Genomic DNA, 68,829 nt, shown 5'->3' with positions numbered 1-68,829 from the left:
CAGCGGGTCCAGCCAGCGGCGGGCTCGGATTAGGCGAGGAGGAGGCCCCGGGGGCGGAGGAGAAGCGGCCAGGATGCAGACCCGAGCGGCAGCGGCGCGGCAATGGCGGTCGCCCCTCCAATCCGAGCCGGCGGTGGAGCCGCGCCCCCACCCGAGAGATGGCGGATCCGGCCACAGAGGGGCCGGATCTGGCCCCGGCGGCCGGCGGCGGAGAAACGGCGAGGACGCAGACCAGGGGGGAGGGAGGTAGGGGAGAGAGAGGAGAGGACGGGGGGCGGGGGGGTGCTGGGCGACTTCGCTCAGCCGCGGGCTGCTGCGCGGCGGCGGCGCGGGGTGCCCCCGTGTCGCCCGAGAGAACGATGCTTTGGTGAGGCTATCTCACTGCTGACCTGAGCCTGAGCCGGTCACATCCATGATCCATGCCCCGTGTACAATGCAAACCCTAATACGAACCAGCAAACATCATAAGAGCATCTCCAAGAGTTCTTGTATCTTGGGTGAGTTTTCTAAAAAAAAGAAAAGGAAGATAAAAAATTTCAATCCAACAAAAACTCTATCTACCTCGTCTTCTATCCTCATTTTCTATCTAGAGGGTGCCGCTAGGCATTTTTGCCTAGCACTAAGCGCTAGCCATCTCTTTTTGAATTTTGAAGAAACTGTTGGATTTCATTTCTTTTTCGCTAATTATTTTATTTTACATAATAGCTATATCAGAATTTTAGCTATTCATAGATAAAAGAACTCTTGGAGATGCTCTAAGATAACAACGCGCTTTGTTTATTATATGCGGAAAACGACGGGGGTTTGACGAGTCTAATCGCCGCGATCATGGCCCTTTGTGACCGCTGGACGATGCAGGATGCCAAAGCGCCCGAGATCTTTTCCCCGTGTTCATCAAAGGCGACGCAGATTTGACGGATGGGGAGGGCACTAGGCGTCCCTGTCAGGGTGATCTTCTCTCGGGATAGAAAGGCACGGGTGGCCCAAAGCGATATCTCCATCACTTGTGTCATGTGCATGTGTGTGTGCATGCGTGTGGTGGCCTGGAGGCCCCGGCTAGCTCCTTTCCCCTCCGATCTGATACATGCATCATCGCATAGCATTTTGCCATGGCCTTTTGCTCCACCATGGAGCCGCCGTGTGTTCCTTTCTGCCCTGTTGGATTCTGTGGGGGCACTCGCTCTGCGCGCATCAAGAAAACGGGTGGACAGACAGGTGACCTTGTCAGCGATCATCGTCATTCTGTTAGCTGCAATAGCCAACTGCAATCAGCCAACAGTATTTTTCTCTCGTACCAAACCAGCACTAGCCACCAGCTACTAATCAACCAGTAATACTTTTCTCTCACAATAGATCAGCACCAGCCACCAGCCACGACCAACCAAACGGATACCATATATACTCATTCTGCCTATGCCGTTGCAAGGACGGACTCTTTTGAGATTATGTTATGTGTATGATGCTGCAAAATTAAAATTATCATTAGTATACAATGATCGCTTCAGACAGGATTTGCTACTTTGTTAAGAGCCTTTAGCATGTTTTAGAGAGGGGGAAAAGGCAACAGATGTACGCCACTCTTTTCCCTTGCTGAAGTTGGCGTTAGAATTTAGAACGAACATGAGTTGCAGAGAAACCGTGTGCGAGTTGATGTGTGGTTACCGGCATAAAAAAGAGAGAGTAGCAGCAGAAGAAGAGGAGGACGGGATGAACTTGTGCACTGATCACGCATGATCTGGACGTCCGGTGCGCATTCTAGTCAAACAAATACGGTACCAAATCCTGTGGCAAAGCGGTTTTCGTTTATACGGTAGTGCAGATTTTTTAGTGAACCTGGCTCATTGCGGATCACAGAAGGTGCAGGGTTCTCAGACAGTGATGAGGCAGGCAGTCCGCATCCCAATTCCCACCTTGCTGTTCCAGTTTCCGCCTCAGGCGTGTCTGGTTGTTGAGCTCTGCACTCTTGTGATGGGAGCGTGTGATTGTGAGCGCCTATAGTCTCTACTCTCCGGGTAGCCTTTATTCCGATTTTTTCGTATTGCGATGTGATGTGATGTGATTAGAGGTGAGAATCCCAAACAGCATGAAGTGGCGTGGCGCATGATGGTTTTAGGAATTTCTCCTCATACAAGTGCAATTTTAAGTACAAATTTTGCAAATAATTTATAATATGATGCTATAGGCTAGAAAATGTATTATAAATTTTTTATTAATACTTTTTGACAGAATTAAATATCACGGGTACCTCAAAGACGGATCCTCATGGGGCCTAAATCAAGAATTTCCTAGTCTTTGACAAGCGAACCAGCCCGGAGGCACGACCGCCGGCGCCCGCTAGATAGGCAGACAATGTAAAGGGTAGACTGGCCAACGGTAGACACATGGCGCTCTCCCAATCCACGCCGCGCCGCTAGGTAGGGGAGACCTGTGCCAACCCACGGCAGTGTCTGACATTGTAAGCCCCTCGGGAACGCCCGAGAAGGCATTAAATGCTCTAGCCCGACAAGATGTGCATGCACGCTCTCTGCCAAACAAGCGGGGTAAAGGCGCCGCCTAGACTATCCGCACCCCACACCTCCACCACTCCCCCACCCGTTTAGAGCTGTTATTTGGAGTGGAAAACGCTGCAGCCCACACCTCTACGATGAACTCCATGGTGGGGAGAGAGAATGGACACCTCCACGCTTGGAGTGAGAGAAAGACACCTCCACTGCCCTGGCGTGGGCCCTGCGAATGGTGCCATGCCGCACGCGCACCTGGACGGAGAGGTGGGGTGGTTGATACAAATGTATAGAATATTGAGTAGTGGGGTATGGAGTAGAAATGTAGAGTTGATGGAGTGCGGGAGAAGTTGGTATGGAGGGAAAAATCTCGATGACTAGGCAAGAATATTCCTTTTAGAGTTGAAATTTAGAGGGGATGGGGTGGAGATAGCCTAAGTCTGACCTCAGCAGCCCCTGTGGCGTGTGGCGGAGGCAGACGTGGCTGGGCCACGTGGGCGGGGGCGGCGGACGCGGCCGCATCGATGCTGGGCCACGTGGGCGGAGGGCTGGGCCACGTGGGGGGGGGGGGGGGGGGGCGACGGGGCGACGGGTGGGGGACTGTTGAGGTCAGCCTAAGCACCACAGGACCGTGCGAGAAGTAGTCAGCGATTTTTTTCCCGACCGGAAAAGGTCCGGTTAACGCCGGTCAAACCGGTCTGGACCGGTTTCAGATTGGAGCGATTCCAAACAGGCCCAAATTCAAATTTCAAATTTGAATTCTAAAAAATAAAAAAATCTCAAAAAATTACTAAAAATATTTCAAGTTGCGACAAATCTAATGGTGTCAAATTTTTTCAAATATTCATTCATTTAGTATACTTTGCGAGCATTTGAAGTTAAACAAAAAAAAATGTGCATACAAAAGTATACAAATACAATGTAAAACATATTATACATTGTATTAATGTAAAAGTACTAAAAAAGAGTTGGAGGGTTCATTTAGGCTAAAACATGTTATACAAACCTTCATTTAGTATACTTTGCGGGCATTTGAATTTAAACCAAAAAGAAAAAAAATTGAATTTGGCCGGTTTGAGTGCCAAACCGGACGGCTAACCGGTCCAAACCGTTTGAACTGTCCAATTTGAATTTGAATTTGACTTTGTCCGGTTTTTACGGTAATCGGACAAACCGGACCGGTAAACCGGAACTGGTGCAGCGGTTTCGACCAAACGGTCGGTAAAAAAACCCTTGGCGAGAACACCCCCAGTTAGCCAAGCCATCAAATGGTTGTACTATATTGAGTTTTTATTAAAATAGAATCAATTTAATTATTATTGGAGTTCAAGTTTACGAACTAGACTAGGTATAAATAAGATCCAACTCCAAAAGAGTACCAATACATAGATTATAAGCATGTATTTTATTGCGCGCCTCTGAATTATTGGGACATCGCATGCGCGCACACACGTCTAATGAATACCCCCTCATCCCAAAAAGAATATAAATCTTGTTTCCCGATGAGTAAGACAATTTGAATTTTGACAAAAATTATAAAAAAATTACTAATATTTGTATCTCCGATTAGATGTAGTATAGAAATATATTACATAATTAATCTATAGATACTTATATTATATATTAATGCTAATACTATTTTGTATAAATTGGATCAAACTTGAAATTATTTGACTTATGAAAAACTGATATTTACATTTTTTTAGAATGGAGGAAGTACTTCTTTTCAATCTCGATTCTTTATCAGGCCACAAGATTGTAACCAAACCTAAAAAAAGTTGGAGAGCAGGCCCGAGACGCCTGTAGCTAGTTCAAGGAATTCCATGGTCCAAGGCCCAATTGTATTTCGTCTCCTTCTGGGCTCTCGGGCCTCGGTACGCACCATTTTGTTTGCAGCGGATGGCGCGCCAATGGCGGAAGCGATGAGCGGCACCAAGCGAGCGACGCGGTCTCGTTGGAGTGGAGGGGACGGGTCCGCCCATGCTGCGGTGCTGCCCGACGAGCAGAGGCACGCTTGGAGGAGAGCTGCAAGGAAGCAGAGGGGGTGCGCGTCCATTCTTGGCAAACCATCCTTCCATTCCTCCTCTCCCTCCAGGCGCCGAAACCGGGGGGAGGCCCAGAGGATGAGCACCGATTGAGGATCGCCGAGCCGACCCATGGAGCAGCTCCGCCAGGTGGGCGAGGCCCTCGGCAGCGTCAACGCGCTCATGGCCTTCGCCGACGACCTCCGGATCAACCCGCGCCAGTGCTGCCTCCTCGCCGACGCCTGCGCGCTCGCCTTCGCCGCCGTCGCCGCCGAGGTGCGCGCCTACCTCCGCTTCCACGAGCGCCTGGTCAAGTGGAAGCCGCTGGAGGGCCCGCTGCGGGAGCTCCACCGCGCCGTCCGCGACGCCGAGGCCTACGTCCGCCACTGCCTCGAGCCGCGCGACAGCTGGTGGGCGCGCGCCGCCGCGCTCACGCACGGCGCCGACTGCGTCGAGCAGCACCTGCACAGCCTGCTCTGGAGCGTCGCCGTCGTGATCGAGGCCGTCGAGGCCGTCTCGGAGGCGACCGGGTCGGATCCGGACGAGCTCGCCCGGCGGCGGCTGCTGCTCGCCAAGGACTACGACAGGGACATGCTCGAGCCCAGGCTGTTCCGGCAGAGGCTCGGCGGGCGGTACCTGGCCACGCGTGAGCTCGCCGCCAGGATGGACGCGGCGTGGAAGGAGGACAGGTGGCACCTGTCCCAGCTCCTCGAGGAACGGAAGAGCCCGGCGTCTCCGGAGCCGTTGACGCGGAACGAGCACCGGCTCTCCGACCTCCTGACCTCGCCGCGGGGGAAGGTGCACCCGGCGTCCCTGCTCCTGCACGGCGACTTCCACGTTCGGAGGCGCCTCGTGGGCAACCTCAAGGAGGTGCAGTGGATGGGGGAGACCTTCGCGGTGAAGCACTTCGTCGGCGCCGACGCCGACGCCGTGGGCGCCGAGGTCGCGCTGCTCACCTTGGTGGCGCACCCGAACGTGGCGCACTGCCGGTACTGCTTCCACGACGAGGACAAGAGGGAGTTCTTCCTCCTCATGGATGAGCTCATGACCAAGGACCTGGCCTCCCACATCAAGGAGGTGAACAGCGCCAAGCGTCGGATACCGTTCCCGCTCGTGGTCGTCGTCGACGCCATGCTGCAGATCGCGCGCGGCATGGAGTACCTCCACTCCAAGAAGATCTACCACGGGGACCTCAACCCGTCCAACGTTCTCATCAAGACGCGGCACGCCGACGCGCACCTGCACGTCAAGGTCGCCGGGTTCGGGCCATCCACGGTGACCGTGGCCAGCCCCAGGCCGAGCCCGAGAGCGCTGGCCAATGCAAACGCCAACAACGCCGCCGCCGCCGCCAATCCCTGCATCTGGTACGCGCCGGAGGTGCTGGAGCAGGAGGCCGCCAAGTGCAGCGAGAAGGCGGACGTGTACAGCTTCGCCATGATCTGCTTCGAGCTCCTGACCGGCAAGATCCCGTTCGAGGACAACCACCTGCAGGGCGAGCACATGAGCAAGAACATCCGCGCCGGCGAGCGGCCGCTGTTCCCGTTCCAGGCGCCCAAGTACCTGACCAACCTCACCAAGCGGTGCTGGCACGGCGACCCGGCGCAGCGGCCGGCGTTCGCGTCCATCTGCCGCGTCCTCCGCTACGTGAAGCGGTTCCTGGTCCTGAACCCGGCGGACCCGCAGGCGCAGCCCGACGCGCCGCCGCCCGTGCCGCCGGTGGACTACCTGGACATCGAGGCGAACCTGCTGCGGAGGTTCCCGGCGTGGCAGGCCGGGAACGCGGCGCCGCGCGTCTCCGACGTGCCGTTCCAGATGTTCGCGTACAGGGTCGTGGAGAAGGAGAGGACCAGGGCGGCGATCCTGCACATCGGCAGGGACAAGGCCTCCGACTCCAGCAGCGACGGCAACTCGCTGTGCGGGGACGAGAACGGCAGCAGCCTCGGCGCGGTGCTGTCGGACACGGAAGCGATGTCCATGTCGAGCCGCAGCACGGCGCGGTCTCTGTCAGACCGGAGCAGCAGCAGGGCGTCGCCGAGGAAGGTGGATCGCAAGAACACCTCCAGGCTAGCAGGCAAGCTCTCTGTCCATGTTGCTCCTGTCGTCGTTGAGAGCTCCAGCTCCATGTCCGGTGCTGCTGGTTTGTACGATGATGCTATTTGCTATGTATGAGAATGGCGTTGCAGGGACGCCGCAGAAGTCCAAGTCGATGGGTGTGGTTAGGCAGCCGCAGGTCATCAGGCGAACGCAGAGGATCAAATCCGACGGCAATCTGAATTCTGCCGTGGTACCGTCCAGCCGGCGGCGCGTTCCTGGTTCCGGCGGGGGTCACGCTTCAGACTCCGAACTAGCATAAGCAATAAGAATGCAGGATCGGCGCTGTTGTATTTCGATGACATTTTTGTCCAATAGACCCATGATTTTGTCAACACGTTTGCATAGAAATCAACGCTAACGTTTACTGCGGCATTTCTCGGATCACGTTCAGAAATTAAACAGACGATCAAACCAGTAAACACAGTAACGAGGATTGTCACTAGGATTATCACACTGACAAGTACGGTAAAGCAAGCGGAATGCTGTCACCAGAAAAAAGAAACCGAGTGAATTGTCACGAGGATTATCACAACTGTCATCGGCAACCACATAAAACACTACGGAGGCAAAGGAAAATCATTAGAATCAACTATTAGCAGCAAGCAATACCGCTTTTAAGTTCAATCTCGATACATCAACAAGGAATAAACTTTTTATGAGTTAGGCAAATGCTTCAAAGCTTTACAGCCAACTTATTAATTTTCCACGATCTAGCAACAATTTAGGACCTGAAGCCAGTAGCAGGATATATCAACATGGGCTGAGAGGGCCTGATGCTGAATGGAGCCGCAGTCATATCCTTCTACCCGCCCTGCCTACAAAAACAGAACTCCAACACCTACAAAAATAGCAGTCGATAACACCCAGCGCTAATCCAATCCCCTCAGTCTGATATCCTCATCTCTACTCCTAGCACATCCTTCACAACCTCGTAAGTGACAAATGCAATGGCAATCGAGGGCACCACCTGAAAATGACCAAACAAGGATTGAATATTAGTAACAGCAGTCCTCAGAGTTGTCAAACATCATGCAAAATTTGAAAGCATATAGAAATTTGAAGTGTACATTTGAAAGATTTACCTTCACTGAATTTGGCACAAGACCCTTGTACAGAGCACCTACACCTTCATGACGAACAGTTTTCCTAAATGCATCAATCATACCATTGTACTGGAGTGCTTCTTTGCTTTGTCCAGTAACAATAGAGTCAGCATGGCTCCAGCCGACCATCTGCATTCTTCTTCTGATGACATCAAGAGGGTACGCAACAGTCTGGCCAATAGTTCCAGCCACAGCTCCACACCCAAGCCTTGTAACTACATGCAGCTCGTTATCATTTGCAAGCCCAAAAGGATTTGTCTGGAGCAGCCAGTCCTTGAGAGACTCGTAAACAGCAAAGTTGAGGCCAACATACGGAACCTTCATGAATATGACAAAGCATAAAGTGGTAAGTACACAGCAATGAATGCGAAAAGTAAAGGGTAACACAGTTTCAAGTAACCTACAACTCCGATTACAGATGGAAGCCACCCTCTGTACAAAGCACGAAAGCCTTCCTCGCGGTAAACTGTGCCCAGTGCATGAAACATACCACGGTACTGGTAGGGAGACTTGTCTGTCTGCAGATGTGTGGTCACAGTCAGCAAAATAGCAAATGAAATATAGTAGGAAGTTCAAAGTAGCAATAAAAACCATGCAGTACCTGAACGGTGATTCTACCCCTAACCATATCCATCGGGTAAGTAGCAGACATGGCTATGATACCAGCACAGGCTCCAGCTCCAAGGCGTAATAGTGGAGAAAGCTGAGCATCCTCTGTGCAACAAATAAACTTCTATCAACGTCACATGACAACAAAGTTAAAAAAAGCAACCATTAATTTAATTTGAGTTCATGCAAGTAAGAAATAACTTTGCGCCAAAAAGGCAATGCATTTTGCGAATAGTAACAGCTTCTGAGCAGAAACTTGTGAACTGTGTAATCTGTATACGTCAACATGAAAAGTAAGTACGTTGTGTCTCAGGGAGCAGCAAATGGTACCACCGTCTCACATAACTGAAAATTCAATGCCATATTTTGGGCACCTCATGGATGCATACTGCATGTAGACAGCAAACTACCAAAAGACATGGTCAAGACTCGAGAGCACTGGCACTGTGCCAGTGCCCACAGACATGCTAGTCTTCTACCAGTTTCCCCAGTATATATCCAATACTGGAAAAATGTTAGGTTCACTGAATCTTATTTGACAACTAGCCTAAGAAAGAGCATGAGGGCAAGAGCATGACACACCTTTGGGCTAAAGTTGGCGAGAAACTATGCTACACAGTATTTTTCAGCCTTAGCCATTGCAAGGGTGACACAGTTAGCCAACCAAGAAAAGTCAAATTTAAGGTTATTATAACTTATAAGGTGAAATTTGCTAGACACTTGCAACACATTTGCAGACACAAACAGCGACGGGAAGGAATGGGCAAAACCAAACTTCTATGAAACAGGAATATCTATATCTAATAACTGGAGCTCACAGCTGACCAAAAATAAGTTTCCTAGATTGTTATGATAAATTCTATAAATAGATATTAAAGTGGCAGTAGTCATTCTCAGGGTAAAACCCCTACAACCTAAAAAAAGACCATAAGCAGATGCATCAGCTTTTTTTTTTCTAGGTTGAGATCCCCTCCAATTTTTAAAACAAAACAGGAAAGCCAATATAGCTGTCACTGGGTACACATGATGACAAATCCTTACTTGAAAATAAATGAGCATGCACGAAAACTAAATTGAGCATTTAGATAAGAGCACAAAGGCATACCATCCCCAGTCTGTTGGCGGTAAGCCCACAAAATTCCCCTGTAAAAATAAATAGAGAAAGGCAACACCAATTAATTACTGCTTTACTAACATATGAATGATGAGTAAAAAATAAATCTTCTAACCAATTTCAGGACAAAACAGTGATCATGCACCAGAGAGAAGGTCTGAAAATTACAAAAAGTAGGTAGGTGGCACAAGAACAGGACAATTTAGGTCAGGAGTTAAAAAAGAAGAGGTACATACTTTGATGCCTGCTCGTAGCTAAAAAACTTCACAGCAGAATTTGGAACAATCCTTGCACAATTGGTACCATTGCCCTTGAAAAGTCCACGGAGGCCCTCAGTTCTCCATATATACTTGAGACCTTGAATTGTACCATTGTACTTGATACTGTGTGGATTTTGAACCTGAAAGTTTAAGCGAGAGATCAAATCCATGCAAGCTGGACACAATTTCCATTCATACTGCATAAACAGTGTTAACTATAGCAACTGTGGAACTAGGGTCAAGCAATAGGTGCAACCTCTTAAACTTAACATCGAGTCTCATAAATCACAATGCTTCACTTTTCACAACAGCAGCAACTTCTATGAGCTCCCAAAGCTAATTTACTTGTGTTAATAAAAATAAAGACAGATCTTGCATTGTAACAGATAGAGCAAATTAGATAAATTAAATGGCCAAGATTCAGTTTGCATCTTGTCTCCATTTGTGCTAGTATTAAAAGAATCACTAACAACAACAACAACAACATAGCCTTTTTTCCCAAGCAAGTTGGGGTAGGCTAGAGATGAAACCCGAAAGAAATAAGTTCAAGGTTCAGGCACATTGATAGCTAGTCTCCAAGCGCTCCTATCCAAAGCTATCTCTTTAGAGATGTTCCAATCCTTAAGGTCTCTCTTAACCGACTCATCCCACGTCAGTTTAGGTCTACCTCTACCCCTCTTTACATTATCGACTAGCTCAAGGATCCCATTACGCACCGGCGCCTCAGGAGGCTTTCGTTGGACATGTCCAAACCATCTAGCAAAAATAAAATTATTTCCTGAACAACCGATTCATACAACTTCCTTAAAACCCAAGTTTTTAATCTCTTCAATTCCAAAAGGTACAAAACAGTCGATACATATAGCAGTGCTCAATTAACCATATACTGTTGATTTTGACACTTACAGGAAAATCAATTAACCACATTATTAAGTATTCATGACACTAAAAATTCGGCACAAAAAATTCACCTGGAGCAAGATTTTCAATCGTTCAAGCGGAGCAACAGCAGTGCGTGACCTGTGTAGAATGCAAATGAAGTAATTAGAGCACACATAGATACTAATAATTGACCCAGGAAAATAGCCTTGTCTGATGTGCAAGATAAAATGTAGCTCAATGAATAGCAAAGGATTATTTCATCTATATATCCTTAAGATATTCATAATTTACATGTGTGCTTGAGCAACTCCGCCTATGCTGACTGGAAGACTCTCTCTCTTGAGTCGTCTCAGCATAGCCGGTCCCAAGCCCGGATAAAGGAGGAGGGTTGCGTTAGGTTTTGGCAAACCAGCATAAAAATAGCCACTCTAATGGATTTGAAACCCACAAGAAACTCGTTGGGGCGTAACCCTCTTAGCGACGCGCTACATCGGAACCCGGGTGTGGTGATAAATGGGCAAGGGCCGGGTCGCCATCCCCCCAAGGGCGCGTCGTATCATGACCTGGGTACGATGATAAGTGAGCAAGGGTCGGGTCGTCACCTGAATGGCGCGCTACATCTACGCCCGGGTGTAGTGAAAAAATGAGCAAGGGTCTTCGCACTTCCCTCGACGGGTGCGAAGGGTAAGGAAGCTAGCCGAGCCAATTAGGATTCGTATAGGTAGCTGGAACGTAGGGTCCCTAACGGGTAAGTTGCGAGAGCTAGTTGATGTAGCAATTAGGAGGCGTGTAAATATTCTATGCGTTCAGGAGACTAAATGGAAGGGCCAGAAGACGAAGGAGGTCGAGGATACTGGCTTCAAGCTTTGGTACACGGGAGCAACTCCGGGTAGGAATAGTGTAGGCATCTTGATTGATAGGAGCCTTAAGGATGGAGTCGTAGAGGTTAGAAGGCAAGGCGACCGGATTATCCTAATCCGGTTGGTAGTTGGAGATTCGGTTTTGAATGTGATCAGTGCTTATGCCCCTCAGGTAGGTCTTAGTGAGAGCACCAAGATGCAGTTCTGGGAAGATCTAGATAGCATGGTTAGTACTGTGCCTACCAGCGAGAAACTCTTTATAGGAGGAGATCTCAACGGCCATGTGGGTGCGACTAATGTAGGGTTCGAGCGAGTGCACGGGGGTTTTGGGTATGGTAGCAGGAGTCAAGAGGGGGAGGATGTGTTGAACTTCGCGTTAGCCTACGACTTGTTGATAGCGAATACCGTGTTTAAGAAGAGGGAATCCCATCTTGTGACGTTTCGTAGTGGACAACACTCGAGCCAGATCGACTTTATCCTTACTAGGAGGGAGGATAGACGTGATTGCTTAGATTGTAAGGTGATACCTGGGGAGTGTGTTGTCCCTCAACACAAGCTTGTGGTGGCGGACTTTCGTCTTCGGGTACGTGTCCACCGGGACAAACGTGCCAGGATTGCGAGAACAAAGTGGTGGAAGCTTAGAGGGGAAGCGGCACAAGCGTTTAAGGAAAGGATGCTAGGTGAGGGGCCTTGGGAAGAAGAAGACGCAGATGACATGTGGCTAAAGATGGCAACATGTGTTCGGAAGGTGGCCTCAGAGGTGTTTGGCGTGAGTAGGGGAGGCAAACAGGAGGGGAAAGACACCTGGTGGTGGAATGACGAGGTGTAAAGGGCTATTAAGGAGAAGAGAGAGTGTTTCAAGCGCCTCCACCTTGACAAGAGTGCAGCCAACATCGAGGGCTATAAATTAGCGAAGAGGGTTGCAAAGCGAGCTGTGAATGTAGCAAAGGGTAAGGCGTATGATGACCTGTATCAGCGGCTAGGCACGAAAGAAGGGGAGAAGGACATTTATAGGATAGCTAGGATCCGCGAGCGGAAGACAAGGGACATCAACCAAATCAAATGCATTAAGGATGGGACAGATCGACTGCTAGTGAAGGATGAGGAGATCATGGATAGATGGAGAGAGTACTTTGACAAGTTGTTTAATGGGGAGAGTGAGGGCCCTACCCTTGAGTTAGATGACTCTTTTGACGATACTAACAGACGTTTTGTGATGAGAATTCAGGAGGTAGAGATCGGGGAGGCTTTGAAGAGGATGAAGAGAGGTAAATCGATGGGCCCTGATGGTATCCCCATTGAGGTGTGGAGATGACTAGGAGATAGAGCAATAGTATGGTTAACTAAGCTTTTTAATCTCATTTTTCGGTCAAACAAGATGCCGGAAGAATGGAGGAGAAGTATATTAGTAACTATATTCAAAAACAAGGGTGATGTTCAAAGTTGTACTAACTACCGTGGGATTAAGCTGATGAGCCATACGATGAAGCTTTGGGAGAGGGTTATCGAGCATCGCTTAAGAAGAGTGACAAGTGTGACCCAAAATCAATTTGGGTTCATGCCTGGAAGGTCAACCATGGAGGCGTTTTTCTTAATACGACAATTGATGGAGAGATATAGGGAACAGAAGAAGGACTTGCACATGGTCTTCATTGACCTTGAGAAGTCATATGACAAAGTACCGAGAAATGTCATGTGGTGGGCCTTGGAGAAGCACAAAGTCCCAACTAAGTACATTACCCTCATTAAGGATATGTACAAGGATGCGACGACGTTTGTCCGGACATGTGATGGCAACACCACTGACTTTCCTATTAACATAGGCCTACACCAGGGGTCAGCATTGAGCCCTTATTTATTTGCTTTAGTGATGGATGAGGTCACAAGGAGTATACAAGGTGAGATCCCTTGGTGTATGCTCTTTGCTGATGATGTGGTGCTAGTTGATGAGAGTAGGGCAGGGGTTAATAGGAAGTTAGAGCTGTGGAGACGCACGTTAGAGTCGAAAGGGTTTAGACTTAGTAGGACCAAGACCGAGTACATGATGTGCGATTTCAGCGCGACTAGGCATGAGGGGGGAGACGTTAGTCTAGATGGACAAGTGGTGGTCCAGAAGGATACTTTTCGGTATTTAGGATCGGTGCTACAAAAGGATGGCGACATTGATGAAGATGTTAGGCATAGAATTTCAGCTGGCTGGTTGAAATGGCGGCAAGCTTCTGGCATCCTTTGTGACAAGAGGGTGCCACAAAAGCTAAAAGGCAAATTCTATAGGATAACAATTCGTCCGGCGATGCTATACGGTGCTGAATGTTGGCCTACAAAAAGGCGACATGTCCAGCAATTGAGTGTAGCAGAGATGCGGATGTTGCGGTGGTTTTGCGGGCACACAAGGAGGGATAGAGTCCGGAACGAAGTTATTCGGGATAGGGTCGGAGTGGCACCAATTGAGGAGAAACTTACCCAGCATCGGCTGAGATGGTTTGGACATGTCCAACGAAGGCCTCCTGAGACGCCGGTGCGTAATGGGGTTCTTGAGCGGGACGATAATGTAAAGAGGGGTAGAGGTAGACCTAAACTGACGTGGGATGAGTCGGTTAAGAGAGACCTTAAGGATTGGAATATCTCTAAAGAGATAGCTTTGGATAGGAGCGCTTGGAGACTAGCTATCAATGTGCCTGAACCTTGAACTTATTTCTTTCGGGTTTCATCTCTAGCATACCCCAACTTGCTTGGGAAAAAAAAGCTATGTTGTTGTTGTACATGTGTGCTTGAGCATGCAGTGTTCGAAAAAGATAGACAAACAATAAAATAGCAAAACAGTTTAAGCTCTGACTTCAGCTGACTATCAACATAATTTAACTAATTCTAACAAAGGAAGACAAGATCAAGTCAACATAGTCTTCTACCAACCAACTACATATCACATAAACTAAACAGTGGTGGGCCTTCAATAATCAAGATGCAGATGATAACAATGATGGCAGATGGGTAGGTGAAAATGAAAAACCACAATATTAAAAAACGCTAAATGCATTAAAACTAATTCCAAAAAAAAATGTAAAGTGATTGGATACAGACATCAACAGGAAAATTGTGATGCAGGTGAATCGTTCCTTTTCCGGTGGATTCATTAACTACTGACCAAACCAAACAGACATCCCAGTACATCTAGTAATAAGGTTTAATAATGGTTTCATAAAAGCATATCCGACTCCAATTAGGCAAACTCTGTGCATAACACGAAGTATCATTAGCAATTTAATGGCAATGAAAAGGAACAAAATGCACAAGTGACAAACACTGAATTTAAGGTTAAGCCAACATTATTTGGTCCACCATTATGGCAAATTGGCCAGAACACGTATAACGGTATAAGCAAATGGTTTATTTAAAATAATAGCAGAACCTGTCAGGAGACTGGACAATTAGTGGTAGATCAATCAACAAACAACTGATGGACTGGATCGTAGAGAAAAATGGACCGTAACACTATGAAATTAAAATGGGAGAACCAGACTACTCCATGGCCTGATACGGATAGCAAATGTGTTTTCCCCCGCGTGGTATCTCAGCGAATCATACCACCTGACTAGTCAACGAAACGAGATCTGAGTGTCGCGTACTCGCGTGTAGGGTTTAAGCCCCGCGCGAATCAACATAGATTATAGATCACACGTGCCGCAACAACGATTTACGATAACGCATCAAGTTGAAGCCACGCCAATCACGCACACATGTCTTAGCCAAGCTACATGGAAATCTTGAATTCCCTAAACCTAGCCACATACACGGATCAAACACTAACCTAACGAAAAAAAAACCTAGAAAAAAAAAACGAATCCGATCAGGGAGACACCTAGACCCACTGAATGGCACACGTGAGGGCAAATCCAAACCCGGGAGGACGACGAGACAGAAGTGATGCACGGAAGACAACCAGAGCGGGGGAAGGAATGAAGAAACTCACACTCCCCCCGCGACGCCGCCGGCGACGAGCGACTTGCAGATGGTGAGGACCTGGTGCCCCGGCCCCTTGACCCCCTCGCGCGCGAGCTTGGCCTCCTCCGCCAGGTTGACGATGGTGGTGACGGCCGTGTCGCCCCTGCTCTTCCCCACCACGTCCTCCGATGCCATCTCCGCCCCCGCCCCGCGCGCGCCCCCCTCACCGGCCGGATCGCCCGCGGCTCGCCGCGCCACCGAGGAGGAGGAGGAGGATGGGGAGGAGATGGTGGCCGAGACGGGCTCGGCACGGATTGGGGTTTTGGTGGCGGCGGCGGCGGCGGCGGCGGCGGCGATGGGGGGTGGGAGCGAGCGTGCGTGTGAGGTGAGGGGCGAGAGGGGGCGACGAATAGAATAGGCGATGGGTATTAAGCTGTTGGCCGTCTGGTTGCGGCCGCGATTAGCCCTCCCGCTTTGGCGCGGAAATGCTACGTGCACGCTGGTGAGGCCTAGACTGTTACTGCTGGTGGGGCCCCCCAAGGAATGTTAGTGAGGTGGGACCATGTTACAGAGAGACAGAGGAGAGGCGAGCAGAGTGCGTGGTGCATTTCTGCGGCTTTGCAAACTCGCGGGGTGTCGCGGCGGGAGAGATCTCGCCGTCCGTGCTCATCTGCCCGCGGGATGATCATCGGGATGGACGATGTGGACCCACCTTCAGTGGGACGCGGAGCAGTGGATTAGTGCGTCAGGAGCTTAACGGAAACCTAGATCCGTCCGGTGCTGCGTGCTCTCCCTCCCGCCTCCCGGCCTGCTGGTCTCTTCCCATCAATGGCGGCCCTCTTCACGTTTTTCCCATTCCTTTTTTTTTCATTCAGGAAGAAGCATATGAAAAATGTAACTGAATTTCGACCAGAACTTTTCTTTTTGGGGGAATTTTGACCATAACTTAAGGGAAAATGGGGTGTTTGATATTTTTGCATGTCGGATCCAGGCGGTTTTCGTTTGGTTACTGAGCCTCGCGTTGCGAGCTGCAGCTGCAACGTGTACTTACATTTTGATCTGCGTTTCAGGGTATCTTTCGCTTCTTTTTTTCCTCTTTCTGAGAAAAAAAAGAGCATTGCTTGGTTCGTAAGACTCGGAGAGTTTGGTGCCCAGAAAAGGTTGGTGGGCATCATGTCTCGCACCACGGGCGCACATTTCCGTGGCCTTCGACCATGCTACACTAGACCAAACGAACTTCCATATTGATGGAACGAGTGAGTGTTCATGCTGCGAATGTTTGGTTCTGTCGTAAAATCATGTGCAACCAAGCTGCTCAAAAATGCTTTCCGTTGCTCCTGCAAAGGTTCTGCTGGCCGTTGTTGTTGAGTCGCCAAATTATCCGCTATTCTGGCAGCAGGGGGAGGCGATTTATCGCACCTTTGTTGGAAAATTCGGGGGCAGTGGATGTGGACTGGAATTTGGCCTTTGTAGCTCGGATGGGCCAAGGTCTTTTGCGTTCACTGGTCGCAGTCACGCTCCTTGCCGCCGCTCGACAATCTTCTCCATGGCCCATGGCCCACGGCGCACGCACGCAGCTGCAGCCAGACACGCGGGCAGCGGCGGTCCGGGTAAACGCCGCGGGGCCCGGGAAAAACATGGACGCGGCTCGTCGTCCGCCGAGGCTCGGGGGGAGCGGGACGCGTTCTGGAATCTGGATCACGAAAAATGGGTGTGGGGGTGGGGGGGGGGGGGGGGGGGGGGGGGGGTTTCTCTCGCCGGCGAGACGGAAAATGGTCGCCGTCGCGGTGTTGCGTTGGGGGGGGGGGGGGGGGCTGGCAGGTCATGCAACGCCGGGTCGGTCGCTGGCCAGCGTTGTGCCGTGGCCTGGTGGGGCCAAGGCGGGCGGAGGGATCGGGCCCCGTCGCTTTCCGCTTCTCTAGAGAAGGGCCGGAAAAGGCGACAAGGCCGGAAGCAAGTGGCAGCGGCGGGACCGTATGTTGGGCTGCGGATAAGGGAACGGATATGCCACTTTTGGTGATATAGTGGGCCGTGACAGCCCATTCCATAACATGTCGTCATTCCTACCTAGTGTGTCAATCCTGCGCATATTGTGCGGCCCAAGGAACTTTATTCCAGCAGAGCATTATTGTTCTCGTTAGTGGGTTCGATGCGGTAATATTGAAAGTCGCACGCGTGGTTAAATCATCATACAAGGTCAAATAATTATTTTTATCATTAGAATAAATTTTGAATTATAACAATTGTTCTAGTAATAAAAAATAAATTTGTTCTGGCAAAAAAAAATTATTCCAGTAACAAAACAAGAGTAGAACAATATACTGAGCTAATTTTAGGCCTAATCTACACTATAATTACACTATAAAGAACCAAAACAATTGAAAACACTTCTCACCTAAAGAACATCCATGTACCCCTCACAAGAGCCCCACCTGACAGTACCAAATTGGGAGAAAGTTTTGTGGGAGAAAAAAAAACACTATGCTGCAAAACGTTTCAGCCTTTCTGCCGCTACTTTTCTCACTGTGCAAATTTCTTACCCACCCGCGTACCCAACTTCGATCCCGCCGGCGAGGACCGCGCCTGTGCCGCCAATCAAGCGTCCCTTTTCCTTCCCCTTCCATGCGCCACAGCGTCCACATCCCTTTTCCCTGCACAACTATCTCCATCCGCTGCTTCCTCTTCCTCGTCCGCGAGATTCCGCCGCCTCCCCTCCATCCACTTCCATCCGCGTCGTGCTCCCCCACCCTCCCATTCACATCAAAGCGGCGGCTCCGGGGCCGGGCCGCGCAGTTAAGCGAGCTGCGGCCATCGCTCGGCTGTGGGGGTAGGCCAGACTTCCCCGGCGGCGGTTACGGGGCCGCGCCGCGCAGGCCAGGCGAGATGCGTCGCCGAGCGCGGCCGTGAAGCCGGGGGAACCGCGCCGCCGCTATTACGCATGTCAGGTCCTCGTCCACATCTCGATTTCACTATGCCCCGCTCACCTGCCTGCTGTACCCGCGTTCAATCCCGCTCGCCAAGTACGCTTTGCCTGATCACCTTCACCCATCTGCATCACGCCGCCGGCCGCCCTCCCCATCCCGTTGCTCTCCACATATTGTTCCTTGCTGTTGCCCATTTGTCGAAGTGTGAGCACGTACGCGGAGCCAGAAGCGGAGCAACAGAGGTGGCGTCTGCGAGGGGGCTGGTCCTCCTATCCTTCCACTCACATCGCTTCGGTGGTGGCTGTGGCCACTGGACGAGGCGGTCGGGCCGGCTTCCCCAAAGGTAGAGAATGACGGCGGCTCCGGTGAACGCAGCGCCATCATCGATGGAAAGCAAATGCGGGGATGGCAGCGACCGGTGCTATTTGCTTTTGGATGGTGAGCCAGCCTGGGCGGCTGTCAGGCTTCCCCTGCTGCTCCCTCCCTCGGCGAAGGAACGAAGCCTCCTCATTTGTGCATACAATGCCACGGCCCTGATGCTGAACCACCGGAATGGCCTTGAGGTGCTCCGGCTAAAGCACTGGTTCTCCTCCTCTTCTTCGCTGGAGTGACTTTTGGTGGAGACACCTGAAGCCCTGAACGCCTCCCAAATCGTGGATAAGCTGCAGCTAGCTGTATTCAGTTCGTTCCATCCCTGCCGCCACCTACTGCATTCATGTTCACCACATGCTTGATAAAATGCTTGCAATGATTATATTACATGTTGTCTTGATAATTTTTGCCATCGGACAGGATTTTGTAACTAAATGCATGCAGATTTTTGGAGTAACAAGGCAGTAGCTAAAAAACAGCCAGGGCTCAGGTGGGTATGATCATGGGTAAGAAGCCTTTAGTTATGAAACGAACTAGCTGAAAGATTTAGCTCAAAAAATAAGAAAAATTACACACCGTTATTTGCATTCTATATTTGTGGAACATGTCTTTATTGTTCTACTGAGGATGTAAGTGCAATCAGAGGTGAAGAAGTAATCCTTCTTCTTTTTAAAAAGAAAGTGTAGAGTATTATTTAGAGCAGTACATCATATCCTAATTTACCAATCATTTATTTCTTTTCTTTCTAGCAATCGTATTGGATCATATTGTGCAACAATATATCCCCTTCTGATTATTTAATGGTTTCTTATTTCCTTTGCAGGTGTACAAACTGAACCAGGGATTTGGTATTTTTCATCCAGAAACTGAATTTCAAAATATTTTATTAAGGATATGTTTGGCCAGAATAATAAAACAATGTGTCTGAACAACTGAATCTCTAGCTCTTCTGAAAGATTGCTGCTGCTCAGTAAGTACAAGCTATAATTTTTACATTTTTCCTAAAGCATTTAAATAGCTTTTCTAGAGGAAATTAAAAAGACCTTGTTTTCTTGCAAAGAGATCATCATTATTTTTTTCTCATTTTAATTCTTCTTACAAAGGAATGGTATGTATATCTCCACAATTGGAATTGCTAACAGACTTCAAAAGAGGAAACGTGCTACTGCTTTCTCATCATGTATCCTTTCAGTAAGTTCTTTAAGCTAAATAGCTCTTGCAATGTTGGAACAAATAATATATGCTGTGAATGCAACACGTGCTCTCAGTTTATTCATACAATGCTAGGTTTTAAGGAAGTAAAAGATAAATTACTCAATCGAAATGCTTGTGCTACCAGGACCTTGTGCATCCTGAATGCAAGTAATCATATTGGAAAAGGTGAAGCTGTAGGTTACTACATCTTCCCAGTGCTGAGATGTGCCTTCTACTGTGGTTGTCTTGAAGTAGGGGGCGCGAGAGATCTAATGAAGAGAGAGGAACTTCCATACGTGTTCGCGCTCATCATGATCAAGACTTGGAAGCTTGCATCAATGGCACGATGTAATATACATTCAACATTCACTGTTTTGCCATGTTTTATTGTTTAGCATTTTAATAGTTCTTTATTTCAATTGTTGATCTGTTGCCTCAAGATATAAGGGTTGTAATATTTTTATTAACAATGAATTATGTGAACTGCTATTGAAAGATTGATTATAGCCAGCCCATATTTTCGGTTGCTGCAATTTCCCTTAATACTACATGCTTGCATGAGTCGAACAATTTAATCTATTTAATAATAATAAACAATATAATATTTATATTACTATATATTGTGGTTTACTACCATATTGACCGAGATTCTTCATTTTTTTTTGTTTTCATTGGCCACACAATTAAAGCATCATAGCAAACTAGCAGGCCATTAATAAATTAAGATGGTGTGTGATCTGAATACAGAGGGTGGGGAACTGTTAGTAGGTTATGTGACCTGAGAAGCTTGGGTTCAATGGAATATGTGCAACTGTAAATGTACTTGTGAACGCTCATATTGAATTGTTTATAGAATTTTGCTCCTGGCAGATCATTTTTTAAATACATCCTTGTTGCATGTACATGAATATATCTTTGATATAAATATAAAAGTATTGTCTATTATATTTTCTATAAATATAAATAATTTATTTGGTAGCCCGTGCGTGTTGCGCGTGGACCCTACTAGTAAAACATAAAAATCCTGAAAAACTGCAACGAGTTCGCTCGGGGTCATGCGCAGACCCCGAGCAGCACCCGGTTCGATGGAAACTTCTGAAGGATGAAGAAGGAAGGCGTTCGATGGGCGGCCTATCACAGTACTGGTTGGCCCAGGCCCACGAGCAATTTGGGATCCGTCTGTTGCGAGCCTGCGACTGGTTTCACCCAAAGCAGCGGCACTGCACCACCTGGTTCTCCGATCACCTACCTCCTCGGCCGGTATTGGTCTCCGGCTCTCCGCCGCCGCCGCTAGCCGCTCTTCACACCCCACCCCACCCCCCTCTCCAAAGAAAACATAAAGTTCAGGTGATGGCCGAGCGAGGTCCCGGCCTGGTCCATCCATTCCACTTGTGTCTTCCACGGCTTGAGGATTGAAATTTTGGGCCGGACACGAAGCATCAGGACCAGGACGGGGACCAAAATGCCCTGGATTCCTGTCAGAGCACTCGGCAGCCACCAGCAACCGAGCCACTTGTTTTCTGTTCGAACCATCGGAATGCATGACAACCGCCAGACTTGTCGCCCGTGCATGCTGCATATGGACGTGCGTGCTGCTCCAGATAAGGCCACGGCCGCCATGGCTCCATCCTCATGTCCGTCTGTTTCGCCAGGGCAGGGCCGGCAAGGCACAGTGGCCGGACCCGGGCGGACCCCCGGAAGACCGGCTGGATTTCCCGCGGCCGTTCGGTGCACGGCCATGCCTGGACGTCAGCAGCATGACGTCGTGGATCGCCCGACACAGGCACCGTGCCCTGCCGTCGTCGGGGCAGGAGGAGTGCAGTGCAGGACAGACTCGTCGTCACCAGTTCGCCGGCTTTGTGTACCTACGTTGATTAAGACTCCACGGCGTGTTAAAATCACGCGAAGACTATGACTATTGGAACCTACTAGTGTTTTTTCTGGCCAAAACTATACGGGTTGCTTGATCCGACCCGTCCCTTTGCTTGATGGTCGCAGGTGCAGGCACAGTTTGGATGAAGAAAACGGCTGCTGACTACCGTTCGGGTTCAAAAACGACTGCAGGTAAATGATGCCACCACGCTTAGCCTGAATGATTGTCCATACTAGTTAGGCTGTTGTTTTTTTCTAGAAAAACACATTGACTGCCACTAGTACAGAAACACCCTATTCACAACCGTTGTCTAAAGATCCTATTAGGGTCTGTGATGGTAAAAAAAAATTGTGCCCCGCCGAATTTAAACCTATGACCTCTTGTCTTGCGTATAGTTTCTTTGTCACCGCACCTACATTGACTTTATATGTGATGAGTTACTTTTCAGCTAAACTGTGGAGGATCCTTTAGTTCCACCAACTAGTGTGCTATTTTCTGTACTAGTGTGCCTGCCCTATCTTCCTTTGATTATTTTCAACTGACTAGAGTACATAGCTATAGCACGCACTGATTGGTACCAGTACTCCAATACATGAATAGTACGAGTACCAGATCGTACTAGCAGTACTCAACGTTCAGTACTGGCAGGTGGTACAGATGACATTGAAACCAGGGAATCTTTGTGTTGCCGGCCCGGCCCGCAGGTACCGACACATAGCTAGGGCCTGAAAATAGCAACACACACGTGATTCATGCTTCGTTTCTCCGGCCTCCATATGTTTAATTGGGCACCGCACCGTCGATGATGATGATACCCAAACAAATTAAACGCTCCCTGCCTCCTCTTGAATACGCTCGCTCCATATAAACATCATTTGTTTGGTCGGCTGATCCTTCAAATCTGATCATGCATGTGCTTAACTTATAGCTCGGACATGATGTATCAAGCTACTCCCTGTAATCTACTCTGAGATACACAACTAGTATAATGGAACAAGCCGAGTTAGCTGACCGAGCCACAATGGCGTCTAGGACTCTCCAACTCCAGATTAACAAAGAACCAAAGCCGCATCAACAGGCCAAGGAGAAAACGACGCCGATTCGTTTCCGAATTCTGCATCGATTTCATTCAGTTCAGTTCAGAATTCACGTCTGAAACACCTTTGCTGTGGAGTCAATGGCCGGCAGGGGTTGGCCGTGGATAGGAGCTGCCCTCACGCACAGGAACATGCACGCGAATCTTTCGAGCAATCGCGCATTCGCGCCTTCCCCAATTATTGCCAAATCAACGGCGGCGCTGGTTGGCCTCTCTCTCTCTCTAGATTATGGGTTGGCCTTTCTCTGCCCTCGTCTTTACTCCTCCCGTTTTAATTTAATTTTTCTTTGGTCAAGGTTTTTGCATCTCTGCAGGCAGGACCGCGAAGAAAGTTGTTGATGCTCGCTTGCAGCCTTGCAGGTTAGCATCACATCAGAGTATCAGACCCGATCTGGACGCCTTATTTGCGCATTAAATATGACGATGGCCTCCTCTTTTCTTTCTTTTTTTTAGGGGAGGTTATTTTGCTGATATTTTTTTGGGGTGGACTATTGTGGCCTCCCTTTCATGACGTAGGCATGGATGTTCTGGTACATTGTACAAACCCGCTTCATTCCTGAGAGACAATGGATTCTTCAAGTCTGTTAACAACGAGCTAGCTAGATGCTTCCATTTCGCCGTCGCTTTCTGTTTAAAGAGAGAGTTTTTGAGGCAGTTGGGATTTGGTAAATCCATATATATACTACGTACTAGTAGTATTTTCTATGACTTCAGCTGGTGCGGCGTATTATGGGGGGCTATCTAGTAGATTAAGGTTATTTGACTTTTTTTGCACTGAAACTGATTTTCATGGACCTATCTTCAAATAAATAAACCTTCACGACATGAAAGACATGTTTCAGTTTATTTGAACTAACTAGCTCGCTTCCTGCAAAAATTCCAGGAGGCTCGCTAGTCATCATTTCATAAAAATGGTTAAAAATGGTAGTTACCTCTTGTTTGCAGTCTACTCCCTCCGTCCCAAAAAACCAAGTTAATCTATGATTTAAAATTTGTCCAAAAATAAGTCATTTTACCCCCATTTAGAAAGTGCATATGCGTGCAAGAATCAATTAGAGGCAAACATGGTCATTTTACCTTCTTGTTAATTTGTCCTAAAATTTCTAGAATAACTTATTTTTTTAGGGACGGAGGAGTAATCGCCTTTCTAGTGATATATTTTTGGAAGAAAAAAGTCTAAATTACTACCCTAAACTGTAGCCAAAGTTTGGATAACCCTCTAAATTATTGTTTGATTCATTTTACCCCCAAACTTTGCACTTTGGTTCAAATTACCCCTAATACAATTTGTCTTTTTCATGTCTCTGTGCATAGGTGGAGTCTTAAGCTGAAATTTTACAAGATAATAGTACACATCATAACACATATTGTAAAAATATGTCATAATTTTTTATTATTATTTTGATAGGTTAGGATATTTAATAATAAATTAATCATTGGAGTTCAAAATTATGAAAAATAAAGATGAAAAACTTATAACAATTTTTTAATATGCATTGTGATGTTCACTACCACTCTATAAAATTTTAAATTAAAATTCAACTTGTGTGTGGAGAAACAAAAAAGGCAAATTGTATTATGGGGTAAATGGACTAAATTGCGCACTTTAAGGGGTAAATTGAACCAAATTATAGTTTAGGGGGTTATCCAGACTTTGGCTATAATTGAGAAGAGTAATTTAGACCTTTTACTTTTTGGAAAGAGAAGGGTCACAGTAGAAGAGAGGCAGCTGATGCTGTGCATGCAAGGACAAACCGTGCAATGCATGCCGTTACAAACTTACAATCTTCAGTGGTGGTAATGATAGCCGATGACTGACCCTCAAGTGGCACATCAAATCAGTTTTCCCTGTTAAGGGTTAGGTCGTCGATCCCAACCTTAGCAGCTAGTGCTCCGTGCCTCCTGGGGTCTTATCTGCCCTGATGAGCACCAAACCAACCATATGCTTCCTTTGAACAAACCTCCAAAATAGCCGAAAACATTCTAATTGTCCTCAATTAGCCAGCACGCTGCTCCGCATTTGTTTTCTCACCATATCACAAAACGATTAGGGATTGTTGCGGAGAGAACGTACTGGTGGCCGGTGGAGAGGTTGGCTGAAATTGATGGACAGATAACCGAAGGGAAGACGACGCGCACCCCAGGCCGTATTAGCCCTAGCTAAACCTCGCGCAAAATCGAGTCATCTTGAGTGGGACGTTGCTTCTGTTTAATTTATTAGCGAGCTTGGCGAGCTCTCGAGTCTCGTACGTGCATGCACCTTGTTGCGATCCGCATGGATTTGACCAAACAGTGGCAAGCCAGAGAAGGCAAGCCAGCGTGCTGCGGCACGGAAATGCATGGAACGACCGGCCAGAGGGAGCGGGCAGCCGAATCATTGGTTGTTTCATTGCGTGAACATGCACGCATCGATGAGACAAGGATGATGATGATGTTTTGTCAGCCAACAGCCAGTGTTGTACTGCGAGGCTTCTGAATTCCAAACTCCAATGGGGCCTTATTTTCTCCGTACTTTTGTATGTGTCTTCTTGGGTCATGCAGCATTTCCGGACAACTTCATCACACTTAACTGAAAAATTAAACGTGACCTTTAAAAACGTCGTCCAAGAAGAGCCTGATTATAAACCGCCTCAATTATGTCTCGAATTGCTAGGCGGACAATTTTTATTTATCAAGGCGGTCAAGACAAACCGCCTCCGTAAATTGGCAGGGATGGCGGCACGGCGGCGCGTCCCTCCCCTCCCATCATCCGGCTGGCACGCCGGCGAGTAGGGGCCGTATCCTGCCTCCCTCGACGGCGCTTTGTGCGGAGCACCACGCCAGAGCTGGTGGTTGCGGGCTGCGGGCCTAGCGCGGCGATGGTGGCGTGGTTCGAAACGGCGACCTGGAGCGGCGGCGGGCCGTGGAGTGGGTTTGGCGGGCCTGTCCACGAGCTTGCTATTTTTTTGTTTCTTTATTCAATTAACCGAGGCGGGCAGACAACCTCATCAGAAAATACGTCATTACTATGACCTTGGTTCCGAGGCATTGCGAAAAATGTCTCGGTTAAGCGTTTTTGCCCGCCTCGGTTAAGATTTTGTGGTAGTGTCAAGTCATTTTGTCTAAAATTAACCAATCTTTTTTCTTATGAAAAACATGTTTTCTATGTGATGAAGCATGACTGTGACACCAGTTTCAAATAGTGCTCTTCTGCCCTGAAAACTAGTTCAAAACATATATACACCCTTCCCCGAGACATTTTTCGCAATGCCTCGGAACCAAGGTCATAGTAATGACGTATTTTCTGATGAGGTTGTCTGCCCGCCTCGGTTAAGATTTTGTGGTAGTGTCAAGTCATTTTGTCTAAAATTAACCAATCTTTTTTCTTATGAAAAACATGTTTTCTATGTGATGAAGCATGACTGTGACACCAGTTTCAAATAGTGCTCTTCTGCCCTGAAAACTAGTTCAAAACATATATACACCCTTCCATTTTATAGCATAGGTCGTTTTAGTTTCCTTTTAAGTCAAAATTTGATCAAATTTATAGAAAAATATATACATCGACATCTGAAATACGAAATAAATATATACTCAAGATATATTATTGTTGGATCTAATGAAACTAATTCGTTGTTCTAGATCATTTTGAACAGAAAATCGTGTTTGCCTTTTTCAGAGCATGCATGTGATTCATCCGGTGAAATTAAATAATACTCCTTGTAGCGTATTACGTATACATTATATTGTCAGAATCAAAGCACGACTATTGATAACGCAAACTCATAGAACACTCAGCAGCCTCTTCCCATCTGCTGGCCTTTTGTCTCATCTCTCTTTTTTCTTTTTTGTCTCATCTCTTGTATGCCGTGCGGCCTCGAGTGCCACGCTATCGATCATTGGGGATGCAAATTAACAAATCTTATCGTTCTTTGATTATATAAAAAATACTTTTTGTTTTGTTAACCGGGCTTTGACTTTTGGCGTGTCTTGGATTGGATTAGTCGCTGCTTGCTACATGTTGATATGTGCGAAAAGTACAAGGCTTTGATTGAATGATTGAAAAGCGTTATCTGAAGGCACCAAAGAGGCAAAGAAATATATAAATCAATTTTATATTCAGGTTGCGGATTAGGGACACGATTATCTCATGGATGGACATGTCACATGTGCCATCATTAGATTGGAGGAACGAGGTAATATTCCTTTTGATTTTTCTGTTTTGATTTTATTTGCTCCTGCTGACTTGTACATCAATGCTAAGCAAAAACTAACCACTGTGTGAGTTTTATATTATCCTTGAAGGTAAACATTGTCTTAATCGATTAAAAAAAAGAGCCGTCTTTGTACGGAAACAACTAGGCGTTGATCTAGCATATGAATGAAGCAACTGCTTCGCATCGAGAGATGCAATCCCGTATTGGACTATAGCTCATGGTCATGGAGTAGAGAGGACGACGCAACCAGGGCAATGAACCATCCATTTTCAGGCATGCATGATGCGTGGGTGATGAGTGTGAAGGCGACGTTGCTGGCTACACATCTGCAAAAATCATACAAAATGGGTTGGTTTTGGCATAACGGTCATGCGTCATGACTAAAAATATTTACGGGTCCGGGTCCGTAAATATTTACGGGTTCTCAAAAGTTATGCGTACTTCATTCCACCATTTATTTTAAAATAGAACGATTGTAAAATACAGCATTTTTTTAGATTACGGAAGTGTTTTTGGAGATAAAACTAAATTGAAGGTTTTCGCACTTCTAACATAAATATCTTAAAAGTTATGATAGTTTAGGTTTTGAAAGTGTTGACGCGATATTATACAGATCGTGGAGTATTTGTACCGGAGGTAGGTATTGGCATCTTTTTTGTGTAGATATGGACAGTTCTGGATATGGATCGATATGCAGAGCCAAAACTGAAGTTAGCCTAGGTTATTAGTACTATTCATCAGGAGCTATCGTAGGGCAAAGCCAGAGCAATACTATTCTCAAGCACCGTACCAGTAGTAGGAATGATCGGAAAAACCCGGTGAGAAACCACACGTCGTGACAAAGTGAGCTGCGCACAGAACAAAACAAAACAAAACAAAACAAAACAAAACAAAAGCTTACCGCTTGCTAGCTAGTACGCGTAGCGCGGTGGTCCGATGAACCGTGAATGGGAGGGGAGGGATGCCAGTGGAGCAACCGGAGGGGAGGGGGAACGGCGGTAGTACTGGTCGTCGTCGACAAAACAAAGCTGTACAGCGACGTGCAATGAGGAGAAGCGCCAGGGCCGCCGCGCGGACCGGAGCTCTCGCGGCCGACGCCGAGTCGCTAGCTTGCTAGCTGCCGCGCCGTGCCGCGAGCTAGCTCGGTGCTCGACCGATCGATGTGTTGGTGATATGTCCAAGAGCCCATCGTCATAATACGGTTTAAAGGCCCAAGTGGATATTGATCCAAGAGGGATTAGGGTTACTAATGGGCCTATGAGATAGAAGCCCATTAGTACGCCCTATATATATGAGGGAGGGGCTAGGGGGGGCGATGACCTGAGCCGCGCCACCTCCCTAGCCGTCGCCCCTCCCTCTCTCTCGGCCGCCGCCCTTGCCGTGCGTGCGGTGCTAGCACACCGACGCTCGGCGTTTCATCCCCGTACGTGTGGACTCCGTGGAGGCGCTGCTGCGACTGCTGTGCTGATCGGCTGCTGGGATCAAGTACGAGGAGCTCGGTTCGTGGGACGTGATCGACTACTTCCTCTACATCGACGCGCGACTTCTTCCGCTGCGCTGCGCGTCTAGTGGTAACGATCTATGATCTTCTACTCGCAAGTATCTTGGGTTTATGCGGTAGTGATGCTAGCGTAGCCTACCCGTTTCCCTACAGTGGTACCAGAGCCATCTTGCGTAGTTTTTGGTCTGGATCTTTTGCATATAGGTGATATGTTGTTGTAGTAGATTGGATCTATTACTTTTGCACGGCTTGATTAGATCAATTGGTCATAAGGGGTTAAAACTGGAGCGAGTTGATTGCGCGGCATGTGACAAAAGATTAGTTTGTGTTCTTTCTCTGTTATGCATACGACATGTCCCTACCGGCTGGAATCACCATCGGGACTAACTGTGTGCATAGTCAGTAGATTGAACCAACAGATCAAGGTCATGTGTAGATGCAGTCTTCTCAAGTGCAAAGTTTGCACGGTCAAGGTGATTGACCTAGTGAAAATTGAGGCATTATGAATGGCTCGGATTTGAGGTGATGCGATCACTTTGATGAGATTTTCATAGGGATTCCATAGATGCGATCTGTGTAATTCCGTGGGACCGCCGTTGCTTTCTCGCTGTAGCGGCTTCCCAAGCGCTACTTTGGTAGAACACGTCGTACGCCTAACTTGTTTTTGCAGGGTGTGATGTGAATGGTATGGCCTCAATGTCATGTGATGATGTATGTGATGATTTGTGCGACCTGCGTGTCGCAAGTTAACACAACCGGGTTGAGGTTGCACCATTATTGTATAACGACCTGCGTGTCGACTTGTGATGTTTGAATCCTCATGTAATTATTTCACTAGCTATTAGATGTAGTAGCTTAGTATCTTTTCATGGAGGTTTCAATCATGATGGCGATGATGATCACCACAAGACAGGACAGATGGCAATGGAGGTCACCTTGGAGCCATGGCGATGGAGCCCATTGTGATGCAAGAGGCCATACTATTCACAATATAATATGATTATATGCCTGTGATGTTTATTTTCCTGTCATACTATTCTTTCATGCTTTTACATATGGTGAATGCTTTAATCATGATAGAATAGCTTCCCTCAGAAAAGTTTGAGTTTTTGATGCCTTTTACCAATAGCTGCATCTATAAATTTTGATCGTTGTGTGGTAGGTTTATCAAAGTAGAGTACCCTCAGCTATCACTTTTGTATAGGGTGGATGTCGGACATTCACAAGCATAGTATTGGTTTACTCAGCAAAGCTATCAAAATAGTTTTGGGCTTTAAGGTATAGGGTTGGGGCCGGGGCATTGGATGCCACCCAACAAACAAGAGTCGCATAGAGATGTGATTAGTAATTTGTTACTTACCTGTATCACTACTTTTCTAGCCGTGATGCTAAAGCTCACTAGAATTTTAGTGATTATGGATCTTGAACCACTATATGTCATTAGAGGGAAGATGACTTTGATATAGTAGGTTGTCTTTTGTTAAATCAGTTAATGAAAGTCTTTACATAAACTTAGTGCTGAAATCTTGCTTTACTTTAATGTTGTAGATCATGTCTGCCAGTAACAATTCCGCTTTCAATTTGCGTTCTGTTCTTGAGAAAAAAAAGTTGAATGGAACAAACTTTATTGATTGGTACCGCAACCTGAGAATTGTTCTCAGGCAAGAGAAAAAGGAGTATGTTCTTGAGCAGCCATATTCTAATGATCTCCCTGACAATGCAACTGCTGCTGATCGCAGAGCTTATGAGAAGCACTGCAATGACTCACTTGATGTCAGCTGTCTGATGCTCGCCACTATGTCCCCTGATCTGCAGAAGCAGTATGAGCATGCGGATGCTCATACCATGATCGAGGGGCTGCGTGGGATGTTTCAGAACCAAGCCAGGACTGAGAGGTTCAATATCTCAAAATCCTTGTTTGCGTGCAAGCTGGCAGAAGGTAGCCCAGTCAGTCCTCATGTGATCAAAATGATTGGTTACATTGAGACTTTGGATAGACTTGGTTCTGAACTTCACCAAGACTTGGCTACTGATGTTATTCTCCAGTCGCTCCCGGCGAGCTATGAGCCTTTTATCATGAACTTTCAGATGAATGGCTTGGATAAAACATTGAGTGAGTTGCATGGGATGCTAAAAACAGCAGAGGAGAGCATTAAGAAGAATCCCAATCATGTGATGATGATTCAGAAGGGGAACAAAAAGAGGAAGCGTTGGACGCCTCCTAATCCCAAAGGTAAAGGCAAGGAAAAGAGTTCCGGTGGTGAGTCCTCAGGCTCTAAGCTAAAGCCAGCACCTAAGGCCAAATCTGGCCCTACTTCTGAAGATGAATGCTTCCACTGTCATGAAAAGGGACATTGGTCTAGGAACTGCAAGAAGTACTTGGAAGAAAAGAAGAAGAAGAAGAAGGGAAGTGAGACTTCCACTTCAGGTATAAATGTTATAGAAATAAATATTGCATTATCTTCTAGTGAATCATGGGTATTTGATACTGGATCGATGATTCACACTTGCAAATCGTTGCAGGGTCTAAGTGAGACTAGAAGATTTGCAAGAGGCGAGTTGGACGTTCGGGTCGGCAATGGCGCAAAGGTTGCGGTGTTGGCGGTCGGCACCTACCACTTGTCTCTACCCTCTGGATTAGTTTTGGAATTAAATAATTGTTATTGTATTCCTGCTTTGAGCAAGAACATTATTTCTTCTTCATGTTTGGAAGAAGTTGGTGATTTTAAGATTGTAATTGAGAACAAACGTTGTTCTATCTTTTGCAATGGTATTTTTTATGCTCATTGTCCATTGGTGAATGGATTATATGTTCTTGATCTTGAGGATAAATCTGTCTGTAACATTAATACTAAGAGGCTTAGACCAAATGATTTGAATCCCACTTTTATTTGGCATTGTCGCTTAGGTCATATAAATGAGAAGCGCATTGAACAACTCCATAAAGATGGATTGTTAAGCTCATTTGATTTTGAATCATTTGACACATGTGAGTCTTGTTTGCTTGGAAAGATGACCAAAGCGCCTTTCACTGGTCAGAGTGAGAGGGCGAGTGACTTGTTGGGACTTGTACATATCGATGTATGTGGACCAATGAGCTCAATAGCCAGAGGTGGTTTTCAGTACTTCATTACTTTCACTGATGACTTTAGTAGATATGGCTATATCTACTTAATGAGGCACAAGTCTGAATCGTTTGAAAAGTTCAAAGAATTTCAGAATGAAGTACAAAATCAATTAGGCAAGACAATTAAATTTCTGCGATCTGATCGTGGAGGAGAATATTTGAGCCTTGAATTTGGTGATCATTTGAAGCAATGTGGAATTATTCCGCAGCTAACTCCGCCCGGAACGCCTCAATGGAATGGGGTATCCGAACGGAGGAACCGAACCTTGTTGGACATGGTTAGGTCCATGATGAGCCAAGCTGATCTTCCATTGTCATTTTGGGGTTATGCTCTTGAAACTGCTGCGTTCACACTGAATAGGGTTCCAAGTAAGTCTGTTGAGAAGACACCATATGAGATATGGACTGGGAAGCGTCCCGGATTATCTTTTCTCAAAGTTTGGGGATGTGAGGCTTATGTCAAACGTTTGATGTCAGATAAGCTCACTCCAAAGTCAGACAAATGTTTCTTTGTGGGGTATCCTAGGGAAACCAAAGGATATTATTTTTACAATAAGGTGGAAGGCAAAGTGTTTGTCGCTCGCAATGGTGTTTTCTTAGAAAAGGAATTTCTCTCAAAAGGATTTAGTGGGAGCAAGGTGCAACTTGAAGAAATTCAGGAAACACCCGAAACTGTTTCAGCACCCACTGAAGATCCACGGGATGTGCAAGATGTTGCACAACCCGTAGTTGAGGCACCAGCCCCACGAAGGTCTATAAGGGCACGTCGCGCTACTGACAAGCTCAACCTCCTTATTACGGAGGAGCGCCATGTATTATTGATGGAAAATGATGAGCCCTTGACCTACAAAGAAGCAATGCTGGGACCCGACTCCGACAAATGGCTTGAAGCCATGGAATCCGAGTTAAAATCCATGCATGATAATCAAATTTGGAACTTGGTCGATCAGATTGACAGTGTAAGACCTGTCGACTGTAAGTGGATTTTTAAGAAAAAATTAGACATGGATGGAAATGTTCACATCTATAAGGTACGATTGGTGGCGAAAGGTTTCCGACAAATTCAAGGTGTTGACTATGAGGAAACCTTTTCGCCCGTCGCAATGCTAAAGTCTGTTCGGATTCTCCTAGCAATTGCCGCATATTATGACTATGAGATATGGCAAATGGATGTCAAAACCGCTTTTCTTAATGGACATCTAAGTGAGGATGTGTATATGACACAGCCTGAAGGTTTTGTCGATCCTAAAAATGCTGGGAAAATATGTAAGCTTCAGAGGTCCATCTATGGATTGAAGCAAGCATCTCGGAGTTGGAATATTCGTTTTGATGAAGTAGTCAAAGGGTTTGGCTTCATCAAGAATGAAGATGAGCCTTGTGTTTACAAAAAGGCTAGTGGGAGCGCACTTGTGTTTCTGGTCCTATATGTGGATGACATATTACTGATCGGAAATGATATTCCAATGCTTGAAGCCGTTAAAACCTCATTGAAAAAGAGTTTTTCGATGAAGGATTTAGGAGAGGCGGCTTATATTCTGGGTATTAGGATCTATAGAGATAGATCAAAAAGGCTAATTGGATTGAGCCAAGACACGTACATTGACAAGATATTGAATCGGTTCAATATGCAAGATTCCAAGAAAGGTTTCTTGCCAATGTCACATGGCATTACTCTAAGCAAGAGTCAGTGTGCTACGACACCTGATGAGCAAAAGAGGATGAGTACGATTCCTTATGCTTCAGCCATAGGGTCGATCATGTATGCTATGCTTTGCACGCGCCCAGATGTTTCCTTTGCTCTAAGTGTTACGAGCAGGTATCAGTCAGATTTCGGTGAACCTCACTGGACAATTGTAAAGAGTATCCTTAAGTACTTGAGAAGAACTAAGGATATGTTCCTAATATTTGGAGGCGAAGATGAGCTCCTTGTAAAGGGTTACACCGATGCTAGTTTTCAAACAGACAAAGATGACTCCAAATCGCAATCCGGTTTTGTTTTCTGCCTCAATGGTGGGGCAGTGAGCTGGAAGAGTTCCAAGCAAGATACGGTGGTTGATTAGACGACAGAGGCCGAGTATATTGCAGCTTCCGAAGCTGCAAAAGAAGCTGTTTGGATCAGAAAGTTTGTTTCTGACTTGGGTGTTGTTCCTAGTGCGTCCAGTCCAGTGGACCTCTATTGTGATAATAGTGGTGCCGTTGCACTAGCAAAGGAGTCTAGAACAACTAAGAAGTCCAGACATATACTGCGAAAGTATCACCTCATCCGTAACTTTGTTGAGAGAGGTGATGTGAAGGTTTGCAAGGTGCACACGGATTCAAACGTTGCTGATCCGTTGACGAAGCCTCTCCCACAACCAAAGCATGAGGCGCACATGAGATCTATGGGTATTAGATACTTACATCAGTGATTCTAGTGTGCGTGGGAGATTTTGTGTCATGAGTATGTTTATGTAATGATAAATAATTGTTATTTGTTCCATGGATGATTATTTTACATTGATTATCAAGTATGTGACTTGTTCGTGAAACTCTTTGTTGAAAATGATATGATTCTAAATTATCCCTAGTTTATGTCGTTGTGTGGGACAACAACGACGTTGAGACTAGCACATGCATTAATTGATGATCATGTTTCACGGATCATGGATATGGAGATATCGGATTAATGATGTGGACACATGTTGGTGAACATGGTGTTGGATTGACCCACTCCAAGACAATGTTGGGATTGTTATTTTGTATGTGCCATCAGTTGTTCTTGAGTGTTATACCTACTGAATCCTTAGACCTGAGATCGCCATTGTTTCTCACTGTGTGTAGTGGTGCATCTTGGGGCTGCTAAACGCTACTCCGTGACTGGGTAGTTACAAAAGCAGCTTACAGGTATGTCATGAAACATGGAATGTGATGTGAGCGGATCAAGATGGAATTTGCCCCTCCTAGATAACGGGAGAGATATCTCTGGGCCCCTCGAGATAGTTGGATTTGAAAGTGCATGGCCATGCCAAAGTGATTAAAGAGTTAATCATGATGACTAAAGGTTAGTTATGAATAGAATCCACTATTAGATCGAGAGAATGGTCGAGCTATCACAAAGGTGGCACGCATCTCGCTTTGAGCTTGACTGGTATCGTGTGGCAAAGGGATCGGTGTATGAGTATATCTATGGTTCGGCCGATATGATCTTTATGTGTATTTGTGAGTCACTATGCCCTGCTAGGTGCCGCTATTGACTTGTGATTCGGAAATGATTTCCGATCACGACCACCTACACATGAACCTAACGGGTCACACAGTTAAGGGGTTTGGAATGTTGGAAAGCTTGCATGTATGATTGTCTCTAGTGCAAGTGGGAGATTGTTGGTGATATGCCCAAGAGCCCATCATCACAATACGGTTTAAAGGCCCAAGTGGATATTGATCCAAGAGGGATTAGGGTTACTAATGGGCCTATGAGATAGAAGCCCATTAGTACGCCCTATATATATGAGGGAGGGGCTAGGGGGGCGATGACCTGAGCCGCGCCACCTCCCTAGCCGTCGCCCCTCCCTCTCTCTCGGCCGCCGCCCTTGCCGTGCGTGCGGTGCTAGCACACCGACGCTCGGCGTTTCATCCCCGTACGTGTGGACTCCGTGGAGGCGCTGCTGCGACTGCTGTGCTGATCGGCTGCTGGGATCAAGTACGAGGAGCTCGGTTCGTGGGACGTGATCGACTACTTCCTCTACATCGACGCGCGACTTCTTCCGCTGCGCTGCGCGTCTAGTGGTAACGATCTATGATCTTCTACTCGCAAGTATCTTGGATTTATGCGGTAGTGATGCTAGCGTAGCCTACCCGTTTCCCTACACGATCACCACCACCTGAGGCTCTGGGCGCTGGCTAGCTACTGGGACCCGATGCGATGCAACCTTTCGTTTTCATGGCATGACTCGGATCCGCACTGGGAGTCTGGGAGCACGAGCAGGCGCGCGAGGCCACCAATCGCGAGGCCTTGTTGTGCCCTGGCTCCCAACCTGCTGGTGGCCTTGCCACATTTGAACAAGCGCCCACTACCTCTGCTCGATCTAAATGGCCCGTCCACTGCACGCCGTCTCCCGGCCCAGTCCCTTTCCTGAGGCGCTACGGCCGGGTCCGTCTGGTTTGAGGCCGGCCACGTACACCGCATGCGCATGGCCCTGCTCCCCTAGGCTGCCAGCTCCGTCGGCAACTTACTTGTTGCATCGACAGCCACAAGCCCACAGCAGGTGGAGACAGCCGCGCGCGTGCAGGCGCTGAGCGCACGGCCTGGCGTCGATCGGGGACGAAGGTGATGACATGCAACGGCCGCCGGCTCTGCCTCGACGGGAACGAGCCCCGTAACAGTAACAGCTCTCCTTTCGAACAGTGATCGCGGGCGGTGACGTGCCGCCTACCGCGTGCTCAGCTCCTCCTTTTTTTCTCTCCGGCAAATGGTTTTCCGGACGAAGATGATTCGGATCCAGGTGGTCGAGGAGGATGCGAGCACTACTTGCAACAAGAACCCTGTGCGCTGCAGCCTAGCTGTAGGTGCCCCGAATCCACGGGTCCCCTGACAGCGACCGGCTTGCATTGCGCGCTGCCGGTGGCTGTACCGCACGATGTGCACGGTGCACCCAGTGCACCCGAGCCGGTTGAGCCTGGGGGCCGGCCGGTGCAGAGCACGGAGACACGGCTCCGACATCCGTCGCCACCTCCCTTTATTTATTTGCTAGTACTAGGGAACATTGCACATATAGCACGCTCCGCACATACGTGCTCTTCTTCCTCGGTTATTTTCTATTTCCGGCAGGGACAGGGAATCTGCCAATTAAGCGAAGCATCTTAACACGAACACAGACAAAGTTTCATGTACGGTGGTTATTTTCTTTTTACGACATGCACATATATGTGGTGGAGCATATGGTTTTCATTTCACCCTGGTATTTCTGGCCAAGTGGACATGGCAGGGCTTGATGATTTTTTTTCCACAATTAATCGTCAGAAAGATAATGTCATTGTCTACTATATATTTCGGTTTGGTGGTCACCATTGATATTTGTGGGGTATATGAAATGGACCGCCCGCTGCTATTACCTTGTACTATGTATGCTACTACGGTATAGTGCTTGGTCGAGTGTATACACATTTTTTTTTATGTGAGAGCGAATGAGGTAGAATTCAGGAGCAGGTGGATGCTTTCCTATACCAATTAGCATCGTAAAACCATAACGAGAAAGTAGCTCGTGCGAAGTTCTACCAATTGTGCGGGGGGGGGGGGGGGGGGTGTTTGGCATACCAAACGAGTAACGACCAATAACAGCAATACAATGATCTTACCATCCATAGTATTCCAGTGGGAAGTCACTGGACACGCGCCAATGCAACACCCACAGTATGGCTGCAAGCAAGTAATACAAACATGTGATTGGGTGATTCATAATATCTTGAAGAAAGAAGATTGGGTGTAAATTCTACAAATATATGTTGTGATCATCACTAACATTATTCCTTCTAATGAAAAAAAGAAAATCAATGCATGGTTAGCCTCCACACTTAATAGACATAGCATCCACGAGAAAAAAAATATGGACAACACTAACTAATACACAACGATGAGTTAGTATCTTAAGAAAAAAAGAAAAAATTGGATGTAAACAGGTCACCACAGATACGTCGAGATCACTAATAATTATGATTTCTAACACAAAATCTTTGACCACAAGAAAATATGTCCACCACTATTTGCTCGTGCCCAAATCGTAAGTCATGATATCTCAATAAAGACAAAAATGATGTAATTAATAGGATTGCTATAGATATGCTGAAATCACATATATATATCTTTTTAAAATGCAAAACACATTCAAAACAATTCATACATATACATGTAAGATTCGTAGTATTTTTTATGTACCTAGATGTAATGTATGTCTATGTACATAGCAAACCTATGATCCTAAAAAAGTTAAATCGACCAACATTTTGAACCCCCCCCCCCCACCCACACACCCAAGGCCATGGCAGGGAGGAGCAGTACCTTCTTTCACCTATACCTTCTCATCCCTTCGCCCTACGAGGAAAAGCCTAGCCACGCTCCACGTATAGTTAGCTAGTTGACGACGTCAACTCATTTTCCGTCACTTGAATCATCGTCGGTGAGTGATTTACTTGCACTTTTGTCTCTATAAGGGTTAAAATATCAATCTTGTTTTCCATAGTGATTAGTGGAAGAATTATTGTCATGCCTTCTTGTTGGCAAGCCTTTAAAAAGTTGTAGGATGTACTGCTTTCTAAAGTTGGAATCTTGTCATAAAGTGGTATCCATATAATCTGAGAACATACTATGTGGATCTTCTTCTTCTTTTGCGGGTAATAATACTATGTGGAACTTGATTTATGAGTGCTCATTTCATGAACAATCGTTTTCTCAGGATTGACAAGATCATGTCCTTTTTTCACCAAAAAAATATTTTTAAAAAGAAGATCAAGTGTCCTTTAGCTTCTTATAGTAAGAATATCTTTTCCCTTAGCTTTCGATCTCAGAACGTCAATTCCAACGGTCTTTTGTATATACAGCGGCGGATCCAACGCCCGGGCTGGGGAATCACTGTAGCAAGATTCTAAAATCATCATGCAAATCAATATCTCTATTGTTTTAGCCCCCTTGTCCCTCATCCTGCATACGCCATTATAGCGTACTATTTTATTTCACAAAAATTTCTTGGCCACGTACTATTTTCTTTAAATTTATATGTCGTGTATAATGGCATTTGCTTAGTACTCGTACGTGCCTTACAATAAGACACGGGACATGTGCAAGTGCAAAGCCTTGGCTGCGTCCGTGCCATGCATGGCTAAACGTACCGTCCGGGCCCACCGGTCGGCGAGTCACTTTTGGGACCAGGGGGAGCAACGAGGGCGCCACCGCCACCGGCGACGCCCTGCCGTCCCGGCCGCATCGATGCGGGTAGTAGGAGACAGGCCAGCCGGGTGCTTAACGGGTTGTTGCGAGGAGGAGGAGGAGGAAGGAGACGGGACGGGTGGGGCAACCCGGGCCGGGGTCAAATCCCCCTCCCCGGCTTCTGGTTTTGCGCCGCTTTTCCACTGGCCACCCCCGACACATCCGAAATCGCCGCCCAGTCCCGCCCGCCGGGCCTCCGTTCATCCGCCTTCTTATAATCCTCCGCCCGCCTCTGTCGCCTGGCGCCGCAATCCCATGAGCCAGGCCCCGCCCGGGATCCTTGTCCCATTCTGCTCCCGCCTCGCCGCCCGTCCCCGCGGGCTCGCCGGCGGCCGGGCCGCCGCCCTCGGTCGTCACGGACGAGACCGCCTCCAGCTCCAGGCTCCCGCGGCCACCGGCCAGCGCAAGCGCGGGCGGAGCCACCTCGCCTGGCCGCGCCGAGGGGCAGGCGTCGCGCCGGAGCCGCCCGCTCCCGCCCCGCTCTGCCGGTGCCGGCGGGAGTGCAGATCCATCCGGGCTCGGGTTCATTTCCTCTGGTCCTGGTAAGGGAGCCCTGCCTGGCCTCGCTGGATGATTGGATTCTTCCCAAGAGTTTGTTCTGCTGTGCTCTGTTCTGGCCACTACCTTTCTCCGCTGTGACCTGTGACTGTGCGCAATCAAATTCAAATCTTTCTTCCCGTGGGCTGATGGCCTCGATCCTCCTTCACCCCACCCCACTGTTTGTTTTCCGTACAATTTCTTTTCCCAAAATTTCGGGATTTCTTTTTTATAGCCGAACACACCTCGTGTCGGCCCTTCCAGATGCTCCGCCTCGGTTTCCGATTCCTTCGCGGTAAAAATCCTCACGAGAATCTCTGGTCAGCGAGCTACTTTGTTTCCTGTTCACAGGTTGACTTGCGCCCTGATTCGCCCATGGCGGGCAAACGAGGTTGCCTGCACAAATTCACCGCATATATTCCTCTTTGCCTATTTCGTGCTGCATCGCCAGCAGCTTTTTACAGACGAACAGAAACCAGCCCATGAGTTTTGTGCCAAGTTGGGTGCCGTATGCAGAGCAGCCTGCCTACACCCTGCAGATCGTTGGCACCAGAAGCGAACAGTCAGCATGCATTTTATCCCTCTGCGGCAATGCTTGCACAGTGAACTTTATGGATTTGCTTCCTCTTTTAACCAGTACCTGTACCAGGTGCAGTGAGCCGTGCGGCAATTACTCCGCCCTCCTCTCCTTCCATGGTGGATTCCTGTTCAGTTCGTCAGGGAAGGCTGCCCTTGCCTGTGCCTTTCTGGGCATCTCTTGGCACTTGCACACTCTTCGCAGCACCATGTTCTTTCTCTCAGCTGTGCTGTTAGGGCCAACCCTACTTTAAATAACCCAGCTAATCCACCACCAATCTGCATCTTTGTTTTAATCTTTTTAATCATCCATATCCCTATGCTTGGTCCTATATTTCACGAAAGAAACGTATCTATATGACTGATGTGTAAAGGATGTGGTAGAGTGGTCAGTGGTATGACACCGAAAGAATGGTACAGTGAGTTGTAAGCTTGCAAATTGCCTGATCATCTGTCGTTAATTTGTTGCTATGTTTATGTTTGGTTATTTAAGATACTGCTTTATTGCTTGTATTGTCAAACTGGCATCAGGAATCATAGTTTGCCCAGCAAGCTGTTCTCCTCGACTCCCCCTGCCATTATATGTCTAGCCTTTATAGGTTTGTCTCATGTTGCAATTCTTATGCTTGTGGAATCTGTAGTAAAAAAAGGTTGAGAGACAATACCTACTTTCTCGGGATTCTGACAGATCGCATTAGTATAAGTTCGCGTCGGAAAGTAAAGACCTACTTAACATTATTCTGTCAATCTTTCTACAGGTGGTTTGCAAAGTTGCCCTATTTTTCTGGTTGTTGGCTTTAGTAGGTGTACATAATACCACTTTTGTTTTTTTGCTTTTACTTCCTTTTCTCTTTGTTATCCAGGCCTGCAATGGTATTCGTTTTATAAGTTAGTGAACTTAGACAGTTCTCACGTCGGGGTAGAGTTCAGTGTCCTTAAATACTTTCTTACTATTCTGTTGATAGACTTCCCAACTGTGCTGCAAGTTTGGTTTCCAGCTCGGTTAGTAGTTGTAAACCGAGGTATATTTTGCCATGCATTGTATCTAAACTTAAAAAAAATAAAAAAATGCAACAGCAATGCCTTCAGCTGTACCCATTTAAGTAGCCAAAACTTTGCTTACTCTTCATGTATAATTTGTGTGCCTGTTCTTACAATTTTTTGCTTGGTTTCTTTATGGACATAAAGCCAAGATTCTGCCAGTACAAATGCCGATCTGTAGCTGTGAAGAGACAATCAATGAGTTTGAGACATTAACACGCGATGCTGGACGCGTGCAGCAGGATACACTAAGAAAGATCCTTGAGTTGAACGCTGATGCTGAATATCTGAACCACTATGGCCTTAATGGGAGGACGGATGTAGAGAGCTACAAATCCTGCATCCCCCTGTGCGTTCACAGCGATGTTGAGCCGTATATCCAAAGGATTGCTGATGGTGATACCTCACCACTGCTCACTGGGAAGCCCGTCACTTCCCTGTCTCTCAGGTACTTTTATTGCTTGAAAATTTTGTCCTCTTATTGTATATATTGATCTTTGAAGTTCCATGTTTGTAACCTTGTCCTCTATCTTTGGCTCTAGTTCTGGTACAACACAGGGAAAGCCCAAGTTCTTGCCATTTAATGATGAATTGCTTGAGACCACACTTCAAATATTCCAGACTTCTTATGCATTTAGGAACCGGTGAGCAGCTTCTGTTATGTTTATGAATTGCTTATTTATGTAGTCAAATTGTTGCCTGGTGTTTTGATATCTTGCATCCTAGACTTTTAAAACATGTTGTTCCTTTTACAGTGAATATCCCATAGGCAAAGGAAAAGCCTTGCAGTTTATCTATGGTAGCAAGCAAGTGATAACAAAAGGTGGCATCCTCGCTACAACTGCAACAACAAACTTGTACCGGAGGCCACGTTACAAGGAAGGGATGAAGGATATCCAGTCTCAGTGCTGCAGTCCTGATGAAGTTGTTTTTGGCCCTGACTTCAACCAGTCCTTATATTGTCACTTGCTCTGTGGGTTAATATACTCTGACGAGGTCCATCAGGTTTTCTCAACATTTGCTCACAGCTTAGTCCATGCATTTCAAACATTTGAGGAGGTTTGGGAAGATTTATGTGCTGACATAAGAGATGGTGTTCTATCAAAGAAAGTTACAGTGCCATCGATTCGTGAAGCTGTTACGAAGATTCTGAAGCCCAACCCTGAACTTGCTGAGTCAATCCACAGGAAGTGTATGGGCTTGAGCAACTGGTATGGTGTAATCCCAGCACTCTGGCCAAATGCAAAGTATGTCTACGGCATCATGACAGGATCAATGGAACCATATCTTAAGAAATTAAGACATTATGCTGGCCACTTACCACTGATAAGCGCAGACTACGGTGCATCTGAGGGATGGGTTGGCGCTAATATAAACCCCACACTGCCTCCTGAACAGGTGACATATGCTGTGCACCCTCAGACTGGTTATTTCGAGTTCATTCCTTTGGAGAAACCAAAAGGACAGGAGTTGGAGAACAGTGCATCCATTCATTACATAGAATCAGATCCAGTTGGCCTGACTGAAGTCAAGATCGGCAAAATCTATGAAGTTGTAATAACTACCTTTGGAGGTACATCCCTTCTCTGTTACCAACTTACCATACAATCCTGATTTGAGATTCATTTGCAATTATATGTGTCGTGGTGTGGCAAACCACAGCCGGGTGGCGGAATGCACCCGCCTAAGCCCAGAGGGTGAGTACTCGGGGGTTAGCTAGGACTAGTTCGATCTCGCTGGAAGAACACGATGAACACAGCTGGTTTAGAGTGGTTCGGGCCGCCGGAGCGTAATACCATACGTCTACTGTGTGTTGTATTGCCTTAGTCTCGAGAGAGTCTGAGAGGGCCTCTCGTGCTGAGTCCAGCGTGAGTCTGTGTGTGCTTGGTGTGTACAGCGAGCGCCTCCCCTTTATATCTCAAGGGAGGCGCATACATGGCCGTTGGGTCCCCGACAGGTGGGCCCAAACGATGTAGTATAAAATAACGTACTATTCATACATTATGGCGTTGTAGATGGAGGAGATATCATTCTTGGATTTCCTTGCCTACCCGCGCGAATCCTCCGTCCAGCATACCCATGCGCTGTCTTGTCGAAACGGCGCCAGACGTAGCTTGCGGCGTCGCCTGCAGCGTAGCTGAACGGGCCGTGTAGCTTGCGGCGTAGGCGGCATGATGGAAAAGTGTCGTGCCGTCGTATCCAATTAATGCGGCAGACGTGCTCTGCACGGCTGCGGCGCAGCCGGCTGCACTGTGTACCTCGGTAACACGCGGTCTACAGTGAGGCCTGACAAAGGCTGCCCCGCGTGCCGCGGCGGCAAAGCACGCCTCAACCACCTGCATTGAATGCGGTGGGTGGGCGAGTCTTCCAGTGGAAGACCCACGCCCGCGCCCGCGCCCGCGCCTGCGGGACATGTGACGCCTCCGGACCCCCCCGGTGGTACGTTGGCTCTACGTGCGTGGGAGGTCCGGATGGACGCGGGAGGTCCCGGACCCCTATGGAGGGTCTGAGCCCTCGGCTGTTGGCTCGGAGCTTCCCCTCCTCAGGGACACGTGGCGTCACCGGACCCGTCCCAGAGCGGGGAGCGGGTCCGGGGCCGTTGGCCTGGTGAGATAGGAGCCTGACCCGTGGGGCCCGGCTGCTCCGCCCCTTATGGCGTAGTTACGGATGACTACGCGAGTCCTGCCTTGCTGCAGTAAGAGTGGGTATCCCTGCTACAGGGTACCGACAATATGGTCTATTTCTACCACTGCCACCTGATTCAGATATGTTAACTTACAGTAGTAGTATTACAGAAGTATAATCTAATGCCCAATGGTTTATGCTTAATTTTCAATGAAAAGCATTTTGAACAGAAAACTAAAAGGCAGACAGTTGGTATGAATACATCAAGGTTATGCCTTCAGCACATGAAGTAATTATTGCTTGTATTTGTGGTCCACTCATTGCAGCCTATTCACTAGAGTTTAATTCATATTGCATTAGGTAGCCATACTTGCACAATATCTTGACATTAGTTCTCCAACTCAACACCTGAAATGACTTTGATGCTTTATTCTCTGAGATAATAGTTCTCCTAACACATTTGTCACAACATTTTCAGATACGTTTGAAGCTTAGGTGCAATGACTTGAATATGAAAGTTTGCTTAAATTGCTGGAGAAATATATATATCTCTGAATATCATTGCATCCCTTTTTGTCTATGTTGTTGCAGGTCTGTACCGGTACAGGCTAGGAGATATTGTGAAGGTAGCGGGCTTCCACAACTCAACACCTGAACTCCAGTTCATCTGTCGCAGAAGCCTAGTCCTGAGCATCAACATCGACAAGAACACTGAGAAAGACCTCCAGCTGGCTGTTGAGGAGGCAGGAAAGCTCTTGGAAGCGGAGAAGCTGGAAATTGTGGATTTTACTAGCTTTGTGGAGAAGTCTAGTGACCCCGGTCGCTATGTAATCTTCTGGGAGCTGAGCTCTGATGCGAACGAGGATGTCTTACGAAGCTGTGCAAATTGCTTGGATCTAGCCTTCGTTGATGCGGGCTACATGGGTTCAAGGAAGATTAGGACCATTGGCCCCCTTGAGTTACGGATTCTTAAGACGGGAACCTTCAAGGAGATCCTAGATTACTTCCTGAGCCTTGGTGGTGCTGTGAGTCAGTTCAAGACGCCTCGATTCGTCAACCCGTTGAACATCAAGGTACTGCAGATACTAAGTAGGAACACCACCAAAAGTTACTTCAGTACCGCCTATGGGCTCTGACAAAAAAAGGAAATGCTACTAGTTGTTTCATGTAATTATCTTTTCTTTCATGTTCTGTTTTAGTCTTCAGACAAAGAAAACAATCTGTTTTAGTCTCTTGCCATAATACTGCATATTCTAGTGCTGCTGGTGGCTAGAATCTCTGTAAATCCATATGCAGTTGTACCAAAAGGTATCATGAAAAAAGTGAAGTTGCTGCTGCCTGCCTGTTTCTGTTCACAGCAAGTAAATGCATTCATGCTCCAGACTCCATAGTAAACACAGCTAAATCTCATTTCCACCCCAGCTGGCTACAGTATTTCTGAATCTTAATCTGAGCATCTTAAGGTAGCGTAGTTTTGGAGATTCATGCATCACTTATGACACTGGGCTGCAGTGAGGTGCTGCTTTCTTTCCTCTCTGCGCTGTTCTTTTGTCTTTATTCTTCAGCAGCACTTTGTGGGCTACTGGGATCTAGCTAGGATCATCCTGTAATGATGGCAGCCTTATTGTTGTTGGTACCCATAACATAGTCAGCGACACCCAGGAAAAGCACTGATTATAGGGAAAAGGTTGAAAGGGGCAATGGTCCATGAGACATGTGACAGTAGAAAGCATCCTCTTGTTCAACTAGCTGATAATTGCAGTACACTTCAATCATACACATTGTCTCTGAATATAATACTACAACTATCACTAACCTTTTACATGTCCTCCAATCAGTTTGCATACATAGAAACGAACATAACACAGTTTATTATGCTATATAATCAACAAGCACTTATAGAACGTGGGCGAAATAGCACTTTCATATTGGTCTTGACACAGATACTATAAGAGATCACAGGGCGTAGTTGACGTCGATGAAGCTGAGGATCTGGTGGACGGCGCCGGCGATGTCCTCCGCCGAGTACCTTGCCACGCCGAGGATCTATGACATGGCAGAACGAAACATATTCAATCCTCACGCATCAACAGTTCACCACACGCGCGCGCGCGCGCGCGCACGCACACTAAGATGTATATAAGTGATGTACCTTGACGTTGAAGGAGTAGAGGACGGTCTGCTCGATGGTGGTAATGTTGGTGTGCAGGATGGACATCTGCATGTCCTCCAGCGCGGCGATGGTCTTGATCAGCTGCCCGGGCCGTCGCCGGGACAGGATCTTGATCATGGCGTCCGCGCCCAGCGCACGCACCTCGATGTCCGCCAGGCACGACTTGTTCTCGGCCACCTCCTCCCGGAGCCCGCCGGCGGCGTCGGCGCCTCCGGCTTCCAGGTCCAGTATCTTGGCGCCGCCGCAGTCGCCGCCGCCGGACGACGCCGCGGGGAAGGGGAGGCTTGGAGGAAAGAACGCCGCCGGCGGCGGCACCTGCGGCTGGTGGTGCTGCGGCTGGGTGGACGTCGGTGCGCCGGCCCCGGCTGCGTCCACCACCGGCCGTGGCGCGTCGCCGGACCCGCCGTACAGGCGCCGCCGTTTCTGAGACTCCAGGCACTGGATCAGCTGCTCTAGCTCCCTGATGAACTCGATGGCGCCTCCTATGATGGATGCTTGGTCTCCCTGCAGCCAGCATACGTGTCAGTCAGTTACAATGTACTCCTACGATTGTATCTACTACTTACTGAACTTACATTTTGTTACCAGGAAAACCAACAAATTCAGAACAAAACTACATAGTATATTTTTTTCACTTCTCGCACAACTCATTTTTTTCAGTTGTCTTCGTGCTGATAAGTGATCTCCCTATTCGATTTCATTATTTTTGGTGGCCTATAGGCTACAGTATATGTTAGACTAATTAGCGTGTGAGCCAAAATGCTGACGTAGTATAAGGTCAATCTCAGTCGGAGTGTCATTGACACAATTACATAGACTAAAATTTTAAGGACTGTGCCAGTGGAGTGTCATAGTGATGACACTCCTCTCTTCTCTCTTTATACTATTGGTATATGTTAGCAAATTTAATATTCATGACACTCTTATGACACTCCCATTGAGATTGACCTAACTGACTAAACATATAAGGTTCATATAATTGACATTCAATTCACACGTCAAGCCCTAATGTGTTCTGTGAGCTTTTTGTACTGCGGGTTGTAAACAAATATTTTTTCTCTTCTTAATATAATGATGTGCAGCTCTGCTGCGTATTCGAGAAAAAAAACACGTCAAGTTGGCGTGTAAACACTAACAAGCTACTATGGATGTCAAACTTATAAACATGTGCAACTGGTAATAAACTTTGAAGGGGCATCTAACACAATATATAATATCCGGATTTTGTGGTTTGTTTGGTTTCTAAACTGGGCTTGTTTCCAAGTTTCAACTCGTGAAAAACCGAACTATGGTATAGTCCAATAAACTTGTAGTATGCAATTGCTTGCGATAGATCATGATTCACACAATATATGTATGATTTTCGTAGTGGCATGATCAATCATTATACAAATCTATGGTTTTCAACGTTAGAAAAGACAATATTAGCCTAAGGCCGTGTTTAGTTCCCCTTAAAATTCCAAAAAACTCTAGTGCTACAGTAATTTCGAACGTTTGACCACTAATTAGAAGTCTTAAGTGTGGATAACTGACAAAACCCATTCCATAACCCCCGGATGTAATTTCGAGATGAATCTTTTAAGTCTAATTAGGCCATGATTGGACAACATCGTGCTACAGTAAATAATCTCTAATGATGGATTAATTAGGCTCGTTAGATTCGTCTCGCGATTTAGAATTCATCCGTGTAAAAAGTTTTATAAATAGATTTCATTTAGTACTTCTAAATGCCAAGATTCTGTTTCCAAAATTTTTGAAAAACGGAACTAAACAGGGCCTAAACGGTAAACACTAAATAGTCAGTTACCTATCGTTTAGCTATTTATTCGGACTAAATAGTCATTTAAATGGGTTAAACGACCATTAAATAGAGTAAACGACTGATTAAATGGGCACGGCTAGCCACCGTGTGTAGCGTTTGCACGGCATTTACATGGGCTAAACAACAGTGTAGGTGAATAGTGATGAAAACGACAAAAAATTTGACATCATTCAAGTGATGATACAACTAAATCTCGCACTCGACAAACTTATTAAGATCTAAAGGCTTTGATCTCTCCTCCAAACCCTAGCAACAACCTAACCTTATCACCACCTCACCTCCTCCTCTTGTACTGCCACCATTTCTATCAAATAAACCCTCACATCGTGAATCCTGGCCCAAGAAAGCTCTATATAGCTATTGTTGCTAGACAAGATGCAAGAAATTCAAAAAAATATTTACTAAAAACAATAGATGAGCAAGCAAAGCAATTGTTTTAAAAAAAATACCAAACACCACTTTTTTCAAAGTTGAAATCATAAGTTCTATATATCCCCTTCATTCCCAAATGTAAGTTGTTTCTAGTTTTTGTTGTAAGTCAATATTTTCTAACTTTACTTGGCTAGGTTTATAGGGAGAAAATATACCAACACCTGTAATAATAAATTATTTTATTAAACCTACCGCAAAATGTCTTGATTTGTATCCTTAAGTAATATAGAAGTTAATAGTTTTTTCTAAAAAAACTTTATCAAGGTTAGAGAATTTTAACAATGACGTTAAAACGTTTTCCATTTTAGAATGGATTAAAAGTATTCGCTACTGACCCCAAATCTTGTACACTAATTTGCCACTGATTTTTTTTTTGAAGGCCGCTGATCTCAACGTACCCTCTGGACGTAGGATCCCGGCATGAGTGACCTGAGGATCCTGAGGTACTCGTTCATCTGGCGCCGGCGGTTGCGCTCGACGGCGATGTGCGTCATCCGCTGGCTCTCCACCTCCTCGCTCGTCTTGACAGTCCGGGGGCGCTTCCGCCGGCCGCTCTTCCCCTGGTCCCCGCCCTTCTCCGCGCGCCCGCCGCCGTCGGCCTGCTGCACCAGCGTCGTGCTCTCGGAGACGCCTCCGCCTCCGCCGTCGTGCACGCCCTCGTCGTCGGCCGCCGTTGCCTTGCTGCCCTCACGGTTCGCGTGATGCTGTCCCTGATGGCCGCCGGGGAGGGACGGCAGGGACTGGAACCTGAAGAAGTAGCCGTCGTCGTCATCGTCCTCGTCGTCGCCGGGGTCGCCGACGCCCGCGGACGCGGCGGGTTGGTTGAGCGCGAGCTTGGGCCCGAAGTCGGCGAACTGCAGCACGTCGGAGAAGCTGAGCTTGTCGAAGGACACCTGGCTCTGAGGCGGCGGCTGCGCATGCGGCGGCGCCTGGCCCAGCATGTAGTCGACCATCTCGGCGGCGCCACCGCCGGGCTGGTCCCCCGCCGCCGCGCCGTCCAGGGGCGCGAAGCTGTCCAGGTGACTGTGGTGGCTCCCCTGCTGCGACGCGGAGCATCATTTCCAAACAAGCAGATCAGTGATCTTTGCATTGCGTATGTAGAGAGCGAGAACTTTTCAAATTTGAAAACATGGCAGCTAGCCGCACGCATCGATAGTCATACGCGTCGCATACCTCTTTGTCCATGATCAGATCACGGCGGTATGAGACCGCACGCGCCGATCGACTAGCTAGCGCTGGTGCTGCTTTGCCTTTGATGAACTCACGATGGACACATGCATGGAGGCTCACAAGCTGTACGTGTGTCTGTACGTGCGCATGGGAGAGTAGCTAACCAAGCGAGCAAGCTCCTCGGCAGGCTGAAGAACCGATGAGCAGCTATCATCCACTGATGGCCATGTTTTGTAGGGTTTGTTTTGCAGGGATGGCAGCTGGCGAGATGTTTGAGGAGGAAGAAGAAGACTAGCTAGTACTAGCTACTAGCTAGCGTTTTGTGTTCGCGATTGAGGCCTAGCTTGTTTAGATTCCAGAACCTAAAACGTAAATTTTTTTATAAATCGTTTGCATGGTATACTAAATGTAGTTAAAAAATAAATCGCATTACACAAATGGATTGTAAATCGCGAGACGAATCTAATGAGCCTAAGCATAACGTGATTAGACACTAATTGCTACAGTAAACGTACTCTAATGATGGATTAATTAGGCTCATTAGATTCGTCTCGTACTTTACAGACGAGATCTATAATTACTTTTGTGTTTAGTCTATATTTAATACTATAAATATTAAAGATTTTCTTCTAAAAATATAAAAATACAAAATACAAAAATCTAAACACATCTTGAGCATGATGACGGGAGGAGGAGGAGCCTCTTGGCTGCATTGATTAGGGTGATGTATACGGGCCGGGCGCGCGCGTGGAGACGAGGAGAGCGAGGCTGATGAATTCGACCGCCGCGCGGCGGCCGCCTCATTGCGGAGCTTAGCTAGCTCCGGCCGGTGAGTAATGTTCTTCACATGCGCGGCGCTCCCCGCCTCAGCTTTTCTCGATCTCCGTCGGCATCGTCGTCGTCTTCGACTTCGTCTCCGCCGACGCCGCGTCATGGATGGATGGGTCACGGATCGCCCTTCCCTTTTTTTTTGCTTTCTCCTTTTCGACATGAGATGCATGGGTCGAGATTTATAAGGTCGCCGCCCGTGATAATTCTTCTCCGGTGTACAGGGATCAGCGAGCGATGCCGTTTGGGGTTTGGCACACGCTGTACCGTGTACTACTTTTTTTTTGAGGATTGTACCGTGTATTACTACGTATACGTGCACTTAGGCGGGCTGGGTCAATGCCCCGCCACGCCAGGAGCCAGTTTTGGCCCAGCCGGAGGGTGCCTGCGCTCCGCCGCGCCTCGCGTAAGCCGGCCCAGGAGGAAGATAGCTGTGAACACACGGAGAGGAGATCCGGCCCCGGTTCTTGCGCCGCAGGTGGGCTGTGCGGACATACGTGGGCCCCAATGGCAAACCCCTCTCGGAAAACGAGACCGGCAGCTCACTATGGTGGGCCCCAGCCGGCGGACCCACGCGCTGTGGCTCACGGCTCGGCTCATTCTTTGCCCATTCCCGCGGTGTGGCTGTGGCTTCAGCTCACAAGCTGATTCCTTCTTTCCGAAAGAGAGAGGACGACACCTCAATACCTGATACGTCGTCGTCCTCTCATCCTCCCCGATGTCTCAACAGCCAAAAGAATCGCTGTTCAAAACAAAATGCAAAACCCCTCTCGAGTTGAAAAGAGTGTCCTTGAACCACTGGGTCGGCAGCGGTTGGGATGGGGACAAGTAGTTGGTCAGACGACATCCTCCTGCTCCCCCTCCATGTGCTGGTAGCCTGGTAGCCTGGTGCTACCGCTAGCTCGAGTATTTCTTTTGCTCCGAATCCGTTGTGGGATACTACGTATCACTAGTATATTCAGACACACTCGCGCACATTCAGTTGAGCTGGAGCGCTGAACGCAAAGAAGCCACTTGACCAGTAGTAGTACGAATATATTGCTGCAGGATGACAGTGCTGCGCATCCTGACAGCCGTGTTGACCCTACTGCTCGATGCGCGGTTCACTCCCGGAAAACGAGTATTTGTCGAGTGTCAGACCACGGGCACTCGGCAAAGATGTGGTTTGTCGAATACCAGGCCTCGGACACTCGGCAAAAAGCGGCACACGGCATGTTCGGAATTTGCTGAGTGCTGGCCGTCGCCAAATAACAGCACTCGGCAACGCGTCACCTTTGCCGAATGCTGGCCAGGCGGTACTCGACAAAGCCTGCGCGCGTGCCCAGCACGCGCGCCCGCCGTGCGCCGCCCGTCAGTGGGGCTGACGGCGTTAAGTCTTTGCCGAGTGTCTCCACCTGGCACTCGGTAAAGCTCACTCTTTGCCGAGTGCCTCCAGCTGGCACTCGGCAAAGGGGAAACGTTGCCGAGTGCGTTGGCCTGGCTCTCGTCATAGTTTCTTTTGCCGAGTGCTGAAGCCCAGCCACTCGGCAAATTTGGTTTAAAAGATTTTTTTTGGCCTTCAAATTTTTTTGATCTCCACTTAAATTTTATAATCTAATCTCTAGTAACATAAAATATTTTTATTGATTGGTTTACTATTTTTGTTTAATTTTTTTGTTTGCGGGGAATAATCGGTCGAAGTTAATTTAAAATTAGAAGTGTATCGAAATTTCGAAATTAACAAATGGAAATTTGATATTTATGTACCTGAATCAAAACTGATGCCGTATGCACAAAAGAACTTAAAAGTTGAAGCATCTTTATCAAGAAACTTGATCACAAGCGTGTGCACGGACATTCGGAAAAAACCAAAAATAGCATACAATGTCTGAAAATCATGGGAATTGTGCAAATCTCTTGGTTTCATGCGAGGATAGAGTGAAAAAAAATTGACAGCATTTCGGACACATTACAAGGTACGCCGCTTATAAGCCGGAGGATCTCCAAATAAGTTTTAAAGAGATGCGTAGTATCCAATTGGATTTGAGGTTGAAATGAAAGTCACATATGATTTCCAATGTGAAACTTTTTATATAGAGAAATAACAACAAAATATGTGTCCTCTAGAAATTTGGTTAATTTTTTATTTTGTTATGTATATATAAAATTATTTTTGGCACTCATTGAAAATCAATATATATATTTAGTTTCAACTTGATCTTTAAACGCATGAAATAATAGGGTTTTTTCCATGAAATCATGAACCATAAATTGTTGTATTATTTTGGCAAATTATTTAGTTGATAGTCACTGCATTTTTGTTACATACCTCATCAAAAAGAATTTGTTGATATAAATTAAATTTGACTTTAGAAACACATGAAATAACAGGTTTTCTTGCATAAAATCAAGAAACTTGAAATACAAATTGTTGTAATTTGAGTTTGAAAGAATTATGCATGAAATAATGTTTTTTTTGAAATCGTGGTTTATCTGGATTCTAATTTGCAGTTTATTGTAACAAATTTGTTTGTCGAGTGCCACCTGATCCGGCACACGGCAAAAAATGAAACAAATATTTTTTAAATACTTTGCCGAGTGCCGCCGATCTGGCACTCGGCATATACGGTTTTGCCGAGTGCCGGATCGCGACACTCGGCAAAAAACCGCAATACCCCCCTCCCCCGCGCCCAGACTTGTCGCATTTTCCTCCCCACACCGCCCCGCTCCCACGTTCCCGACCTGCAGCACCGCATCGCCCCACCCCGCCGCCGCCGCTCCCCCGCCGCCATACGCCGCGCCGACGACCCCCCGCCGCCGTATGCCTCCACGTCGCCTCCCCCGGCCGCCCTCGCGTCCCGTGGCGGCTCCCCGCCGTGTCGCGCCACTGCCGTCCCCCCCGCCGGACCACGCCCCCGGCCCGCCACCGACCCGCGCCGCTAGCCTTCCGCGCCACGCCGCTGCCATCGAGCCCCCGGCCCGCCCCCGCCGCCGACCCGATCCGCGCCGCCGCCGCTCCGGCCTTGGAGTCCCGTCTCCGCCCCGGCCTCGTCGTCCCGCCCTGCCCTGGCGACCCGCCCCGCCCGGGCCCACGCCGGCGCCGACGCTGGTCCGTGCCGCCCCCGGCCGGGCCGCCGCTCGTCGCCGCCTGGGCCACGCCGGCCTGTGCCGCCGCCGCTGCGGGTCCGCACCGCCCCGGCCGAGCCGCCCCCGGATCGCGGCGCCGGCGGCCGCCCCTCCAAGCCGGCAAGGGCGCGGGTCCGCGCCGCCCCGGCCGAGCCGCCCCCGGCCCGCAGCTCCACGCCGGCAAGGTAAATTTTTAAAATATTTTTAGTTTATAGTTTAATTGTTTATATTGTTAGTGTATATAGAATTTAGTTTTTTTAGATTGTTATTTATATTTTGTTTATATCAAATTTAGGTTATTTATTTTATTTTTAGATAGTTATTTATAGTTTGTTTATATAGAATTTAGTTTATATATATTCTTAGTGTATATTTTTAATTTGTTTGTTTATTTAGTGAAGTCGATATTTATTTAGTTTATTTTAGTTTACAACTGAAATATTGATAACTAAATTAGAGTTTAGTTCATTTGAATAATTATATGTAGTTATTAAATCATGTTCGTAGATCGCGTAAACCAGTTAGGCGTCTCCCGTTCGGAAGAGATACGACTGGAGATATGCAGCTTTTTCTGCATATCTTTAATCGTATCTGTTTCGAATTGTCCACGCTTCTTTGGACAGCCCGAGAATGCGTAGATGGGGTCAGGTTCTATGGTCCACTCCGATCCGAGTCAGAGTTTCGGCATCACCTCCCTGTTGTTCTCGGGATACACAATCTCCCTTTCGGGACGTGTATCTAGAGAACAGCGGGGAGGTGCTGCCGAAATTCTGTCTCGGATAGGAGTGGATCATGGAAGCTGACCACATCTACGCATGGTCGGATGGGATTAGGACCTATCTTTACCTACTAGACTCTAAGCCGAATTTTGATAGTAGTCGCTGATATCTTGGAAGATGGATGACCGTGAGTGGATGTACACCGGCCGGGTAACTCGAGCTAGCATGACCAATGAATGGATTGAGAAGACTAACGAGTTCTTGGAAGGGGCATGGGCGCAAGCTGAAGGGTCGAGATTCATGTGGTGTCCCTGCAAGAGTTGTGGAAACCAGAAACAAAAGACAAAGAAGATCATGAGCGAACATCTTATCAATTATGGATTTACGCCAGACTATACCCGGTGGATCTTTCACGGTGAAGCCCATCGTATGAGGGACGAGGTCGTGAGGCAACACATCAATGAATGTGATGCTGCTGGTGGGATTGGAGACATGTTAGACAACTACGAGGAGGCACATTTCGGTGAAGGACCGCATGAGGAGGAGCCAGAGGCAAGCACAAAGGCGTTTTACGAGATGTTGGAGGCGGCACAGAAACCTCTTCATGGCCAAACAAAGGTTTCTCAGCTGGATGACATTGGACGCCTTATGGCCTTAAAGTCCCAGTTTGGCCTGAGCCGAGACGCCTTTGATAGTATGTTGACCGTTTTTGGGAGCATGCTTCCGGAAAATCACATTCTGCCCAAGACAATGTATCAGGCGACGAAAATCCTTAGTACACTGAAGATGCCATATGAGCAGATACACTCTTGTCCTAATGGGTGCATCTTATTTAGGAAAGAGCACGAGGCTGAAATTTACTGTCCAAAATGCAAAGCCTCAAGGTTCCTGGAGGTGGATGCTGGTGACGGTCAGCCTAAGAGGCAGCTCACGATTCCTGTGAAAATCGTACGTTATCTTCCGTTCATTTAGAGGATCCAAAGACTCTATATGACCGAGGAAACCTCGAAACAGATGACATGGCACAAAAAAGGTGTTCGATACAACCCAGATAAGATGGTGCATCCCTCCGACGGTGAGTCATGGACTCATTTTGATGAGATTCATCATGAGAAAGCTAAAGAAACTCGTAATGTACGTGTTGCGCTGGCAACCGATGGGTTTAATCCTTATGGTATGATGGCCGCATCGTACTCATGTTGGCCCGTGTTCGTTATTCTCTTGAATCGCCCCCCCGGTGTTCTCTTTCAACGACAAACCATATTTGTGTCGTTGATTATTCCTGAGCACCCAGGGAATAAAATGAGTGTTTACATGGAGCATCTAATCGATGAGTTGAACAAAGCATGGGAGGAGGGGTGTGGACGTACGACCGAGTAAAGATTTGAAAGTTTGCCGAGTGTCAGGACCCATCACTCGGCAAAGCGACAACGTGGCGGGACCCTAGGCGGCCGCTTTGCCGAGTGCCAGGCGCCGACATTTGCCGAGTGCCTGCCGTTAGGTGCCCAGAGTTGCGCCACGTGGCTCCTATGCCGAGGGCCAAGGCTCTCGGCAAAGTCTTTGCCGAGTGCCCGAAATCCGACACTCGGCAAAGACCCCTTTGCCGTGAGAGGCTTTGACGAGTGGCATTTGTCGAGTGTTACACTCGGCAAACGCTTTGCCGAGTGCAAACTGGTCTTTGCCGAGTGTAACCGGCACTCGGTAAATCCAGTGAATCCGGTAGTGGTTCACGCACGTACGTCGTCGGTGCGGTCGGCCGCACTGATTGGGCGATTAACGGGATGGTTATTAACAGAGTGATCGACGCTCGACTTTAATATGCATGTGGTATGCTACTAGCTAGCCATCCCTGGGCGGCAGGCAGCTCGCATCGCAGAACCGGAGGAGAAGAGAATAAAGAATCTCGCGTGTCATGCATGGCTTCGGCGTCCGGGCTGTCTGCCTGTCAGTGTGGCATGCCGGGTTTAGGTGGTGTCTCGGCTGCTTTATTTCGCGTCTGTTAGATGGATCCCTCGCCCCTGGCCTCTCGTTCTATCTCCCGGACCGCAAGATCAGTAGTCAGTATAGTAGAGCAGTAGGTGGCGTTGCCTTGCTGTTTCTTTCCCGGCCGAGGCAATGGCATGAGTGCATGACGTGACGGCGCAGCTAGCACCGCCGCCCAAATCAGCAGTACATGCGCGTCGCGTCGCTGCTCCGTATATGCTCCCGTCTCTTTCTAATCGACTTATAACTTGTTGGGATCGATACATGCATATCAGTACTATCCTCCACAAAACTGCTTGTAGTGGACAATGCAAGTCCTTTAGTTTTGATGTACAGCCTGCAAATCGAACTCTCTGTGTCCACAACTCACAAGCAAAGGAAAAAGGGAAAAAAAATCTTGCAACTTGCAAGTACAATTCGGTGTGCACACCGGATCGGAGCAGGCAATGCACACGTTCATGTCATGCTTGGAAGCAGGTAGCTGCAAGTAGCGTGGCACGCACAGTTTGGGATCGATTGATCTCTCCCAGCTTTTTTTTAATAAAAAAATGGTGTTAGTCAGCACTCGTTGACGGCTAAAACGTCCTCTTCTGAAGGAGATGGAAAGGCGACCCACGCATTTCTCCCCCCGTCAGACATCCATCGGGTGCAGATGGAATAATCTGACAATAATACTGATTGCTACTAATTAATACACAAGCAGAGCAGACCACATGCACGCATGACTCTAGCTCGGTCCACGTACTACACGCATACAATACTGGCTCCTCTAGTCGTCGTCTGCAATGTCGTTGACAAACATGATTGCTGAGGGTCCTGTCCGAGTATTATTGAAGCAATGCAGGTGCAGTGCAAGAATAATATACGGCGTTTTTTTCAAAAAAAAAATTCGAGGTCCACGATACATGTTGCATGTACGCTTGCTAAGCTAACCACTGTCCATCAGCTATATGTTCCTATATCACTAGCTACCGGCACCAGCTCTCCATTCTTCGAGCTAGACATTGCACATGCCTTGCTTGCACATCAAATTATTTGATCCCTACTCCCCTGTCGCGGTGTGCCCGGGGGTTTTTTATGCACGATTCTTTTTTTCATACAAACAGTTCGTTCGTTCAGCAATTTGCTCGAGCAAAAGTCATTGGTTGTTGGAAAAAAAATCTTTGGGAAACAATATTCTTATTTTTTAAAGAGCAAAAGGGAACAATATAATAGTCCGGGTCAGAAAACATGAACCCCGTTTCCGTCAAACGAGTAGTTTGTGCAGGGCACTCTTGGTTTTACCAGCATTTTGCATTTGCCAACAAAAAAAAAGAATTGCAATTCCAATAAATAACACCAAAAAATAAAGTGTTTTCGCCGAGAGTTGTACTCCCAAATTATTTATTAGGTCAGGCACTTTTTTTTCTCTCTAACCAAGATCAGCTAACTCTGTCGCTGTGCCCGCTTTAGTAATCACACTTTTGTATTTGTATAATTCCATTCGCAAAAGTAGACCATTTGCGCGTAGCAAAGGCCTTTTTAGTCAAATCCAGGTCACACCAGCTGTCCACCACCAGCCCCCACTCCTCCACGCGGGCCCCGCGCGTCGGCGGTCCATCCAGGTCACGCCCAGTTCCCAACCGAAGCCCGCCGGGCCCGCCGGACTCCATCACGCGCGTGCCCCCGGAGAAGACTGGATTCACAATCAGGTCCCTGGCAGCCTCCAGGGTACAAAACCCCCTCTTCCACTTGGCCAGTTGGCCCCCTCCGTCCTCGTCTTCCTCGCCGCCTCACTCGACCGTCGCGCCACACTGCTCTCCGCCTCGCCAATGGCGAACAAGACGGGCCGCCGCCGCCACCGCCACGGAGAACTCTAGCGGTAGCGGCGAAACGGAGGTGCCGCCGCGTCCCCGCGCCGTTGCTTCTGCGCCCGCCGTTGCGGGCCACCCCCGCGAGCTCTCCAAGTTGAGGTAACCACTGCCGCAGCCGCAACGAGCTCCTCCTCCTCTTCTCTCTGGCCACCCAAAACCTTACATCTTTAAGTAGTATGATCCACCCTGGCGTCTACCATTCCTCTTCTCGCCGCCGCGATCTCCCACTCAACCGATTCGTGGTTCTGCAGAAACATTCAGTTCGGGGAAGAGGGGGAATCCAGCCTTCGGAGGCGCCATGGCGAGCGAGCCCAAGGAGATGAAGTACAGAAGGAGGGGCCGAGTTCCTGAGCCGGTCCAGTACGGGCAATGCAGCGACCGGAGTGGCGTGCTGGATTGGGGCGCGCTGAAGCAGGACCCCCTGGAGCTGCTCCGGAAGCTCGACGAGATCCGGGACCAGATCACCCGTTCCTGCGAGCTCACGGGGCACCCGCCGGAGCGCCCCCGCATGAGCCGCCGCACGGTATCTCTGCGCCCGTCGCACGCCGAACCGCCGCCGCACGCAGGCCGGGAGCCGGAGTACTACCGCTCGCGCTACGCCGGACGGTACAGGATTAGCTTACCGCTGAATCCGTACGACCAATTGCAGCGCTCCGTCTCTGACGAGACGTACGCGAGGCAGCCGAGCGGTCGGTTCCGACAATACCCCGATGGTCGGCGGGAGAACTCTGGCTTTGGTCAGGGGAGTCGCCATCACAGCACTTGCCAGTGCGCGCAGTGCCTTCAGGTCCAGCGAGTGGTGGCGCCCGAGGAGCACATTCCCATGGCCAGGTACTTTGCAGGGCAGCAGGGGTCCTTTCAGTTTGATAGGTATCAGCCATTCTCGTCGGAGCTTGACCGGAGATCTGTGGCTTCATCTCTGTACTCGGACCCTTCCATGTCGAAGAGGAGGGTGGAGTATTTCAGGAAGAAAGCAGAGATTTTTTGTCGGCCGTTAAGGGGCGCTGCACCTTTTGTTGTTTGCAGCTCCTGTTCCCATCTTCTGCAGCTGCCTCAGGGGAAATTCACAGGCCGCAAGAAGAATCTGGTTCAGTGCGGTTCATGTTCAGAGATTATTACTTTCAAGCCTAAGGAAGCGAAAGTCCATCCGGTGACCCTGCCATCTTCTTTCCCAGTACCTAAAAGTGTCAGAAGTTCCAATCGCCGGGGCCCCAAGAATTCTGGGTGGTATCAACATCAGGATGATGACAATTTTAATTTCTATAAGCTGCAAGCACATGACAGCCACGGACAGAAGAAGGATTTTTCTGACAATATGTCAGCATCTTCCACCGCGAGTTGTGATAGATCAGACAGTGAGCGAGGATCTAGCAGGAGCATTCAGTTAAAATCACTGCCTGCAAGCAGGTCTAGATTTTCAAATGACCCAAAGGATATATTATGTCAAGGAGATACAGGCAGTCCACAAGGTCCAATTTTAGAGGATAAACAAATTGATCCATTCTCCAGTCAACGGAAAAATTATAGAGGTGGAAATGAAATCAAAAGAAAGGAATCTGGCGTAGGTATCAAAGCAGATTATGAAGCCAATGGAGGTGATGAAAGTCTTGGTAGGAAATGCACACAGAAGAATAAAGAAGGCCATATGGGGGTGCTTGAAGATGAATGCGGTAATCGAAGAACACATGAACAAAAAGGTAAACATGGTAATATTGGCAGTCCTGAAGATGGAATTGTGGGTAATAAATACAAACATAAGACCAGTAATGCTGTTACCAGCAGCCTTGAAGATGATGGTATGAGCATAAAGTATGAACATAATGGTAGCTTCAGAGTTCAAGGCATTAGTAAGAGATATGAAAAATGCAACAAAAAGGATGATAACAATACTCTTGAAGTTGAGAGCATAACTAAGAGATGTGAACAAGAGAACATCAAAGGTGACTCTGGTAAACTGCTGCACTCAGATAGTAGAAACGGCAATACACCAGCCAAGAATGACTCATTAGTTAATGAGCGCACAAGTTCAAGTTCTCGTGTTTCATCTGAGGCTGAGGTAGATGAGATAAAGTCTTCAATTGGTAAGAATGGGGATTCATCCTTTTTAACTGGCTTCCTGAAGAAAGGCTTGAAGGACCTTTCTTTATTCAACCAGTCTGCAGACAGTGCTAAGGTTTCAATCAATGGTCATCCAATATCTGACCGAGCTCTCCGGAAAGCAGAGAAGAAAGCTGGTCGTATTGGCCCTGGTTCATATTGGTAGGTCATTTGCTCTCTTAGCCATTCAGACTGTTTTATGCAAAACTGTATTTCTTTAGCTTATGCTGCATGCAAATATACGTCAATTGCCCTAGTCATATTTATTTCAGCAGCATCCCCCTTACTCAGACAACATTGAATCCATTAGCAAAGTATTGAGATAATGAAGAGGTACAACACGTGGCTTTTGGTTTTATGCTGCAGTGCAGCCCTAGTTTATCAGTTGAAACCAGCTGATGACTTGGTTCGAACACTCCTACGAGTCTAGGACAATCCCTTTACTCATATTATCATGCCTGGTTTCTACTGCTAGCATTGGTTTTGATTGGCTATCCTCAGAGTACTGAAGAAGAAACAAGCTAATCTTTTGTCAGCCAAAGCGGTCACTTCCACTTGAGGTTGATCTCTGGAGCTTTTTTTTTCATTATTTGAGAAACCAGGAAGGTTCTTGTGAACAATCCTTGTTTTCATTACTGATTGCTTCAAGTGATGTCAGCTCAAACCTCAAAAATCATGTGATTTTCCATATCAGTAATAGTTTTTCATTTCAATATCTGTTCACCCAGAAATCAAGATATAGCAATTTCCTTTGCACCTCAGTAAATAGAAAATTAAGGCTGCTTTCTGGAAATAGTGAAAAACAGTTGATTAAATTAGGAAAATGCTAATTTATGCTGTAGTTTCAAAGGTATAGCCGTGTCAATAAGAAATACCTTGGCATGTCCAGACGGTATGTTCCATAGTTCATTGGTCTGCAATAACAAGCTCTACCAATAAGTTTACCACCAGCCCGCCTGATTCATGGAGTCATTGTAGTTTAAAGACATTTTCTGCAATTGTTTACACAAGTACACAACACCTAAAAGACCAAACCAAACTGTTCTAAACTTCTAATGATCTGCTAGGCTTCTTATGATTTAAAACATTCTACTTTTAATTTGAATAGAATTCTACCAACATTTTCTCTTGTTCTTTTTTTCTCTTTATCGATGCTGATTCATAGCAGTTCACTTGAGTTGAAGGTGTTAATTTGACAAGGATATTACTACCACCCGACAAAGAATAAGTTTATCCTAGAACATGTGCTGTCAAATTATTTTGATGCTGACCAACCATATGTCTATAAATATTTAGATGGCTATGTGAGCAGTGTGAGTATATTCATCTTGAAACTTTTGTACATGTGAATAGATATATCATTATAGAAACTGATGGGAAATATTATGTTTTGGAGACCATCAGTATGCAAAGCAACACTTATTAGTGACTTGGATCATAAATTAGTATGATGAGCATATTGTATAGGAAATGAATTCTGCTAAATCTTCACCAAAGATACTGGTTTACACGAATTTCAGTTCACAGTGCATTGTGGATTTATTTGAAGCACGGTAACATATCCTTTTTATAATTCAGGTACGACCACCGTGCTGGATTTTGGGGTGTCTTTGGGCAAGAATGTAGAGGCATTATCCCTGTAAGTTGATTTATCTGCAAGTACTACTTGCTCAAGCACTATTTGTTTCCATGTCCTCACAGAATGTTCTATTCTTGCAGCCATTTATTAAAGAATTCAACTATCCGATGCCCAAGAACTGCGCCGGCGGGGATACTGGAGTTTTTGTAAATAGCAGAGAGCTCCACCAGAAAGATTTTGATTTGCTTGTAGGGAGAGGGCTCCCTCGTATGTCTGGAAAGTCATATTCTGTAGAGATATCAGGAAATGTGGTTGACGATACGACTGGCATGAAGTTACGTGGTCTTGGAAAGCTTGCTCCCACGTAAGTTGCTTGTCAGTGAATGCATTGCCCTTTCTACTTTCTTATTGGAAAATATGCAGTAATAAACTAATAAATGTACAAGGTCTTATAGGAAAATATGCAGTAATAAACTAATAAATGTACAGGGAAACTACAAAGGTATTAGCTATTTGTTTACCAACGAGGCCGAGTATAAACTTTGATCATAGAAACTAGAAAGCATAGTTGCATCCTCACATTTACTTCCTGAATTCATCTAGTGTCATATTCAGTAACTAGTTTTGTTGCTTCTTTTGTATTAGAAGAATCTTGCTGCCATGTACCTGAACATTGAAAATACTAGATTGCAATGTGTATCTTGATAAGTTTTCTTAAGACAGGGTTTCCAGATACTAATCATTCCTCAACTTTCAATTTGTCAGAATCGAGAAAATGAAACGTGGCTTTGGCATGCACATTCCTGAAGAGACAAGTTAGCTCTCCTGTGTGGCTGTGTCTCTGCTTTTGCTAAAGTTTTTTCACCTCGAATCTGCCAGTTGGAGTCCAAGTTTAACAACATGTTGCCTGGTGACAATGGAAGCAACCCTTACAATCATGTCTTGAAGCCTGACTGCGTAGCAACAGTATGGCTCCAGATGTTGAGAGAAGAGTTGGATGCCACAACGCGTACTCATTCAGCATCATCCTACCATTACGTTGTTTCTCCGTGCGTGGCGGCAGCTCCAGGCTACAATTCCTCCCGTCTCTTCCTTTTGCGAGAATTCTGTGCATCTTGTTTGCTTGTGTTGTTGGTGCAATTTGCCACACCATAGGTAGCACTCGCTGCTTGTAATTGCCAAGGGTTTGTCGTACAGTGGTGCAATTAGCTTGCAATATAGTGTGCCTACTATATGTAAATATTTTATGCATCGGCCACCTCTCGCTAGGTGGCTAATGTCAATGTCAGATGGCTCTTTTGGATCGCCTGATATGATCTCTCGTCCCCATGTGGTATTTGCAAGCTTCTTACCACTGGAAGTCAACGTATCGCATACTGTACAGTAGTGGATATGGTATCCCAATTCCCAACTGGAGTTCTGTACCGGTGTGCTTATTTTACAGGTGAATGAGTATGTTTTCGCTGCGCAAAAATCTGGCACTTGGTGGCACATCGACAGCTTGGGAGTTGGAAGTTGGAGCTGGAAAACAAAAAGAGAGAATTATTCCCTTGGCCCTAAAAAAAGTTGTGATTAGTTTCTTGGCCCTTTTTCTCTTCAACTTAGCTATTTGGGCCCAAAATAAGTTTCATAGAAATATCTACTTTTTGGTAGCTCAAATGGTATCTTAGTGATTTTTGTTGGATCCAACATGCTTAGATATGACTCCAGCGAATTTTTCACTATTTTATCATGTTCTTGCGATTTTTTGTGATTTAAAACTGAAAATAGATTTATAAATGCCTAGAAATTATTTTACAAGTGGGAAAAATACCAAAAATTCATGAAAAATTTCTTTATGTTATCATTATCTTGGATAAAAACCTAAACGGATGCGTTTGAATATAATTAGACTGTAAATCTAATTGTAAGTTACGGAAGGGCCAAGAAACTAAACGAAATTCGTTTTTTGGGCCAAATAGCCAAATTCAAAAGAAAAATGGCCAAAAACCTAAGCACAACTCTTTTTAGGGTCAAGAAAATAATTATCTCAAAGAAAAATTAGGTCCGGGCTCCACTGACGTAACCAGTTCGGTTTTATGTGTATTATTATTGCCATCAAGTTGGTACCATATGCAGAGTCAAAAGTTGCTGAATGAATCTATTGGTTAGCTCATGAAATTGAAACGGGCATTGCAGGTGCAGGCACACTGTTCGCACTGCGTATCCTCCAGTTTGAGTTTGGCTATGGAGGCAGCCATGTCATGATGCACCTTGTTTAGCATTTGTCGGTACCCCGGGAGTGGGGTACCCCTCTTGCTGTGTCTAGACAAGGATCTCGTAGTTATCCTTAACTACGCCCTGACGGCCGAATGGCCGGACCCCTGTGGTCCGGAGCCCTACTCTCTCGGTAAACGGCCCGGACCCACTCCCCGCTTGGGGAAGGTCCGGTGGCGCCACGTGTCCCGGAGGAGATAGCCCTCAGCCAAAACAACTGGGGGCCCCGGACCTCCCAGGGAGTATCGGACCCCCGCCGGGTCCCGGATCCCCATATACTATCCGACTCCCTGCCTGGGCTGGTCCGCAACCGCCACGTGTCCGCAGGTGCGGGCACGCGCGCGGAGCCGCGTGGCTTCCACTGGAAGACTCGCCTACCTACCGCATTCAATGCGGTAGGCGGAAGTGCGCACTGCCACAGCAGAGCCCGAGGCGGCTTTTGCTAGGTTGCACTGTTGGTCGCGTGTTACCAAGGCGCACAGTGCAATCGCTGGCGCCGCCCACGCCGCGTATGTCAGTCTATGCCAGTTGGGCACGACGGCTCGGCTTCGGCCATTATGACGCCTACATGGTAGCTTAACAGACTACGCCGCATGCTACATTGCCCCAACGGGCGCCTCGCTGATGGGACAAATAAAGACTCCCTTCGGTCAAGAGAGTCTACAGGGCGACGAAGCGTATCCAAGAAGAGATTCTCAACCGTTGTAGCTCCATTGAAGCTTTCTGCGCAATATACTATACATTCACATTAGACCCACCTGTCGAGGTCTGAATGCCTGTGTACGCGTCCCCTTGGTCTATAAAAAGGAGACGCTCGCTAGAGGAAGATTCAAGGCCCGGCTGGACAGAGGATAGACTCGTTCATACCAAGAGCAATACACCTCACAGTGGACGTAGGGTATTACGCTTCGGCGGCCCGAACCACTCAAAAACCCGAGTGTTCTTGTGTTCTTGCCCCAAGCTAGATTGGCCTAATCGCTCAGCACTTTCCCGAGTACTTTCCCTTTAGGATTAGGCGGGTGCGTTCCGCCACACGGCTGTGGGTGCCCACGACATCATTTTTACTGGATTGACGTGGTCGTTGCGCGATGCCTATCGATTCTGCTGCTGCAAGGGCAAGGTACGACGTCAGCAGTTCAGCACCATTCACATTAAGATTGATGCCCGGCGCCTTGTGAGTGATTGATTGGCCTTGTTTGGATGCGCGCTAGAATCCTAGCGCTAGAAGAGAATCTTTCCCGCATGAAGGACTGAATGAAGTCTATTTGCAAAAACCTTTTTAGGGATGGGTGTAACTTTTCGCGATGAATCTAATGACGGTAATTAATCGATGATTTGCTACAGTGATGCTACAGTACCATCCTCTAATCGCGCGGTCAAAAACCTCATTAGATTCTTCAGGGTCACTAGCGCGGGGGTTCTGGAGTTGGTTTTGTAAACTGACTTTGTTTGACACCGTAATAATCGGTCAAAGTGTCACTATTCACTAGCGCGCTACAAAACCAAACAAAGCCATTGTGGCAGAGAAACTGCTCTGAGTTGGTGTTCTTTAGCGAGAAAAGAAAACGGTCAATAGCCAACCACTAGAAGCCCTTGTCAGTAAATGACCTTTTGGAGCAGCCCCCGGACAGAGCCGGCTACTGATTACCTGCTTCAGTCCGTGGCTTCGTGCGGGTAATCCAAGAAACAGAGACGAGCACACGAGGGGAGAGCTGAGGAATTCAGCCCAGATTGCATCCATCAGATGCTCTGGCTCTTGGTGCGGTGTTGGAAGAGGGCCCGCGTTCTGCGCCCCCCGGCTACATACGAAATCGGCAGCGTGCCCGGCGCAGCACCCACCCTGCCTACAAGACTACAACCACGGGGGCCGCACGACGCCGCACATGGATTCCCCACGCGGCCTCCTCCAACCTCGGAAAGTCAAACCCCACTCGAGCCTCGCGTGCCCCTGCCTCCCTCCCTCGATCAGCAAGCGAACTCCACGGCCCCCTGCCTGCGCGCGTCCTAGCTGCAATCCGTGGCAGACACGAGCTGCAACTGCAAGCGCAGGCGTGAACGCTTCCGTCTCTCCCCGTTCACCCGCGCGCCACGCTATTCCGAGCTGCCTGCCCACCATCATCAGTCAATCCCTATCGATCTTGGGTCGGGTCCGTGCGCTGTCGTGGGCGCCGATGAAGCGATCGAGGTGAAACCCGGAACCGGCCGTGCGGCGGTGAGTCGATCTTGCAGGGGCGGCGACCCGAAGCAAGCTCGGCGAGAGCGCGCGGCGCGCGCGGGCACGCCATGGCAGGCACCGGAGGCACGCCGTTCCTGGCTTCGCCCGCGACGGGGCGCGCCGCCACGCCGTCCTCCGCGGTCTTCGACGTCGAGGCGGCGGACGCCGGCGCCGGCGCGCACCACCGGGCCGGCAAGGCGCCGCCCCCCGCCGACGCCGGCGCCGCCTTCGTGCTCGAGTCGAAAGGTACACGCGCTCGATTGCGTATTATCCATCCGTCTCCACGGACGCCATCGCGGCCTCCGCGGCATGGCTGACAGGCGCCCGGTGCAGGGACGTGGTGGCACGCGGGGTTCCACCTGACGACGGCCATCGTGGGGCCGACGGTGCTCACGCTGCCGTACGCGCTCCGCGGCATGGGGTGGGGGCTCGGCCTCGCCGCGCTCACCGCCGTCTTCGCCGTCACCTTCTACGCCTACTTCCTCGTCTCCAGGGTGCTGGACCACTGCGAGGCCCGCGGCCGCCGGCACATCCGCTTCCGCGAGCTCGCCGCCGACGTCCTCGGTACGCACTAGCTAGGCTCCCGCTCCACGCACGACGAGCGCCGCCCGTCGTCGTCCACCGCACGCCTCTCCGATCAGAAATCAATGCGCTAGCTCCTGGATTCTTTCCTCCGGCGGTCTGCTGACCTGTGCACAGTCCGGTCGATCACGTCCGGAGGCAGCGGTGATCGGTACGTTGACCGAGATGATTATTAATGGTGTGTGATTAATCTCCGCTCCGGTTTTGTTTTCGTCAAGGATCTGGGTGGGTGTTCTACCTGGTGGTGAGCGTGCAAACCGCGATCAACGCCGGCGTTACCACCGGGAGCATCTTGCTCGCCGCCGACTGCCTTCAGGTACTCAGACCATTCATGTTCGTTTGAGGTTTGTACGGAATTTGTGTTACTATCATTAATCTAGTTCTCTAAGATGCTAGTTGGAGTAGTATACTAGTATCATGGAGTCATACACTTAGATTTGATGGTGACGTATGATTGGACTTTGGCCTTCCAGTCCAAGGGGAAAGTCAGACACCTTTACATGTTCTTTTAAAGCAAGACAGCTTACATATGGAAGGAGGATTAATATTTCGAAGGGTTCATGCCAGCAAAATTAAACGCTTTATTATTTCTTTGTTCTTTTCGGAAATTATTATGCCAAAGCGAGTCGAGACCTTGTCACGTTTCTGTTTTTGGAGGCGTCGATAGTCTCAATATCTCCTCGTTACCTACAATACTGTCCGCACACGCAGATAATGTACTCAAATCTGGCTCCGCACGGCCCCTTGAAGCTGTACCATTTCATCATCATCGTGGCCGTGGTGCTGGCCTTCCTCTCGCAGCTGCCGTCGTTCCACTCGCTGCGGCACATCAACCTCGGCTCGCTGATCCTCAGCTTCGGCTACACCATCCTTGTCTCAGCCGCCTGCATTCGAGCAGGTAGGTACACTGTTCAGAAAAGCTGTCTTCTATCTTAGCCTGAATCGTTAGATCTTGCATTTGCGCATGAACTTTGAACTATCGTTGTAACTTCCGTAACTGACTAACCTGCCGTGCTTCACAGGTGTGTCGAGCAACGCTCCAGCGAAGGATTACTCGTTGAGCTCGTCCAACTCAGAGAAGACCTTCAACGCATTCCTTTCCATCTCCATCCTCGCCTCCGTCTTCGGCAACGGCATTCTGCCAGAAATCCAGGTGCCGGATCGACCCACCAATCATTTACAGTAATCTTCGATCCGGAATGTCGAGAGATTTGTTGTAGTTGTAGCGTGTTGAAATGAAGCCTGGTAACGGCCAACGTACGTTCGCAGGCCACGCTGGCGCCGCCGGCGGCCGGGAAGATGACGAAGGCGCTGGTGCTGTGCTACGCGGTGATATTCTTCACGTTCTACTTCCCGGCCATCACCGGCTACTGGGCGTTCGGCAACCAGGTGCAGTCCAACCTGCTGCAGAGCCTCATGCCGGACGAGGGCCCCTCCCTGGCCCCGACGTGGCTGCTCGGCCTCGCCGTCGTCCTCGTCCTCCTCCAGCTCCTCGCCATCGCCCTGGTAAGACATGCACGCATCTCTTGCCCACCCAGGGCTGGCACTGGCAGCCATGGGGACTTGGGGAGAACGCTGAGCGCGGTGGTGTACACGCGCAGGTGTACTCGCAGGTGGCGTACGAGATCATGGAGAAGAACTCGGCGGACGCGGCGCGCGGGCGGTTCTCGCGGCGGAACCTGGCGCCCCGGGTGGCGCTGCGGACGGCGTACGTGGCGGCGTGCGCGTTCGTGGCGGCGATGCTTCCCTTCTTCGGCGACATCGCGGCCGTGGTGGGCGCCGTGGGCTTCATCCCGCTCGACTTCGTGCTCCCCGTCGTCATGTACAACATGGCGCTGGCCCCGCCCAGGCGCTCGCCCGCGTACCTGGCCAACGTGGCCATCATGGCCGTCTTCACCGGCGTGGGGGTCATCGGAGCGGTCGCGTCCGTGCGGAAGCTCGTGCTGGACGCCGGCAAGTTCAAGCTCTTCAGCGACAACGTGGTGGACTGATAATTAATATGATGATCATCAGTGTTAAGAACCAAGGCAGACTGTTTCCGAGCAACCGTTGGGCCAGTACTACTAACCAAATTCAAATCAAACTGCCTCCGCCGCCGCCGACGGAGCTCGCCGGAGAAGAAGCACAATGCATGTGCCATGCGACTTCAATTTTTCGTATATGCCATGAATAGACCTCCGCCCTATGAGAAACCCAGCCTCTCTCCTCTTCCTTTCACGTGATGGTCCAGCCCAAGCTTTTTCTTCACTTGTTTTCACGATAAACCCACCAGCCCAGCACCGGCCTGACCCAAACCAGCCCAGCCCAGCTGCCTCCGCTTGCGCTGCAGCTTCTTCCCCTCCACGCCACAGGAAACGCAGCGCCCGAGCTACCGCCGCCTGCCCCCGCGCCTGTTCCCCCTTCTCGCAGCGCTCTCGCAGTCGCAGGCGCTCGCCCTCTTCCCGTTCCTGCTGCGCTGCCCGTAAGCCGCGTGCCGCCCCGTTCCGTCGCCGAGCCGGCGTGGGTCGCAGGCGAACCTGTGCCGCGCTCCTCGCCCCCACCGTAACCGCTGCCTCTCTCGATCCCCGCTCTGTGTAGGGCTGTAGGCAACCGATGTGCGTGGGTGT

General features: G+C 48.0%; 6 protein-coding genes and 1 long non-coding RNA gene across 9 annotated transcripts; 5 read left to right on the top strand and 2 right to left on the bottom strand.

Moving 5' to 3' along the window:
- Positions 1–4,448: 4,448 nt before the first annotated feature.
- On the top strand, positions 4,449–6,943 carry LOC120697702 (mitogen-activated protein kinase kinase kinase 7-like). Its single transcript, XM_039981000.1, has 2 exons — positions 4,449–6,662; positions 6,709–6,943. Exons 1-2 carry the CDS (start codon positions 4,658–4,660, stop codon positions 6,876–6,878), a joined length of 2,175 nt encoding a protein of 724 aa, XP_039836934.1. The 5' UTR covers positions 4,449–4,657; the 3' UTR covers positions 6,879–6,943.
- Positions 6,944–7,181: 238 nt separating this feature from the next.
- LOC120697701 (mitochondrial adenine nucleotide transporter ADNT1-like) lies at positions 7,182–15,804 on the bottom strand. The gene is made up of 8 exons (XM_039980999.1): positions 15,418–15,804; positions 10,677–10,725; positions 9,682–9,845; positions 9,437–9,474; positions 8,324–8,436; positions 8,127–8,240; positions 7,702–8,040; positions 7,182–7,586 (listed from the first exon to the last, which is right to left on the bottom strand). The coding sequence occupies exons 1-8, from the start codon at positions 15,582–15,584 to the stop codon at positions 7,503–7,505; spliced, it is 1,068 nt and encodes a 355-aa protein (XP_039836933.1). The 5' UTR covers positions 15,585–15,804; the 3' UTR covers positions 7,182–7,502.
- A 3,138-nt stretch (positions 15,805–18,942) lies between these two features.
- On the top strand, positions 18,943–20,405 carry LOC120701235. Its single transcript, XR_005686011.1, has 3 exons — positions 18,943–19,655; positions 19,789–19,876; positions 20,025–20,405. It is a non-coding gene; the product is annotated as an uncharacterized LOC120701235 (long non-coding RNA).
- Positions 20,406–38,863: 18,458 nt separating this feature from the next.
- On the top strand, positions 38,864–44,762 carry LOC120697698 (jasmonoyl--L-amino acid synthetase GH3.5). The gene is made up of 5 exons (XM_039980996.1): positions 38,864–39,172; positions 40,932–41,232; positions 41,327–41,428; positions 41,540–42,357; positions 44,001–44,762. The coding sequence occupies exons 2-5, from the start codon at positions 40,952–40,954 to the stop codon at positions 44,543–44,545; spliced, it is 1,746 nt and encodes a 581-aa protein (XP_039836930.1). The 5' UTR covers positions 38,864–39,172; positions 40,932–40,951; the 3' UTR covers positions 44,546–44,762.
- A 355-nt stretch (positions 44,763–45,117) lies between these two features.
- On the bottom strand, positions 45,118–49,359 carry LOC120697699 (transcription factor FAMA-like). Of its 2 annotated transcripts, none has more exons than XM_039980997.1 (4): positions 49,010–49,359; positions 48,235–48,876; positions 45,562–46,086; positions 45,118–45,455 (listed from the first exon to the last, which is right to left on the bottom strand). In XM_039980997.1, exons 1-4 carry the CDS (start codon positions 49,019–49,021, stop codon positions 45,366–45,368), a joined length of 1,269 nt encoding a protein of 422 aa, XP_039836931.1. In that variant the 5' UTR covers positions 49,022–49,359; the 3' UTR covers positions 45,118–45,365. The 2 variants fall into 2 exon arrangements, with proteins under 2 accessions (XP_039836931.1, XP_039836932.1); XM_039980998.1 differs by having other exon boundaries at positions 48,235–48,873.
- Positions 49,360–57,382: 8,023 nt separating this feature from the next.
- LOC120697697 lies at positions 57,383–62,486 on the top strand. 2 transcript variants are annotated; one of them, XM_039980994.1, is made up of 5 exons: positions 57,383–57,593; positions 57,746–59,753; positions 61,170–61,230; positions 61,311–61,534; positions 61,936–62,486. In XM_039980994.1, the coding sequence occupies exons 2-5, from the start codon at positions 57,793–57,795 to the stop codon at positions 61,988–61,990; spliced, it is 2,301 nt and encodes a 766-aa protein (XP_039836928.1). In that variant the 5' UTR covers positions 57,383–57,593; positions 57,746–57,792; the 3' UTR covers positions 61,991–62,486. The 2 variants fall into 2 exon arrangements, with proteins under 2 accessions (XP_039836928.1, XP_039836929.1); XM_039980995.1 differs by lacking the exon at positions 57,383–57,593 and adding an exon at positions 57,652–57,668.
- A 2,845-nt stretch (positions 62,487–65,331) lies between these two features.
- LOC120701234 (probable GABA transporter 2) lies at positions 65,332–68,491 on the top strand. Its single transcript, XM_039985361.1, has 7 exons — positions 65,332–65,887; positions 65,975–66,205; positions 66,442–66,539; positions 66,935–67,121; positions 67,246–67,376; positions 67,493–67,729; positions 67,825–68,491. The coding sequence occupies exons 1-7, from the start codon at positions 65,710–65,712 to the stop codon at positions 68,212–68,214; spliced, it is 1,452 nt and encodes a 483-aa protein (XP_039841295.1). The 5' UTR covers positions 65,332–65,709; the 3' UTR covers positions 68,215–68,491.
- Positions 68,492–68,829: the final 338 nt, after the last annotated feature.

The sequence above is a fragment of the Panicum virgatum genome, chromosome 3K, assembly GCF_016808335.1.
Source record: "Panicum virgatum strain AP13 chromosome 3K, P.virgatum_v5, whole genome shotgun sequence".
NCBI classification, from domain to species: domain Eukaryota; kingdom Viridiplantae; phylum Streptophyta; class Magnoliopsida; order Poales; family Poaceae; genus Panicum; species Panicum virgatum.
Note: the sequence above shows the minus strand (reverse complement) of the source record. Positions and strands in the feature narration are given on the sequence as shown.

What these genes read in the sequence shown, in the direction of transcription:
- LOC120697702 (XM_039981000.1), top strand. Translation starts at nt 4,658, where the DNA reads ATGGAGCAGCTCCGCCAGGTGGGCGAGGCCCTCGGCAGCGTCAACGCG. An exon ending in CTCCATGTCCGGTGCTGCTG is followed by an intron (nt 6,663 to 6,708) that starts GTTTGTACGATG and finishes ATGGCGTTGCAG; the next exon opens with GGACGCCGCAGAAGTCCAAG.
- LOC120697701 (XM_039980999.1), bottom strand. Translation starts at nt 15,584, where the DNA reads ATGGCATCGGAGGACGTGGTGGGGAAGAGCAGGGGCGACACGGCCGTC. An exon ending in GATTGAAAATCTTGCTCCAG is followed by an intron (nt 9,846 to 10,676) that starts GTGAATTTTTTG and finishes TTAAACTTTCAG; the next exon opens with GTTCAAAATCCACACAGTAT. An exon ending in TTGTGCCAAATTCAGTGAAG is followed by an intron (nt 7,587 to 7,701) that starts GTAAATCTTTCA and finishes GGTCATTTTCAG; the next exon opens with GTGGTGCCCTCGATTGCCAT.
- LOC120697698 (XM_039980996.1), top strand. Translation starts at nt 40,952, where the DNA reads ATGCCGATCTGTAGCTGTGAAGAGACAATCAATGAGTTTGAGACATTA. An exon ending in TCTTATGCATTTAGGAACCG is followed by an intron (nt 41,429 to 41,539) that starts GTGAGCAGCTTC and finishes TTCCTTTTACAG; the next exon opens with TGAATATCCCATAGGCAAAG. An exon ending in TGTAATAACTACCTTTGGAG is followed by an intron (nt 42,358 to 44,000) that starts GTACATCCCTTC and finishes ATGTTGTTGCAG; the next exon opens with GTCTGTACCGGTACAGGCTA.
- LOC120697699 (XM_039980997.1), bottom strand. An exon ending in CGGGATCCTACGTCCAGAGG is followed by an intron (nt 46,087 to 48,234) that starts GTACGTTGAGAT and finishes TGCTGGCTGCAG; the next exon opens with GGAGACCAAGCATCCATCAT. An exon ending in TCTACTCCTTCAACGTCAAG is followed by an intron (nt 45,456 to 45,561) that starts GTACATCACTTA and finishes GCCATGTCATAG; the next exon opens with ATCCTCGGCGTGGCAAGGTA.
- LOC120697697 (XM_039980994.1), top strand. Translation starts at nt 57,793, where the DNA reads ATGGCGAGCGAGCCCAAGGAGATGAAGTACAGAAGGAGGGGCCGAGTT. An exon ending in AATGTAGAGGCATTATCCCT is followed by an intron (nt 61,231 to 61,310) that starts GTAAGTTGATTT and finishes CTATTCTTGCAG; the next exon opens with CCATTTATTAAAGAATTCAA. An exon ending in CTTGGAAAGCTTGCTCCCAC is followed by an intron (nt 61,535 to 61,935) that starts GTAAGTTGCTTG and finishes TCAATTTGTCAG; the next exon opens with AATCGAGAAAATGAAACGTG.
- LOC120701234 (XM_039985361.1), top strand. Translation starts at nt 65,710, where the DNA reads ATGGCAGGCACCGGAGGCACGCCGTTCCTGGCTTCGCCCGCGACGGGG. An exon ending in GCTCGCCGCCGACGTCCTCG is followed by an intron (nt 66,206 to 66,441) that starts GTACGCACTAGC and finishes GTTTTCGTCAAG; the next exon opens with GATCTGGGTGGGTGTTCTAC. An exon ending in AGCTCCTCGCCATCGCCCTG is followed by an intron (nt 67,730 to 67,824) that starts GTAAGACATGCA and finishes GTACACGCGCAG; the next exon opens with GTGTACTCGCAGGTGGCGTA.